The 60948-nt window shown below is 41.4% G+C and overlaps 2 protein-coding genes across 4 annotated transcripts; one reads left to right on the top strand and one right to left on the bottom strand.

Moving 5' to 3' along the window:
- Positions 1 to 3699: 3699 nt before the first annotated feature.
- On the bottom strand, positions 3700 to 18635 carry MESD (mesoderm development LRP chaperone). 3 transcript variants are annotated; one of them, XM_062501788.1, is made up of 4 exons: positions 18558 to 18635; positions 15476 to 17077; positions 4782 to 5014; positions 3700 to 4108 (listed from the first exon to the last, which is right to left on the bottom strand). In XM_062501788.1, the coding sequence occupies exons 2-4, from the start codon at positions 15545 to 15547 to the stop codon at positions 3847 to 3849; spliced, it is 567 nt and encodes a 188-aa protein (XP_062357772.1). In that variant the 5' UTR covers positions 15548 to 17077; positions 18558 to 18635; the 3' UTR covers positions 3700 to 3846. The 3 variants fall into 3 exon arrangements, with proteins under 3 accessions (XP_062357772.1, XP_062357773.1, XP_062357771.1); XM_062501789.1 differs by lacking the exon at positions 18558 to 18635 and adding an exon at positions 17964 to 18008; XM_062501787.1 differs by lacking the exons at positions 15476 to 17077; positions 18558 to 18635 and adding an exon at positions 9291 to 9474.
- Positions 18636 to 20135: 1500 nt separating this feature from the next.
- On the top strand, positions 20136 to 21988 carry TLNRD1 (talin rod domain containing 1). The gene has a single exon (XM_062501786.1). It carries the CDS (start codon positions 20147 to 20149, stop codon positions 21212 to 21214), a length of 1068 nt encoding a protein of 355 aa, XP_062357770.1. The 5' UTR covers positions 20136 to 20146; the 3' UTR covers positions 21215 to 21988.
- The last annotated feature ends 38960 nt before the right edge of the window (positions 21989 to 60948 follow it).

Genomic DNA, 60948 nt, shown 5'->3' with positions numbered 1-60948 from the left:
CCTGACTGTGTGGTACAGAGCTTTTTAAATGCTAATCAAAAACTGCTCTGCACAGAGCTCTCCTGCTTTGGAGCCACGGTGTCCAACCCCCTCCACCACCTGGCTACTGCAGGAGGAAAAAAATACCATCATCCAGAAATCCAAGTAGAGTGATTTTCTTCCATTTCCTTCCTGGCAGTTTGGTACTACCCGAGTTCAGGATTTGTCCTGTTAAAAGGGCACTGTATAAAAGACAAAAAATAGTGATATTCAAAAATAGTTCATTTTATCCCAGAGTAAAAATTAGCAAATAGCAGGGTATCAATGGACCTAAGTAGGATGGCAATCTTAATAAGGAAAAACACAACAGTACCAATGAATTGGGTATTTTTAAAACAGAGGCATCCCCTCTATTTAGGCACAGGTTCTTTGAATTTCTATAAATATCCAACACAATTAAAAAACCCCTGGAAAAGGCAGTGTTACTCCCTGATTAAAAAAGGAAATGAGATAAAAGAATGGAAAGACTTTATAAGCCTTACCAGAAACCCATGAAGAACAGTGGCCAAGTATCAGGTGAAAGTAGGTTGTTCTGTACCTTTACAAAATGGCATTTTGATTTATGAATTCCTTTTTGGGACAAAATTGAAAAGTAGATTCTCTTGGAAGTCAAGGCTGACCTGACTGTCCAGAGAAATGCTTTGACCACTCTAAGCTAAGGGCAGAAATCGTGGTGTAGCTTGTGTCAGTTTTTGATTAAAGAAAAACCCCCAATCAACAAAACCCAGAATATTTTTTCCAGTATTTTATTACATAAAAAGTTGATTGTCCATTGGAAATTTTTCACAAAGTGCAACCACATCCTGTGTAGCATCACTGACAAACTTTCTTCTGAGTAGGACAGCTGGGTTAAAAATTTACCAGTAGCTCAGAAAAGTTAGTTATAGAACTAGAACAGAGAAAGCACTATGCTGGGAGGAGAAAGGCAGATGTTTCACTGTCATGAAAACAGATGATTTTCCATGTACCTTGGTATAAAACTGGGAAAAAAAAAAAAAGGAAATAGTAAGAGCTATAATTACCATCCTACTGGTTGAAATTAGTTTTAAAGGAGGTATCTGAATGCCTTGTGTGTGGAACCAAAAAAATCTGTTACTGAAAGCCTGATAAGCCTCCAAGGAAGACTCCATCTTCTGAGGTACTCATAGAACATTCCTGGTCTTATGTAACTTTTGGAGGATATATATATATATATATTTATATATAGTAATGTGTGTTAGATAGGGTTTGGGATTCTTAAATCATCACCAAACATTTGGTTATGTAACACTGTCCCAGGACAATTGCAACTGTCTCAAAGACTTTACCAGCTTTAAAAGGCAATTCAAGTTATTCTAGATTAATGAACTGTGATAGCAGAGAAAGATTGGCTGAGGTAAAGCAGCTCCTGCCAGACTGCCATATTACACTTACTGGTATATTTCAGCATTTCTTTAGTGTAAAGCATGGAAAACTGAGAAGAAAAATGGAAGAGCAAAAAAAAAAAAACTTATTTTGTGAAGGCAGCACGAAACACATTTTGTGGTTTTTATCAGAAAGTAACTGCCAAGTCATCACGCAGATTAAAAACCTAAAAAAAATACCAAACAAAAAAAACCCTAAACACTTGAAATTCAATTAAGCTATGTGGCACAAGACACACCTGCATTTGGCATGGGCAACTGACTCAGAAACAACCAACCAGTCAACCAAAAAACAAGGTCAATTGGCTGGTTCGATTTCAACAAAGCCCCTTTTAAATGCAAAGGGGAAAGACCCAATCTACTGTAAATGTAGATTTATGAAAGACTGAAGTACCTGTACTCAAAAGCTGGCCTATAGCTACAGTGTAGTAATTGTTTCTCCAAGTCTCACATCCAACCTCATCAAAAAGGAAATAACACTACAAGGAATAAAAAACTGCACGTCCATGTCTTTCTGATCAAAATCAGAATTATCACCTCTATACCATAACTTTGAAAAGCAGAAACTCATATTTCATTTTTATAGTTTCATCTGACCTCTGTTCCTCCCTTGAGATGAGAAGCAATATTGTTTACAAAGGGTGGTGCTAACCCTGAATATGTGACCAAATGATAAATTAGTTATGTACAAGAATTGGACTGCACACCTCAACTATCCAAATATCTACTGAGACTCTTCTCAACTCCACTGCACATCTGCATTAGTAGTAGAATATAAAAAGTAACAGTTAATCCTGAAGGAAAAAATTTTAATTTTCCACTCAAACAGGTACAGGCCTGTTTAATGAAGTGTAGCTGCAAAGGTTTCTTTAATCTAAAGTCATACAAATATAATTAAAATTACATGAAATGAATCAACTGGAACCTTCATCAACATCATTTAGTCCTTACATCCAGAAACCAAAGATGAGTTAGTCTGCCTCCTGAATACATAACCAAATGCAGATCTATTTAAAAGGTTTTACTACTCTTCAAAACAGTAAGTTTAGTGATATCCTTTATTTTAGAACATGGACTCAGTCACAGTTTTATACTTTTGATACTGAAGTATACCACAAGATCAACCACTGTGGTTCAATTAGGACATTTTATCCAAAACACTTGGATTTTAGCACCTTAAAGAAAAAGTAACACCATCCCAGGATTGAATGAAGACAGTTGATACTGTGCTCATCCTCTGCAAAATTATGTGGACCACACTACTTGGTGCCTTTAGTCCCTAACTGGTAGTAAGGCAGAAGGGAAACAATTCTAAGCAAAGTATTTGAAAACAATCTGAGTAACAGTAAAACCTCCCCAATTATACAAAGTATAGGCTCCCATATGTCCAGCTTTATAGTATTCGAATCAAATGGTCATTTACAATCAACCACATCAGTCAGGAATCTGTACCAAGACAAAAACCCCACCAAAATCTGACCAGATCAGCATCAGTAAGTGATATGTCTAACTCAAGGTTTAACTCTGTGCTGTAATTAGCACTTTTTCAAATGTTTAAACAAACCATTAAATCAGTAAACCAAAGTAACTTCAGAGTTAAAGCTTTTTCTTCCAGCTCACTGCATGAGTAAAGGAGCACACAGAACAGATGCTTCCACAGGCACAGTCCTTTAGCAGCACGAGCAACCTGAATGCCCTGGATTCATCTTCACTTTTCACCCTGATACTGTAACTGCAGGTGCTGCAATTCCATTCACTTCTGAAGGGCACAGAGTGTCCCTCCTGAACAGATCAGGAGTGCATGAGCAGAGTTCCTACCTTGAATCCATCACACTCCTAAGCCCCGCCACAGATTTCCTGGGACACAACGAGTTGAGTTTATTTTAAAGAAACAGGCAGTCTAACCAAACATGTCCTAAACCCTGTAATTTCAGGCATCTTTGGCCACTATTCTTTGCAACTTTGGGCAGTTTTGTGCCAACTGTGTCTATCAAACCATCTCCCAAGAGAATCTTTTCACACTGCACCTGGCTCTCTGACAGCAGCTGTGAATCCATCATTTACACACCCAAGACACAGCTACTACAGATGAACATCAGTGTATTCTGAAACCGTAATTCTTCTTTTCCACTTAAATTTGTGATGTTAGACACACAGATTTGTATGCTAGTTTTAAACAACAAAAGCATTAAAAAATTACAAACCAAAGCAGTCAATTGCTGACATGAAGCATTACCTTTCCTGTAACTAAACAAATGGCCAACAGCAATGAGTAAACTGGTGAATTTCAACATAAATTTAAGCTTCAGTAGTCTCTGCTTCCTTCCTCCCCAAAACCCAGGACTCCTCAGCAGATTCCCTTCAAGGAGCAGCAGAGCAGGACTCAGTCTGGGTACTGTGGCTGTCATAGCTCCTCTCTCTTGTTGGTTGCTCGGTTGTCCTCTTTGACGCTGTTCGACTTCTTCTCTGCATCTTTTTTCTTTGCTTTTTCAGGTTTTGTTTTGTTTTTCACTCTCTCATTTCCGTCTGCTCCTTTGCCAGGATAAACCTGACCTTCCAGAGTAACATCTGCACACCTTTCCTGATTTATCAGGAAGTCTTTGATCTCCCAGGCATAGCCACCATCCCGCAGCATGAAGATGGCCCGATTGGAGCCAACAATAAACCTAGAGGAAAAATCCAGATTTTTTTCAGTTAACTGATTGCTTTTCAAACACTTCAGCTTTTGTTCAGAGAGCCTCCATGACTGAGGCGCATGTTTAAGAGCAAGAAACTGGTCTAGCTGTTGCCTCAGAATAAAATGTATGAAGTGTATCAATAAGTAACCAAGGAAGTAAGAATAAGGAAACTAATTTAGAACTAATTTGGCACTATGTAAGATCCACTAATGAGCATTAAATTTGCTTTATACACTTAGTGCAACCCTTCTCAGCCTCCATACAAGAGCACAACATTTTTCCATTTGAAAATGATGCTCTCTCTCAAAGAGAATAAGAGTCACATTTTTTAGCAGGGGAACAAAAAAGCCTTTTATGGTGAAAAGTCTTCAGAGTATGGTATTTTCCATCAAGCACATAGAGGCAAACTACTGCAGCTAGAACTGATAAATAGCTGAACCAGTGAGATAAAAACAATCTGGGCTATACACACACACACATAGTGCATAAGCATTGAAGAGGTTTCTGCACCACACCACAACTGAACAAAGAAACAGAGAAATAGTAATAGATGATGGAGGTGGAGAACAGCAAAGCATGAACAGTTAAAAAGGTTTTCAGGAAGAAAGAAAGAAAGGGTTCTGCAAAGACAAGAACTTTATCCTTGTGCACAACAGCTCACCTCTGCACGTCGTAGTTTGCATTGAAGAGGCTGCCCTGCCACAAGCTGGTGATTTCTTCTGTCTCCTTTTCTGTGGGATTTCCTGACACCGTGACAAACATCATCAAAGTCTTCCCCTTCTTTGTCAGCTTCAGGATGCTTTCAGGCTTGCCTGGATCTATTTTTGAGAAATCTATTGGTGCTGGAGGCCTCTTATGTTCAGGGAGATCTCCCTCTTCAATGTCATCATCTTTCTGTTTTTAAAACAAGGAAGCTTTAAAGTCAACTGTTCCATAAATGTATTTTGGGTCTTTTTTTTTATTAATTTCTGTTTGTTTAGAGAATAACTGTGCTTTGATAAAATATTTTTTAGCTGAATAATGGAGATTGTGAAACCAAAAGAAATAGTGACTATTGTTTCAAGATAATACTTCACCAGGAGTGCTCTTTCCTGCCCCTGTTTCTAACCTGCCCCTGAAAATGATGCATATTTTCATACTGACAGGTAGAATGTCATTTTATCACATACTGAGAAATACTTCAGCCTCAAAGCTAATTCAATATAATTCCACCTATGAAACTCATAAAACAGTTTTTTTGTCACAGTTTCACAAATATTTATTATGCATGCGAGATGAAATGGGAAAGTTGCAATAAAAAGCCTCATACACACATATATGAAAAAACATTCATCTGATATTGCTTTCAGAGGTCAAAATTCACTTCTGGGAATCATATGATTGCTTGAGAATTAAATATAAGAATCTGTGCCTTTAAACAATTAAACCCACAAGAATTCAGATTTTCTGTGCGCTTATGCCACAGAAAGACTTTGATGAAAGGTTTCATGACTTTTCTAATGCACAGATGCACAGCCTGACAACATAATCACCCAGAGTAAACCACTCTCACAGAAAAGAAAAAAATTAACCTCTTTATGTCTCTACTGAGGCTGACAGCCATTTAAATATTTGGAAAGGCACAATCAAACTACTGCCCCTTAAAACAGCTCAAACCTGTGAGCTGAATATGGTGACAACTTACATTAAACCAGAACCTGATTTCTGTAAGTGTTTGCATCATAGAATTAAAAAATAAAAAACCAACAAAAACCCCCAGAAGTGTTATACTGGCATCCACCCAAGCACCACTAAATGAGCAGATATTAAGGTGTTATTAAGGTGACATTAAGGCAGGTATTTTAGGTGCTGTCGTGACTTCAAAACATATCACTCCATTGGGAACATGAACTGTAGCTAAAGACATTCTCCTTCAGAGGCCTCAAAGCTGAGCTTGATTTCCAGATCTCAGAATGCACCACCCTCACATCTCTGCACATGCTTATACACAAACCCAGCAGCACCCTCCTACACTCCTCAAAGACTAAGGTTTCATACAAGTGACCCATGTTCTTCCCCCAGCTTATTTCTGCAGTTTCTTGTCTTTCTGACAAGAGTTTAAAGTTTAGGGACCACAGAACAGAAGCTGTGCGAGCCTTTGATTTTATCCTTTCTTTCCAACTAATTATGTCTTTGTTTTAATTTTGCAAGTCTGAAACACACTTTCCAGTAGTTCACACACCTTGAAATTTCTGAAATTAGTGAGCTGGGAGGCAAGGAGAGCCCTGTTGTCAGTAAGTGGGAACATCACTTATCTTATAGGAAGACAGAGAATGGTCAAATAAGTAAAGTGAAAAAACAAAATCTCATGTGACTGACTGAAAAACATTCTCCAGAATTAAAAACAAATTGAGGCTTAAATCTGCTTTGACTAGAGCAAAGCCAGCTTATTTCACAGTTTTGAAAGAAAAAAGAAACATTTCCAAATATTCTGTATGAAATATAGAAACTGACTATGGATTTAATGACAACATGAGTTACTAACATGTATTACCTGGCTTTTTCCTCAACTGTTCAACTAAATGCTCCTGAAATTGTAATTCTTACAGTTTATATGGGAGTGTTATCAGAAGATGCCAAGAGCTCCCCTAGATGGGATTTATTTTCTTAATTTCTGTACAAAATGTCATGCGGCTGTGCTTAAAGCCACCTAAAAGGTTAAAAAGTGAAGGAAAAGTGTAAGCTTTTGTTTGGAGAAGTATAGCAGACTGTCCTGGTTTAGGTCAAATTTAGGAGGAAACTTCCAAACGGGTCCTTTTAGAAAGCAAATTCACGTTTTCCCCACCTGGTTCGGGAAAAGATTTCCTCGGAGGAAAGTGGAAAAAAAACTGTTTATTTAACAGGCATTCCACCACTTCTCCCCTTTCACTCCCAGATCTAGTTTTAAAGGTGCAAAGCTTATTTCTGGGCTAAACAGGTGAATGGGGACACAATTCAGCATCATAAAGTCACCCCAGGACGCAGACTCACTCAAACAGTAACATGAGGTTCCAGACGGAAAGCATTACACAGGAGAAACTGCATATTCCTTCACTTGGTCCTCCCCTCAGCTCCCAGTCTCAGAAATTTCTCATAAATGCCCTGCATTCTGATCTTTAAAAACATTCATAACATGTGCCACTTAACTGCTTTGTCTATTCAATGACCAGAGTCAAGCCTGAGAAACCCTGAGCTTGTAACAGCAATGAACTATTTAAAGCACCTGACATTTCAGTAACTAAGACTCTCAGTTCTGTGTCCAGCTCCCCAGGACTCCAGGCTTCAGGAGAGTCCCCTTCCATCAAAAAAAAAATCCCTCAGTGGCTTTTCTCCAAGATCTACTTGTGCAACTGAGTTGCTGAAGCATCTCTGCCTCTTTGCCCTATCCTTGTTTTCCACCAGATCACTCTCCTGGATCACCAGGCAGTCATGCACATGGTGCAAGGGGCAGCACGAGATCTGCATAGAGAGGTGGCTGCTCCTGCTGGGAAAGCTGCTGGAGCCACAGACTCAGGCTTGTGGCCATACCTAAGCATGTCATAACCACCATCCTCCAATGGTTTTAGACTAATTGCCAGGGAAATAAAAAATATGTGGAGTTCAGCTGAAAGTAGTGACATTTGATTCTGTACAGATCTATGCCCTGTGCCCCTCATTCCCGAGCGTAGTTCCGAATTCACAGTGGCCCCTTTGTTTCTCATCTCACTCCAACAAGTGCACTCATGCCCCTTCCTCTCCTCCAGCCACCACCCCCTCAAGCCTTTCATGTTCCCTGTATGTCCTGACTCCCACCAGGCAAAATGCCCTGCAGCTGACCATCCCAGGAGACCAAACAACCCCTAATTGTTGAGCCCTGCCTCAGTCCCTGTTCTGCTCTGTGTGCCTCTCCTCAGGGACACCCCCAGCCTGAGCAGTGACTCCCCAGCTGCTCTGCCACATCTGCATTTGTGCAGCACACCGTGACCTGGATCAGGGACGTGCTCTAGCTGAAAAGGAAAAACCCTCAACAGCCTCCTGACCTGCTCACTAGGGCTGGAGCAGAATATACAGCCAAAAGTTACACCAGAATTAACTTGAGCCTCCCTTTCAGCCAGCTCATTTAGAAGAGGTGCTTACCTTTTACGACTTTTTTTTTCCCTACAAGGCCAAATTTGGTTCAAGGTGGGCAATATTAAGCCTTGATATTTTGAGCAACTGGGCCTGCTGGGTCCTTAGCTGATACTACTAACAGAAAAGTGAACTTTGAGCCTTCTACTAATTTTATTTAAGATTTTAACTAAATTTTCTAAAAATCTCCCTTCCTAAAGGGATATACAGATATATGTAAATCCACAACCTGCCAACCAAGACCAAGGCAAGCATCCATACTTCCTGTTACTTCATCTATAATTCACATATAAAACACACTTCTCCACCTTAACTTACAGCTGTAACTAGTGTTGCACAAAACAGAAGTCTTCTGATATTTCCCTCAGAGTTTTTTTCAAAATATTCCAGGGAAAAACGTCACGGGAAATAATAAATGACAGTGAGGAGTGCTCTAGCATTTATCAGAAGATGATGGACCATAACACAGTGAAAAGAACCTAACAGTGGCATGACAAGCACATGGAGAAGAGAGTGATGGGAAACCGCCAAGGAAAGTTAAGGCAGCGGGCTGATAAGGATGAAGGTGACGGGAGAGAGCTGGAATTAGAAGTTGTTACTATGAGGAAAGATAGGAAAGGAACGCCGAACCAAAACAACGACGAATCTACCCCATAAACGTGGAATGAATACTCCTCCTGGTATCCAACCCTCAGCCACGTAACGTGTATGGCTCAGTACTTGAGAACCCCAGACCTTCCCGGCAGACGAGGCTGCTGGCAGGCACCGAGCACCTGGCTGGGCGCTGGGGCTCCGGAAGGCGGGACAGGCCCAGCGGGGCAGGGCAGGCTGCGGGCCGCTCGCCCCGGCTTTGAAACCCCCACACACGGAGCCAGAGCCTCGGAGGAAGGACCACGGCCACCCTCCACCAGGCTCGGGGATCCCCCGCCTTCCCGGGGCCGGGCAGAGCGGCCGCTGCCCCGCGGAGCTGCCCCGGCCCGGCCCGGCCCCGCCGCTCCCTCCGCGTGGTGCGGGCGGACCCCTCCGGCCCCGGCGCCTCCCGCACCTCCCACTGCTCCAGCAGCCGGGCCATGTCCGCGTCGTTGTAGTCCCGAATGTCCTTCTTCTTTGGCGGCCCTTCCCGCCGCTTCCCCTCGGAGCCGCCGGTCGCGGCCGCCGCGCTCAGACACAGCGCCAGGGCCAGCAGCGCCCAGCCCGCGGCCGCCGCCATCTTCTACCGCTGTCGGGAAGGCGGCGCGGCCGCCTCATGGGAGGGGGCAGCGCGGCCGGGCCGGGAGGAGGAGCTGGAGGGACCGGGGATGGATCGGGCAGGGAGGAGGAGACGGAGAGACAGGGGATGGATCGGACAGGGAGGAGGAGACGGAGAGACAGGGGATGGATCGGACAGGGAGGAGCTGGAGGGACAGGGGATGGATCGGGCAGGGAGGAGCTGGAGGGACAGGGGATGGATCGGGCAGGGAGGAGCTGGAGGGACAGGGGATGGATCGGGCAGGGAGGAGGAGATGGAGAGACAGGGGATGGATCGGACAGGGAGGAGGAGATGGAGAGACAGGGGATGGATCGGACAGGGAGGAGCTGGAGGGACAGGGGATGGATCGGACAGGGAGGAGGAGATGGAGAGACAGGGGATGGATCGGGCAGGATGGAGATGGAGGGACAGGGGATGGATCGGACAGGGAGGAGGAGATGGAGAGACAGGGGATGGATCGGACAGGGAGGAGCTGGAGGGACAGGGGATGGATCGGGCAGGATGGAGCTGGAGGGACAGGGGATGGATCGGGCAGGATGGAGATGGAGGGACAGGGGATGGATCGGGCAGGATGGAGATGGAGGGACAGCGGATGGATCGGGCAGGATGGAGATGGAGGGACAGGGGATGGATCGGGCCGGGTCCCGGGCCCTGCCGGTTCCGCCCGCCGCCTCCCCGGTGCCTCTGTCCCCGCACGAAGCCGCGCTCCAGCCCTGCAGGGCCCGGGCAGGGACCGAATGCTGGGCACTGGGAGGTTAAAACGAGTAAATAAATTATGGGCTCAGCGCCTGGGATCTAAACTATGTGGTTACTTCTTGATGCTTTTTTTTTTTTTTTTAAACAGGATGAAAAGTATCCGGATTTGCTGGTCTGTGTGATGGGAAATAGGCCCATTGCATTAGTCTTCTGATGTTGACTACTCTCTCAGCAATATTAGGTTTCTAAAAGAAAAGTATTAAAATTAATGCTGATTGTTACTAAAATACAACTCCAGAAACTGACCACCAAAAAAAAAAAAATACAGGTTTTTTTTTATACAGGCTGTTTTTCCATTATCTAACCCCACTTACATGCATAGATGTCTGCACAGCCTTTTTTCACTCTAGTCTTCAATTTTTCCTCATGACAGTGTTTTTTAATTACAAATAGCACAATCTTCTCTTCTACCTTTCACTTTGGATTCCAGGAAGTTAAAACTTGGGAAATTCAAGGAAGCATCACCATTACAGCCACTGGTAGATGTTAACTGCAGTCAGGCTGAGTAGTGAACAGGCTGCTTTTCTATTCCAGCACTGGAGAGAGACCAGGTTCAGAGCAGAGAACTAATTCTGTTGAGAGAACTCTTCAACCCCCATTCTGTTACTGTATCACAGAATCCTGTAATCGTGAAATGGTTTGGGTTGGAAGGGGCTTTAGGGATCATTTGGTTTCAACCCCAGGTGATCCAGTCCTGGCCACGTAATGAACCAGGAACCCACTGCCTTCATGGGCAAGGCGTGCAAACACAAAACAAAAGCAGTCAGGAGGGAGAGGCGTGGGTTTGGGGAGGCTCCCCAAAGCCTGGACTAACTCTTGAAGTGACCAGACACTGCAGTAGCTGGTGAGCACCAGGCAGACACAGCAGCTTGCCAAGCACACGTACCACGAGAAACAGCAGAGGAGGATGTGGGATCCAAGATTTCAGCACCCCCATAAACAACCAGCCTGGGCTGCAGCCTCCATGCGTTTTATAGCATTTCAGACACACTGCCAGTGCCTGAAGAACAGGAAGCAGCCCAGAGCTATTCGTGGAGCTTGTTAAATGTATGTAACTGAAACAGGGTTTAGACAAGTACTTCTCACAGGGCTGTCCAATACCAGAGCCACTAATGAGCACATTTGCTGGGTGATTTCTCATTAAATATAATGAGCATCAGGTATACTATATCAGATTGCTGTGATTAATGAGGTTTTACTAAAATAGGTTTCTGCTAACTTTTGTTATTACTGGATCATGCACACATTCACAGGAAAAAAAAAATCTATCTTGGAATGCTGGACTTGCAGCATAAAATATTTTCACTGAATTTCTACTAGGAAAATTTTTCTTCAATTCTGTTTTTTCTTGTTAGAACAAACCAAACCAACTTACTTTAATATCTGATACTACGTTCAGATATGGATCTCAAAAGTAACTCAATTCCCTTTGGAAGGTGAACAAAGTATACCCAGGACTGCCCCAAACAACACTATACATTTCTTTGTCATGCCAATAAAAGCCTTAATTTGAAAAGGAGGTAGTTTGGCTCTGACTTTGCAACTACCTCTGTTCAGGCAAAATTCTGTGCCTGGGAAGACTGGTTCAAGTCTGCTGCTTGTGGGGTCAGCTGCAGGACAAACACCTGTTCAACCCATGCTCTCTGCTCTTCCTCTTTCCCATGCAAGAAACAAACACAATGCAGCACGTACCACAGACAGGAGCAAATTGAATTGCATTTTCTTTTTATTGAAGCACACTGTGTTATGATTCAGAGCATCTATTGAATCATGCCAAAATGCTTTTTATAGCTTAAGGTTTTCATATTTCTTAACAGTTTTTATAGTCCTAGCAGCTAACACTATCAGGATTGCAATACAGAATGTATCGGATAGTACATGGCTACTTTTATTGTAGATTGCAAGAGTAGGCTGATAAATGCTTTACCTTGTAACTGAAAGTCCCATCTAGTCATGCCAGGGAAGGTCTCAAGCTGTGACTGTCATTTTTGCTTCTGCAACACTCAAGTTTTATTAGCAGTACCTTTAATTATAAAGGTGTTTATATACATAATTATATACCTTATCAGAAAGGCAAATCTATCTTCCCTTGTAAACTATTTTCATTATTGAGCAGGGCTGGGTCAATCTGTAATATGAGAGGCTTCAGGATGTTCTAAATTTCTGTTAATGAAGTTTGAGATTCTTTTTTTCCCCATTTTTTGGAACTACATTTGCGCAAAATATATTTTCCATACCATTCTTTCTTAGGAGTTGGGAGAAGAATGGGAATTTTTAACTGCCAAAAGCTCTCTGAAGTCTTTGCCGGTGGTGGAGTTTCATATGCAATTCTCTATTTTAAAGTAGATTCCTATTTGTCACATTTTCATTTTCTTTGCAAATACAGTACAGTAGAATCTTAAAGCTTGCTCCTTGACATTCCTTGGAATGAAACCTTAGAAAGAACAAAGAACTTGGCTTCATTAAGGAAAAGGCAGTGCCTGCCTTCTTGGGAGGGCATATAGACAACTAAGACAGAAGATCAGCATGCAGAAGGGAAAATGAGCATGCAAGGGCTGCCTGCTATCAGCACCTGCTGTGTCTGGAAAAATCAATTCATTTCAAGAACTCTACCGACACAAAAGGATGTTTAATAGAGGCCCAGATGAATTAAGTGTTCTGCAAGTCAGCCTTGTAGTGGTAATTTTGGATAACAAAAATGATTGAGATCTGACTCTCATACAACCTAACAGGCTTTTGCACCTACTGGCTTAGAGCAGGACCAGGACAATATTGTTTTAAACAATACAGAAGACTTGCTGACTAAGCGACCCAGAAAACTTCAAGCAAGTTTTGAGATGTCCCAACATTCAGCATAGTCTTCCCTGTTTAAAAGCACTATCATACATTTTACAGAACATCAGGATATCATGAGTTATTTGCAGTAAAACATTCAAAATTATTGTTTTCACAGGTCAAATTATCTCAAGTACCTTAAATGCTCTCCTGCAGAGAGAATCTGATGCCCAAGCTCTCATGCACAGACAGTGCATGTGTTAATCCAACCCTCTGAATTTACTCACAGGCAGAATTAAACTTGAAGAATCAGACCTGAACATGTTATCTTTAAAAACAAGAACACGCCTGAGAAAAAAAGCAGCACAGCAAGCAGAATATGCTGTCATCTAGAGCATGAATGTTTGAATGATTCAGAATAATTTCAGTTCTCATTTTAATTTCATGCTTTCCTAAGACAAGCACACTTACTTGCCATCTATTAAGAGAACACAAATTTTTGTTCCAGAGCTAGTCAGATCTTGAATTCCTAGATCCAATTTGAAAAATTAAGTTTTTAATTCAAAATGTTCCCAGATTAGGGATTAACTATTGTGATTCGGACATGAAATTCTGATTCAGGTACTAGCCTTGAAATTCTGATTCTGACTTGAGTTTTGAACATAAAATAAATCTTTACCCTGAATTTGTGTTATCCTGTGCACATGCATTTTATAAATTAAAATTTATTGATGGGATGGAGATGTTTGACAAATGACATCACAGCTTTGTGTCATTACCTATCTGCTCAGGGTTCGGGAGGGGGTATGATGCCTGACTGTCCAGTCAACTGCATTAAAGCTATACAGTGGGATCCTTAAATTCAGAAACACCACAGAATGTTCCTCTGAGTACTCATCTTACTGCAAAATTTGCTACAAATCTGTGCTGGTTTAAACTGTGTACTGGTTACACAGTTCAAAGTTACCCTATTAAGAAAAGAATTACATTAAATCAATGTCAAAGAAGATTTACACAGTTCCCACAGGAATTCCATTTATAATCTAATTTTCACATCTAAATGAAATTAATGTTGTAGTCCCAATTTCATTTTAGGTTTACAGGTCAGTTTTGGCACCTACATCTAATGTAAGTAACACATTACACGAACTTCAGATGCGTGAGAGGTGCCAGGTTTAAATTGTTAATAATCAGCAGCCCTGCTCACAACACAGAGGCACAGTGAAGCAGTGTAGGATCAGAGGCTCTTGTGAAAACATCTATTCAATTTCTCTCATGATACATATTAAAAGAAGGCAGGGAGGGGAAAAACCCAAACCCTTCTGTAGAGTATTACAGCTGCAGGACAGAACATACCACCAAAAGTGCAATTCAGGAAGGGCGGGCCCTTGCACATTTTGTTCAAAATACCATGTTCTCCTTTGATCTCAAAAAAACCCAGATGTAAGAGTCTAAGGGAGGGTCTTGGATTCCTGTTTATGCTGGACCACTCTAACCAACAGCACTTGCCTTTCTTCCATGAAGTGCCCCTGAGTTTCAAGGCTACAAACCTGCCTCTGGCCCTTCTCACCTGCTGCAGGTAAGGAGAATGGACACAGGGAGCTACATGGCACCTCCTGGACACCAGCCTCATGACACACGAGGTGCTCGAGGGATGTCTGCGTGTAGATGCAGGCAAGAGCAAGAAGCAAAAAGCCATTATTGGCTGTATTCACAAAAAATATGGCACAGCTGTCCATTCAGTGCAAGAGGAGTTTTGTAGCTGCATTTCCTTTTTCATAAAAACATGTCTCTTTTCCATGTCAATGTACTAAATATCCATGGTAACAGCAGGGGACAACCAATCGATTACATACAACAAGTGGTGAGAACAGTGCAATAAATGGTGAATAAAAAGACAACAAATGAAAAACCTCTTTTGCTGTATTACCTTTCAGCTGAGAATCACGAACTGACCAGCATCTCACTACCGGGATATTTATATTAATGGCGTCTATGCAACAAAATTGTTCTTACCTTTGATACTGTGTTTTTGCCTAAGCCATATTAATAAAAGAACAAACACAAACCACCACATCAGAACACCAAGGTTAATTAAACCTGTGGTGAAAACCCACCCACTATTCTAAGACCTATTTATTTATAGACAAAAGAAGAAACAAAACTTGTGACTGCATTTGCACTTTGCTGTCTCAAGTGCCTGGTTAACTGTTTCTCCAGATATGAGTTTCTGGCTACAAGCAGACCAGTTCTCAGGTTGCATTCCCAGTGCATGGCTACCTTTGCAGACCCGAGACAGACCCAGACCTCACAGTTTTAATCTCCCATGAAGTAATGGTTGTAAGTACTGACCACAAAATACTTACTCAGCACCAAAACACTTAAGACAAAATAGATCTTAAGAACAATAAGCTGGTCAACACAATTGCCTTTCCTTTTGTGTGACTTACACTGCTGCAGAGGCCCATCTTCATCCACCATCTTCTGCAAAGTCTCCCTTGGTGTTGAAGCATTTCCTCCATCAGTCCCTGCCAACTTTATCCTCCTATGATATTTAGCTTACCTTCCTGACACATCAGCTGCATCCCTCAGAACTGGAGCTATCATTCCCATAATTAACACCTCATGGGTTTAGTCACATACAGCTGACACAGGGGAACCACTGAACAGCCTTTTATTCCTTCATCAGCTAGCTCCCTATTAGGTTAGATCAATACATCTATACAGGAAAGTCATATAAAGAAGTACAACCCACTGTTTAGTAACTTCCTCTCACTGACTTGGCCACATACAGTGCTCATGAAATTATTACAATTTGGTATTCTTCAGCTATTACTCAACAGTGGCAACACTGGCAAAAATCAATTCCTCCTTCACAAAAAAATATTTTACTAAGCAATAAAAGGGCCAAGTCCTGTCAGATGATTCAGGAAAGAAGACTTCAGCCTCTGGTTTCTGTTGTACTAAGCACAATGCAAAATAAAGATCAATGTGACAAAAGAAGAGCTCATACAAGTAAGCCAATCTTCTGTACACTACTAAGCCACATTAAAAAGCCTTTTAATCCCTTGTATCTGACAATGCCTGCTGGTTTGAACCCCAGAGAGTTAATTCATTCAGACTCTGTCAGTGAAATCTTTTTAAAGCCAAGCATGGCCACCTGATTTTCACACCTTCCACGTTTTTATACCAATTCAGTGAGCTGCCCAAGTCCTGTGGATCACCTTTGGACTAAGCAGCCATGAAATAAAAGGGTATGAGCACATTCTCTTTGAAATAGATGTGCAGAAGACTTATAAAGCAAATACCCACCCCAAACATCACTGGGTACAAGTTTCCTCTTCAATCAACATGTACTGCACTTTAAAGCACGTACCTTGCTGAGTCTCAGCTCTGCTCAGGTTAGCAGCCCAAGAGAATCCACCCCCAAGATGGTGCCTTTTAGAGTGAGACTGTATGTTCATAGGAAACACAGACTAAGAGGGAATCCAGCCAGGCCAGGTGTACCTAGGCAGCAGCCCTGCAGTCTGTTGGACTGATCTAATGGGGAGCTGCTCCAGGAAATGCCACTTCCATGGTAAAAATTACTCATGAAGGTGGTATTTTCTATATATTTTTTTTTCAAAAAGCAAAAGCCAATTCACACTTCCCCAAACACTTAATATGCAGAAAAGCTAAACCCCCAGGGCTGCTATAGGAGGAGAATGGCATTTGGCAAGACTTCCGTGGACACTGTCTGCATGCAACACCTACTACAGGACAAAAGTTACCAGACTTCCCCCTTGCTAATACCGGGGCAGATAAAGACTGGATCAGTCTTGTGGATGAACTAGATGAACTAGAAAAGTATTTGGTTTATATTGTAGCAGTTACTAAGACCTTTGGTGGCCCTGTCAGCTAATAGGAGCTGCCACAGTTAAGGACCAGCTGGGTTTCTGTGGAGGGAGACTGGTGGAGGAGGCATTGCAGGACCTGTCCAAACCAAGGATCTCTCTGCTTTGTCCTTGGGGAATGGCACAAATCACACAGAACATCATGGCAGGCAGCAGCATCTGAAAATGGAAAAGATTATTAGGTCATGTAACACCTCTTCTAGCTAGGGATGAGACCTACGTCTTCTAAAATGAAATCTTTCAAACCCTAATTAAATGTAGTCAAGCCTCATTAAAATTAAACTAGGCTAATATTTATGAGAGACATTCCTTGTGCTGCATACTACCTCACCTCATTTAAGGACATATCTGGAAATACTTTGAAATACAGTTCAGCTGGCTTCTTCTGCCCATTGATTTTTATTTTTCAGAGTACTCTGAAATCATTCCTATTTTTACTTTTGAAAATAAGATGCTGGTAGTAAGCCAAAATTGTTTAGGCCCATATCATGACCTTCCTTGAAACTGCTATAATCTGACTCAAGTAAACAGAATTTCCCTCACACTGTTTTTGAGAGGAGGGATGGGTGGAGAACTGCCCTATTTTTGACACACCCATTGATCAGTGTCTATCCTTTCCCTCAAGCCTGGCTTTATAGCAAGGGCTTCCCCTGCCCCAAAAATACATACACCCTGTTAACCCCCCACTTTCACATCTCTGTTCAGCCTACTCTACAAGTAGAAGGCCAAAGGTTCTTCTAGCTAATGTGCAAATAAACTTGTTCGAAGCTCTTTAAATGTATGGAATCCATTAGGTGGGCTCCATTTGTGCCAGGACATCGTCGGATTCAACTGCAAGTGAGGAATCTGGTCCAATTTCCATTTATTTTAAGGTCACTTATACCCCTGCAGTAGTAGGAATGCAGCAGGATGTTAGCTGTGAATTGGGACAAATGTACTTCTGCTGTTCTGTAACCTGCTAAACGCATTGTAAATGCCTAGAATTAGGCAGCTGACTTAAAAAAATAATTCTGATTGAAAGGAGCAAAATAATATTATTATTTACCTGCAGCTTAAGCTACAGCAAAACACATAACAAATGCAAGATCTGGTTTCAACGTGGGCTTTGATTAATCAGAATTGTATTGATGCAGATTCCGCACAACAGGGCAGACTCTGATGTGTGCCTCAGGTTTACTTGCTTTTGACAAGAATCGCCTGAAAAAAGTTCTCGGCGTGCTGCAGAATAGAAACAGATCAAGGCAAGTCTTCGCAGAGCTTTCAGTACACAGCAGCGTCAGCGGGTTTGCATTTTTCCTGCTAAATTCTAACAAACAATAACCAGCGTTCAAAGACAGCGACAGAAACGGGAGAGCAACAGACCAAATTGGTCTTCACTGGTTTAAAATCCGGGTCAAGGCCAGTGCTGAGAGCACAATTTCTGTGTAAAGAAAGCTGCAGCAATCCCCCATACCGCGCTGACAGCGCTCCCGACGGGCAGCCGGGGCCGGTCCCGGAGCCCCGCGGGATGAGGAGCGGCGGGCCCCGCTCTCACTCGGGCTCTGTCGGCCGGTGCCGGCTGGCAAAGGAGCGGCTTCTGCCCCCGGCCCCGGGACAGCCCGACACGGGCCGGGAGCTCGCAGCGGAACGCCGCACTCACCTGGCGGGCTGCCCGCGCCGGGGCCGGGGCCGGGCCGGCTCCTCGCTCTCCGTTATCCCACTGCTTCCCGGGCCGCGCTCCCCGGCTGCCTCTCGCCTTCCTCCCAGCGGAGGGGCCGCTGCCGCCGCAGCCCCGCTGTTTGTTTGCTGCCGGAGCCCCGCGCGGCGCGGACGGGGCAGGGGCGGCGGGCGCTGCCGGCTCTGCTGCCCCCTCCGCCGGGGAGGAGCGAGCGGCGGCGGGCGCGGAGCGGCGGCGGGGGGGAGGGCAGGATTTAAACGAAGGGCGGTGACACCGCACAAAAGATTTCGATAGGCTCAAGTGAGGTTACAGCAAAGGCAGCGGGGCGGGGGAGCTCCCCCAGAGCCGTGCAGCGTCTGGCTGGCAGCGCCAGAGCCGCTGCTTCCCAGTAGTTTGTCTGAAAGCCTGAGAAAGGGAATTTAAACGAAGATTTCCTCCCCCTCTTTTTTCTTTTTTTTTTTTTTTTTTTTTTTTTTTTTTTTTTTTTTTTTTTCCCTGGGAGTTGGCGACTCAGCCAGGGAAGATGGCAGGAGGAGCGCAAGGCCGGGCGGGTCGCAGCATCCGCGGCTGCAGCCCGCGGCCACCACCCTTGTTTGCGGGAAGAGCCTAAGTTGGTGCGGCGGCGGCCACCGCGGGAGCCGGCGAGGAGGGCCCGGGGCGCAGGGGATGGACCGCGGCGGCGGGGAGCGAGCGCGCAGCGGCCGCGTGAATGATCGCGGCAGGAAGGAGTGAGGCAGCGGCAAAGGAAGGGGAACGGATCCGCCCGCCCCAGCACCCGGATCCGGTGGAGCTTTTTTTTTTTTTCTCCTCCTCTCTTTCTCTTTTTGTTTTTTTTTTTTTTTTTCTTCCCCTTTCCCCCGCCGTCCCCCGCGTCCCGGCTCCCCGCCGTGCCCCCTCTCCCCTCCCGGGCCGGCTCCCCGCGGGTGCGCGGCGGGGCCGTGCGGGGCGGGCGGGCCACACCCTCCGCGGCGCTTCCTGCGAGCCGGGGCCGCGGCGGGCGCCGGGGGCGGCACATGGTGCGCAGCCGCCGCCCCTCCGGCCCCTGCGAGCTGCGCCCGGCGGGCGCTCCCCGAGCGGAGGCGCCGGGGGCGCGGTAGCAACTTGAAGGGCTGCGCCCCTGCTCCAACTCCGCGCGGCGGCGGCGCGTCCCTGAGGTGTTGCGGCTGGTAAAGGGAACTTCGCGCAGGATCCCGCAGCCGGGGAGCCGGACGAGGCGGTGGAAGGAAGGGGAGCCAGCGTGCGAAAAGGAAAGGAGAAAGAAATTACGTATTTTTAGCTAAAGGATGCCAGACGGGGGCCCGGGAGTGCCCGGCGAGCGCCTCCCCGCCGCGGGAGCGCCGTAGGAGCGGAGGCTGGCGCCGGAGCGGGGCGGGCGCCCCGGCCGAGCTCGCTCCCCGCAGCGGCGGCAGCCCCGGCGCCCAGAGCCTTTTCTTGCCTCCCGGCGATTAATGGAATGATGTTGCGGAAAAGGCAGAGCGATCCTGCCGGGCTCAGTCGGGACTGCTCGGGCGGCGGCGGCGGAGGCGGCGGCAGCGGGGTAGCGAGCGGCATGCGAGTGCCCCCCCGGCGCTATGGCTAGCGGTGGCTCCGGCAAGTCCAGCAGCGAGGTCTCCGGCGGCGGCATCCCCAGCAGCAGTTCCCTGCAGAGGAAGAAGCTCATCTCTATCTGCGACCACTGCAAGATCAAGATGCAACTGGTGGCCGATCTGCTTTTGCTGTCGAGCGAGACCAGGCCGGTGAACACCGAGAGTCTGTCCGTCTTCGGTGAGTCCTTTGAGAAGTGCAGGGACACGATCATTGCCAGGACCAAAGGACTCTCCATCTTGACCCATGATGTCCAGAGCCAGCTCAACATGGGACGCTTCGGGGAGGTGGGAGAAAGCCTGATGGAGATGGGGGAGCTGGTGGTGTCCCTGACCGAGTGCTCTGCCCACGCTGCCTACCTGGCTGCAGTGGAGACTCCAGGGGCTCAGCCTGCCATGCCTGGCTTGGTGGATCGCTACAAGGTGACCCGATGTAGGCACGAGGTGGAGCACGGCTGCGGGGTATTGAAGACCACCCCTTTGGCAGATATGAGCCCTCAGCTCCTGCTGGAGGTTTCTCAGAACATGTCCAAGAACTTGAAATTCCTGACAGACGCCTGCGTGCTGGCCAGTGAGAAATCCAAGGATAAATTTGCTAAGGAGCAGTTCAAACTCAGTGTCAAATGTATGAGCACCAGCGCCTCTGCCCTCTTGGCCTGTGTCAAGGAGGTCAAGACCTCACCCAGCGAGCTGACCAGGAACCGGTGCGTCTTGTTCAGTGGACCTTTGGTGCAGTCTGTCTATGCTCTGGTGGGCTTTGCCACTGAGCCCCAGTTTTTGGGTAAAGCTGCCACCATTAATCCAGAGGGCAAAGCTGTGCAAACTGCCATCCTAGGAGGAGCCATGAGCGTGGTATCTGCTTGTGTGCTCCTGACCCAATGCCTCAGGGATATAGCCCAACACCCCGAAAGTAGCACCAAAATGAGCGATTACAGGGAAAGGTTGAGGAACTCTGCTTGCGCCGTCTCGGATGGTTGCAACCTGCTATCTCAGGCACTAAGAGAAAGATCTTCACCCAGGACTTTACCGCCAGTGAACTCCAATTCTGTGAATTAACCCCCACATCTTCTGTTTAGATCCCAGTCATTGCTAAAGGAAAATAATATCCCACCTCCTCACCCCTTTATTTGTATACCAAAGAATTTGCTTGGATGAGCCCAATCCTTTGATTTCATGTGGTGAAGAAGCAGAATATATTCAAACTATATGTACTAATAAAGGTAGCCAGTTTTGGCTTCTTTTTATTTTACTTTCAAGTTAAGCAAGTATCTGCAGATAAATTTTCCTTTATTCAACAAGGTCTTCACACAAGTGGTAAAACTGTTTCGAAGTTTTTTATATCAGGGGAGGTGGGGGTATCTTGGAAAAAGGAGAAAAAAGAAGCTTTAATCGCGCTGGGTGCGGTTTCTAAAGTTTGTCTTGTCTTGTCTTCCGAAATTTCCCTTCTAAATTTTGCTGTTCGGTTGTGCAGGAAAAAGGTTACCTCAGTTCTTACTCATTTAAAAAAACGAAAAAACCCAACAACACATAGATGATGGATGTAGCTACTATTTTGTTTGGTTTGGTTTTGTTTTGTATGACTTTTTTTATTTTGCATCAAGTGTTAGGTTAGAAGTGCATTTGGTGTGTAGGAGTGGAAGGACTGGAGGTTGTGATTATGTTTTCCACGTGTTGATTTCCAAACTGGGGGAAAAGCTACTGTGAGTGTTTAAACAAACAAACAAAATTACACTATAACAAAAGTGATTTTTAATTTTTTTCCAATGTCAGTTTTTATCTTGCATGTACTGGAGTATTTATTTCATCTATTAAAATGTTATGTTTCTCAGATGCTTTTTTGTGAATCTCTTAATACTTGAATAATTGAACAACTAGGCCTGTTTGTATTGTATGTCATTTCCCCCAGGGAATGGGTGGTACAAACGTAACTGTAAGTTCTAGACAGCAGCATACAGGCTTCAATTCAGTTCTTTTATTTTCATAAATACTGTCCGTCTCCCAGTACTACCCCTCCTCCTCAGGAGGCTCTGACAGAGCTATTCCAGTTGTGTCTGTGGACAGCTGGGCAGTGCTGCACACACTGGGATTGCTGTGCACTGGCATTGCTTGGCATTGGGACCGCTCCGCAGAGCGCTTGGTGGTTGCTGCAGCAGGGCACAGCCTGGCTTTGTTTGTCTTTATCAGCATCTAGTGTAACCTTTTGAGAAGGTTTTGTATTTTAATTCTTGCAGGTGTTGTGGGCCATCTGTGTGTTAAACCTGAGTTTCAGCATTATTTCTTGAAAAACTGAACTCTGCTAGTTAACCTGGCGTGTGCTGTATGTCTTGTTGGGATTGTGAAGGTTTGTTGGAGTGTGTGCTTTAATTCCTCGGAGGTTTGTGCTGAAGCTCCTCAGTAGAGATTTCTGTCAAAGCAGTCTGAGTTTGATGTTGTAGATTACAGGAGACCATGGCTAACCTTTGAGGTGAAGCCAATCTCCAGTCGACTTCCTTGGGAGATGTGAGTGGAGCTTGGTGCATACTGCCGTAGTTCCCAGAGTTGCAGTGATGAATGTTGTTAGCCTGGTCTTTGTGGCCCTGTGAGATCTATTGCCTTCTCCGTGTTCTGTTAAAGGTAAATAGAAGAGCAAGTCTTCTGGAAAGGAGGTTTTGTTTCTCTGTGCTGCTCCATTGCATAATTATGGGTTTTTTTAATAGGTCTGTAGATAAAACCGTGTTTAAAGTTATTGGAGGAAGCACTTTAAAAATGTTGTTACTGTGGTTTAAACCTTAACAAATACTATTTATTCATTTGAAGACGGAAACCTTTTGGCTTTAGGTATGGAATGGACCTGGGGCAATGAAAGGTCTTTGTTTTATAGCATTATTGTTTCTGTTGTATATGATGCTTTTACTTAAGTGGAGTGAGATGTTACTGGGTAGTGGACAGATACATCTGTTGGAGGAGATACAAGCTATATCTCTACCTTCAGGGTTAGAGAAAAAGAATTCCTTAAGTACAGTGGACCTCTGTGTTAGGTTTTGGTAGTATTTAAATGGAACTTCTCTGACTTTAGAGAAGTGTACGAAGACTTTTCTTTGCCATCATCGGCCCAGGCTACATTCCTGCAGGGTGTGATGTTTTCTCTGCAATGCTACAGAACCATGGGTGCTCATAGCTGTGTGGTGAAATAATAGAAGTCCTCTCACTGTTTTTAATAAATCAGTATATGCACACAGTGTTCTAACTTTGACTGAGATGCCTCCACAGGTATTTCCTAAGAGGCTCTCAGGTGTGCACACAAACATTTTCCCATCTGTATGGCAGGAGCAGCTGTAGGAGCCCGGAGGGACCCGTAGGAGGCCAAGGCCATCTCCAGGGAGGTGCTGTGGCTCTGTGCTGGTGGCAGTATCTGCTCAGCTGTCCTTTGTGTCTCCCCTCCCTGGTGGGTGTCTCCAAGGGAGCTGAGGCACCTCCAGAGCCAGCATTCCTCGTTCTCTGCCTGGCTCTGGGGAAGGAGGAAAAGGGGCAGTAGCAGGCGCAAGGCGTGCAGGATGTGCTATCTCCTGCTGCAGACAGGAGGTGAGGAACCCGCTCCACCCTTCCTTTGCACAGATCCTGCACGGGGCAGGCTTCGTGTGGGACGTGCAGGGATGGTGCTGGGGAGCTGCAGGGCACAGCTATAGGGAGCATCCTTTAGCTCCAGCTCTTTTCAGTGACCTACATTGGTGAGGCTTCCCTCCTTCCAGACACAAACCAGAGAATTCTGAAGGGCAGCTCTGCAGCACATTGACAAAAAAAAAAAAAAAGTAATGTCCCACTGGCTCTTTTGATGTTTCTGCCTAGTAGTTTTTGGTGCTGCTGAACTAATTAGATTCTTTTTGATTCATTTATACATTATTGAGGCTATACGGATCACAGTACAGCCTATTTATTACCACTGCATATGAAAGGCACTGTATTATTAACAATGATAATGCTGATTTTTTTTGTTGTGGTAAGATCTTGTTTGAAGTGGTCTAGTGCAATTTTTGTTTTAACAAGGTTACTATGGATTCTTCATCCCCTTTCTTATATTTTTATGTGAGGTACATGCATACATGTATAAATAAGTACGTATCTTCTTTTTTAATACTGAAAGAAACCGGGCTGCCTTAGATCTCCCTTAGCTTTTGAGCTGTGTGAGTTCTGGAAGGATTCCGTTTTATAAATAAAGTGGGAAATGTAGCCAGACCATGATTTTTTAACAGGTTGATTTAAAAAAAAATATACATATACACAAACAGTAAATCCACCAAAGTAACTTCCTGTAGCATTTTAAAGTAATAGTAATTTTAACAGTTCAGAATGTTCAATCATTTACTTTGAGAGTACAACTCACACCAAGGGAGGCACACACTGCACCCTGCCTCAGCTCAACTGTGTATCTGTCAAAATCTGTGCCACTCATGTAATCAGCACAGCAAAGTTGAAAAGTTTTGATGCCACCAAGCACAACTTGCACAGTGTAGCATTTTTCTGAGCTGGAAAAGGTGGAGTCCCACTACTAAGTGTGAATATATGTATCTATTTTTTGTAGTGCCACATTTATTGACTTAATGTATATTTTGATAATTTATTTGGAATTTATTCCTATAGAATATTAATTCTGATACAAGACATTAGTTCAGTAGGTAAATTCATGTTGGTTATTTACTTTGTACTCTTTGGGCCAGAAAAAATACAAAATGGACGAGTGTTCAGGTTGCACTTGCAGGGCCCATGGAGATCAGTGATTATCACTTGGCACTGTACTTTTTAGTCCCTGTTCCCAAATACTTCCACACCATTTAAGTCAGCAGGTGCTGTGACTATTTCAACATGAACCTGCACAAGCATGAGACGTTTTCTGATGAAGAGTCTTGAGGGGAAAAAAAGTTTTAGGGTGGTTATATCATGTATGCCATAGTGTAATTTAATAAACTGGTAATAGTGCATTTAATAAAATGGTTAACTTATTTCTAAAGACATTATGCAATGCACATTTGTAGCCAAAAAAAAAAAACCCCACCAAAAAAAAGCTGCTGTCCCCACCATAAGAGAAGTAAGCTTGTTTTTTAAATATAATAAATTTTTTAACAGGGAAGAAGCTGCCACCTCTCTATTGTCTGTAAATTTGATACTGTCTTGTGGTTGCTGTTTCAGCATAGGGAAGGTCATTATTGATGTAATACAGCAGTTGACTTCAAGTTTGAGATCAGAGTAATGCGTTTTTTGATTCTAAAAAAAAAAAAGTAAGTTCTGTAAGGCAACCAGTAAACCAGCAGCAAAATGCTATTGGAAAGCAAGTACACTATTTAAGGGAACTTGCAAATGTAAAGCGATGTTATTTTTCAAAACTAAGAAAGAAAAAAAAGAAAAGACCCTGGGTCAGATAATTCCCTTCACTTTTTACCACAGGAAATGATCAAAGTAGCAGAAAATCTGCTCTTTTTGGCCAAACTTCTGTCAGAGACAGAAGGGGTTCAGCCAACACATGGTGTAGGCAGCCTTGCATTAACAGGGGATGTGGCTGATGGGAAAGGAGGTGGGACCAGAGGAAATCTGTAGGGTAATACCTCTTATTAAACCCACAGGAATTTTCCTATTCTAGATAAAACAGTGGCTGATCCAATAAAGCAAATCTCAGACAGCACAACGTTTCTTTCAGGGCCGTCAGAAGGCTCTGAGTGAGGACGTGGGGCTGGGAGTGTTTGGGATGCTCTGTGTTCAGCAGCTGTGTTGCTGTAGGGAACCAGAGGTCTCTAGGGTGGCCCTAAGATATGTAAGAAGTACAGGCACAACATGTACCTGCCAGAAGAGTTTGGTGGGAAATGAAGGGGTTGAGTTTTATCTTTCTTTGCTTTCTTCCCTATCGGGCTCTTCGCAGACTTCACAAGCAGAAGCAGATGGTAGGGGCCAGTACATTTTACTTCTTTGTTCTTGCTGCCTGTGAAAGGTGCCAGATGGGCAATGATAAAGATAGAAATTCTCTTCCTGTAGCCCAGGGATAGTGGAAAATGCAGAGCTTCAAGGCTGCCCTATCCTCACAGAATCACCATAACGTGTTTTTTTGGGCCCACTGTTTCACTCCTTGATTTTTTGCCAAGAAACTGACAGAAAATCCCAATAGCAACATGACAGGGGCATTGAGGACCAGTTAAATATTTCCCATATGACACCAAACCACCACCAGGTTTGGATCACTCACAAATGATCCAAAAAGTAAATGGACTAGGTATGAAGTATAAGGCCAGATCCTTCATATGAATAACTCATAAAATTAAATACTGTATACTCTGAGGTGTTTACTTACTTGGGAATTAGAATTATCATATTTTTTATATGTAAGACTAGTTCAAAAGTATATTTAATTTACATCATTAGCAGCAGTACTCAGAACCATCTTCTTAACGAAGACAGGCATCTATAAACATGAAGAGCCATGTCCATGACTTCAATTAAATACTAATGTTTTCCAAACTGTGTTCAAATGTTAAGGGTTGTTTTTTGTGTGGCAAAGTAAGGAATTACATATTGATTTTCATTAATCTGAATATTTTCCTAGAACTGGTTTTATTGTACTGGAGTCCTTTGAACCTAAGAAGGTTTTTTATTTTGTTTTTTTAAAACCATGCAGAGTATGATGCTATATTCCAACAAGTCAAAAGCAGCATTTCAAGATTAACACAGAGGTTCCTGGGGTCTTTTGTCAGCTTGCCAGGCTCTTGTTCTTGTTCTAACGTAATTCTTTATAATTTCGTTTTATGTTAATAAAGACTTCTTGTGGCTGTAAAAATTGAAGTTGTCTTACTCCATAGACAGCCTGGTTCTTATGTAGATACTATTTAGATTATTTAGAAATCCTGCTGGTTGCCAGATGGAGCTCTTCTGGGTTTTATGTTAAATACTTGGAAAACTAAATAGCTTGATTTTCCTCTCCTCCCTCCCTCAATAAAATACTTGAAAAGTGATTACTAACAACTTGCTTAAATTAAATTTTAAAATCAAATTATTTTCAGGTGAAGTGACTGGAAGTATGAGATGGCTCAGAGTAGTTGGGTTTTGGTTTGACTTACCTACCAAGATCTTAAACCAGCAGTTTTTCTCCAGTTTTGTTTGGGCAGCAGGAACCTGAACTTTAGTCTGGGGATAGAGATCACAGCCCTGAAGCCTGTTGGGCACTGGCACTAATGAACTTGTTTCATACTGAATGCACACCAGGTGTTCCCCCAGGTCGTGCAGAAGGTGCTTGGGAAACACTGGAACTCAATGTCCCATTAATCATAATTCTGTTGTTGTCAACTTAGAAAATGTTAAGAGATCAATTCTGGCCCTCAGGGTTATGTTTTTAAATATAGAGTAAGAAATTGCCCTTTCCAGTCAATTTTTTTCAGTATGGATTGATTCTGTCTGGTTCACATTACATATAGGAAGTCTCTCAATTGGCTGTTCAGATGCACTTTGGCCCCTGTTTGCATTCTGGACATGCACATGATGGAAAAAAGTGAGAAAAGTCATCTCGATCTATATGTGCAGAGTGACAAATTATAGGCCCTGCAGCACTACTGAATTGGCATGCAGTTAATGCTCTGGTCTTATTTAAATGCTTCAAATTTAGTCAATGTTTAAAAATTTACATTCTGTTTAAAAATTTACTATGAAATCAATCTGTTCTGGCTGTATTAGATTCATAGTTCAAAAACTTTATCCTTTTGTATCATCTTAAAGTAGTCATTGGTCTAAAACTCTTCAATCTCTGAGTCTGGCTTAAAAAACAAAAAGAAATTGAGCCCTGCATTTCAGTTTTAGTATTTTTGAAAGCTTTAAAGCTAATGAGCTGACCTATTTTTAAATTACAGAGCATGGAAGAATAGTGGGTGTATTCTTTTTCATGCTGAAGTGAGCTATTGTTTCTCTGCTCATAATTAAAAACTCACTTTTTAGAAACTCACATAGGTCCTAGGCATTGCAAGAAAGTCTGTAAGTGAAACTGCCTGCATGAAATTTCCTTAATACTGAGTTTAGCCGTGGATTCATTCAGATCTGTAATCTTGTCTTGCCTTGTGCCTGGCATTGCAGGAGCTTGTCCCAGCCTGTAAATGGAGCTGGTAACATGTGAGTGGGCTGAAGAGCAGTTGTTGAAGTGAGCACTACATGCTCCAGAGACACCAGCACTATCTCTGAAACTCCAGATAGGTGCTGCTGGCTGGGCACTGCAGGTTGTGATACTCTCTAGAAATTGCAGTAAAATACAGGACTGAAAAAGCTATGAGCAAGGGAGGCTCATAACATAACTTGGAGTTTTTAAGGGGGAAAAATAGAACGTATTTGGTCAGAACTGTAGGAGTATTTAGGGGCTTAACTCCCACTGATTTTTCAGTGGGAGGTGTATGTCTGGATGTTTTGTGGGCCTGGTCATTTGTGATGAACTTTGAATGCCTGTGGTTTTAAAATTAATCTAGGATGTTGGGAAGGCTCTTACTGAAACTTTAGGAAGTCAGGGAACTTGCAGTTGAAGTACCAGCATGGGCCATAATTTTGTTCCTGCCATCCTGACCCTTCTGCAGGGGTTACAAGCTCTTGTTACCCTTGCAGGCGCCCTGGCTGGCAAAAGGCCAGAGACCCAGCTCTCCCTCATGTGTCTTTTATGGATGCCAGATGCCAGCATTGTGCATCTTAACTTTCACATCAGAATCACAGATTTCATCTCTGTCCCTCCACCCTCTGCTCCCGGTGTGACACCCAGATGTGGAAAAGAGATCCCTTTGTACTCTGTGCACATGATCCCTGTGGAGGCCACGTGTATGAGGATAGATCCTGGTAACCAAGGGCCAGATAGCATTTAGAAACGTACCCGTTCTCTCTGCGTGCAAATTTCAACCACCTCCGTGCCATGTACATCCCCTCAAAATGTGTCTTCGAGAGTTTCCCCAGATATGCATTTCACAGTTTGTCAGAGCTGTAATGCTCCTCAGAAGGAAGGGTAATCTGCCTTAGGTATTTATGAGGTGATTTGAGTTGGGGGGGAGGCAAGGGAGCTGGATAGTAGGTTAGTGGCCAGCTTAAAGTTAAAGACCTTAAGGTGTCCTTTTTGGCCTTTTGTATGGCATTTTCTGCTTCTGTTTTACCTAACTCTGCTCTTTGCTAACCTTGTGTATTGAGTTGATCTGCAGCTTTGAGTTAAGCAAAACAGGGGAGGCATCTGAATTTACACTGCTCTGTAATAGTTACTTACTGAAGAATCTCCTATAACTTTCCTATATTGGACCCTGAGGCTTCTTTTCTTATCTTGCCATGAGTTTTTTGTTTATGAAAATTACCTTAGGTTTCTCTCCAGCTGAAGAAAATAACTCCAAAGGAATCCCTATGTGGTGTATTTATATTCCAATTCCTTACCTGTCTTCCTTTTATGGACAGTTTCAAGATAATTAGATGAAAATAATTTTACTCCTAAATATCCAAGTGACAGTCTGAAACTTGTGAGCATTTTCTTTTGTGTGTGATTAAACCCACATCTGTTCATTGGATAGAACAGAGGAAGAGCCATGCTTTTCTGTCTTGGTATGTAAGACAACAAAAGACCAAATGTTCTTATTTGGTTCACTTTCCTGACTGTAGTACAGGTTCACTTTCCTTTTCTGTAGTACACAGAAATGTCTGGCTGCATCAACAGTGCTGGTTTGGACACTGAGTGTCCTTTGATTACAGGCCCAGCACCTTGCAGGCACTTGTATTGGGGGAAAAAGAAAAATATGGTGAAGGACCATGTTAGTACATTATACTGTTCTGTATTAGGTTTGGTTTTGTTTAAAACAAGAAAGCTCAAATCAGAATTATGTGCCAATTCTTTAGAAGATCCCACTCATTTGGCAAATGAATTGCATTAATTACCTCTTGTTTTCTGTACTGTGTCATTACAGAAGAGAGAGCACATGCTGCACTTGTGAATGAAATAATTCACTCACGTCCTTGAAGTCTTTGCTGTATTTTTCCCTTTTACTTTGAAAATAATGGTGGTCTGTAGACTTTCCCTGGATGATAAATACACTTTGGAAATGTACATTGGTGATCAGAAAGAAGCTTGAGTAAAACAGACTTCTGAAACCTAGAAACATTAGAAACATTATTAAAAACTAATCAAAGTGCTTTTTAAAAGCTTTTCCCAAAGGTAGTGCCTTAGCCATAGTTTTACCTGGGTTGCTATTACAGTTGTTTACTGACTGTGAACATCTCCTCCCCATGAGATGATTTTAGAAGATGGATGGGTTTCACTTATGGAAGATGCAGTTGCTTACTGGGTTTGGATCCTTTTTAAGACTGTGATCTCTGAGATATTGCAGGTTCTTCCTTGTGAGACTGCATTTTACTGAAGTGATCTGGAGTTTCCATGAATCACTGATGTCCAAGGAAAATCACTCCTGTCAAGAGAATAGAGCATAAAGAATGTTCACAGTACAGCTGAAGGAAAATGCTGTAAGATGGACACTTCTCTTTCAATAACTCTGAACTAGCCCCTCTACCTCAGGACTATTAATTCTAAACTTTAAAGAATTTCAGCTGCCAAAAAAATTTATAATCTACATGATTCATGAAAGCCTTCCTTCATATTTTGCTCTTTCAAAGTCTATTTATCAAAAATAATAGATTAAGTGTTGTTTAAAACCTACCAAAAATTAGCAGGTTTTTTCTATAAATGGGGAAAAAGCAAACTGCTTTAGTTTTCAGAAGTGGTCTGCAAAACAGTATTTCTTTTACTCATTAACATGCTCTGTAACCAAGTTATTCTACTTCTTACATAATTCTAAAATATATTTTTACTGTTGATTTGCATTGACATCCTACAGTTTTATTTTAGAAAAGTTCTCAGCTTATGTTCTTCAGTGATATCGACTACATAAATTTGTCCTCAGAATCAAATAATCCTGGTTAGTGACAGAGTGAAATGATATTAATTTATTTCCAAGGGAAAAAGCTAGTACTGTGCAAAGTCAGATTGATGATAATTTCAACCCAAGAATTTTAAATGCTGCTGTATTTGTGGTAGTGTTTGAGGACTCTTGCGAGCCTGTGGCATATTGTTTTCAACCTGTTTAATTTCACCACTCCAGAAAGTACAGAATTCTCGGACCATTTTCTGGGGGGGAAGGTGGGAGGAATTACAGCCCTTTAGAATGTGCTTAGCAAAATGTTCCTAGTTAGGTCTAGTTTGCAGAGTGAGTCCTACCTGCAGATATGAAACTGGGATGTACAGGTTTAGCATGTTCTGAGAGAAGTTGTAATGTTAGTGAAGAACTGCATTACAAAGGTTTGGGTATTTTAACTATTCAAACAAACACAGAATTTTTTTATTATTTATAAGCAACCTTTTAATTTCTTTTGAGATGAAAGCCTCAGAAGTGTTTTATCAAATATCTCACCCTTCTTTAGTTCTTGTCAAATCATTCCATTGCTTATCTATTTATTTAGTTATTTTTTTAAATACACAGCATAGTGCCCTGTGCAAATATGAAGCATTGATGTTGGCAGCAAATCAGTTTCTGTTTTCAATGGGGATAGAGTTTATACCATGATTCTCTTCACTGGATAAATTCTTTATTTCTAACATCTCCAGATAGACAACAGATCTACCAAATCAGTATTAAATATCCATTAAATACTAAGTAATTATTAAATTGCTACAAATCTGCATCACAACTAGCAGCTAATTGAGAACTTCTGCTTATAAACAGGGAGCTATATGGAAATACATTTGGTAATGAGGTAAATGCTTGTCGTCTTTGTGCCCTGCCAGTGATTTTGGGTCCCTGCATGTTCCAACTGGGAAAGAAGGTGGAAACTTGTTTGGTCAAACAGTACCGCTCAGTTCTCAGGGAATAAAAAAGCCCTTGCAGAGTTAGCTTGGATGAGCTGATAAATAGGGAGCTGTAGCTTGCTGATAACTGAGGGATTTGTAGAGCACACTGAGTCACAGGAGCTGTTAAGGGCAGTTGGGCCAAGTCTGCTCACAGTGAACCTTTCTTCTTCATCAGAACAAAAGCTGTATTGTCTGTCCCAGGCTGTCATGTATCTTCACCTTTGAGGACTGTGCCTCTTCTAGAAGCACAGATAAGAAACAATGCACCTGTTTCCCATGATATATGTCCCAACAGTCATCATTTCTTTGTGGCTGTCTTGGTCCTGAGCATGGCACTATGCAATACTGTCCAGTGATGCTTTACTTTTTTCTTGCTTTTTACACTGTCACTCTGGTATTCCTTAGTGCACATCATCAGACGAGAAGCCATAATTCATCTCTGTTTCTATTTCTTCTCTAATGCTTCCAAAGATCTCTTGTACTGACTTATAAAACAGCTGGAGCTGCAACATCACTCCATTTTAAGCTCTGAATTGTGTTAGCCATTACATTGGTTCCACACGCTACTTGGGTGGAGACATCAGTTAAAATTCCCAGCACGGCCAGGAATTCCAGCTTTGTGTAAGTGGTGGTGACTTTCTAATTTTTAACTACATTACACTAAAAAGGAGGATTTTTCACAGAGCAATTTACCAAGAGGGAATAAATGGAAATACTGTTTGAGGATGACCTTCCACACCAGTGATCTGGGGGTGATGTTGGCTGACATCTGTTATTGCTCAGCTTCCCTACCGTGGTTTTGCAGTAGCTGAGTGCTTTGTCATTGCTACTAAACAGAAAACTCCTGAGCTCACTAAACAGTTTGTGAGGGGTTTGGGAAATGGCAGAAGGATTTATAAATGAAACTGCAGAACAAAGTATTCCTCAAGTTTACCTGAAACAAACATGGGTCCTATTTGAGCAGATTAGAATGCATTGATTCAAACCATTTCTTCAATCTCTGAAGTGCTATTCCTGTCCCCAAGATCCTGAGAAAGAGAGGAGAGATAAAAAAAAGAAGGGAATTACTTTGCAGCACTCCAGCATGGGAGCAGGAAAAGTGTGGTTTTGATTGTCTCCAAAAGAGAGGCAGTGCTGTAATTCTGTTTCGTTTTTGTCCACAGAACTTGAAAAGATTTTTCCTAGAAATGTGTAATGGGACTGTCAGAAAACAGACCCCTCCCCTTCCCAGTAGTTTCCTGCTGAAGTCATTTAAGGCCTCTCACAACTTTCATCTGTGTAGGCACTGAGAGCTCATGGGCCAAGATTTTTATTTTTTTTTTCAAAGGGAATACTAGCAAAACTGAAGCACTTTTTTTAAAGTCGTTAGGAACGAAAGTTGGAAGTTTCTCTGCATGTGAAGCTGGCTCTCCACTTAATCAGTTTCTCATTTCCTTTCTGTTTCCGCCAGTCCCAGTGAAGTGGCTGTAGGTGTTTTTCTTGTTTTAGGTATTGCTAAAAGCATGTATGTGAGCTGCCCAAAGGGGCGGAGAGGGAAGTCGTTCTTTACTTCACTTCTGGGACTGTCTGTTCAGGGTTTTACACAGGAGGTGACTTGGAAAGGCTTGTGAATTCCATTTACTGTGCACTCAGACCTGATGATCGCAGTAGGCTGAGCACACAAAACCTGCTCTGCAGGCAACAGCCCTTATGCAGTAGCTATTTAGAAAAAAAAAATGCTTTTGTGGAACTGGAAGATAGCCTGCATTTGCAAAGATGGGAATTTTTGTTGGTTATATATACTATGTTTAACACAATGATCAAGGCAATGTGCTCTTAGAAGAAACTATTAGTGCTCTGAATAAATGGATGTTACTCAGCATGCATTTTCTGGTTGGACTGAATTCAAGCCTCCCATTCTGAAACGATAGCTTTTTTGGATCGCATTCACTTGTCTCTCAGACAAATCTGTAGTGTGGATTTGTTCCTTAGATGAATGATACACATTTCATCCGGTTTCTTTCAAGTTTAACTCTGCCTGGCACAAAAATGATAAATGTTTTTTCCTTTCTCCTTCTCTTTAGAAGACCGTGCCGTAATTGTGAAAGATGAACTTCATTCCCAAGAGAGATGAACTGTGTTCAGAGGTGGATTTACTAGTACAAGTTTGTAATGCTAGAGCAGTGCCATAGGCACCTCATCAGAAAGACAGACAGACATCAGGGTAGTCTTGAGCCTTAGTCACACTGCATGTATCAGTTCTTCTGTAAAGCTTTAATTGGAAGTTATGTGTCCTTAAAGCCCAGAGGAGTATTCTCTCTAGGGAGTGAATTTCCCTATTTTGCTTTGCTATTAGTCTTTGGGGGTAGCACAGTATGTAAGTATAATATACAAGTATTTCAGCCTTGGAGCATGAAGAGCTTCCCGATGTTAGCTGGGTATTATAAATTACATATGCATTGAAGAGAAGAAAATGCTAGTATTTAAGTAGGCCACCAGCATGCTGTGAATGCAATCCACTGCATTCATATGACATTTAAAGCATGTATTTGCATTTGCTATGAATTTGTGCATACCTAATATATATTTTTTTGGGGCTTTCCTTGATCCAGTGGATAAAGAAGCTCTGTGAGCTGAGTATAGCCTAAAGAACAAATTTACTTCTTTGATTTAAATTCTTGATCAGTTCCCAGGATCACATTTGGGACTGCTGAACTAATCAGTACACTTGGAGAAAAACTAAAGTTCACTCCCAGCAGCTGACCCTTATCCTGCAGTGCTGGCAAGCCCTGAGCATTACCTGTCCCTGTCACCTCCCCATATCCCACCTGTCCTTGTGACAAGACCATAAGTTTGAGTCCAGCCAGACAAGATGTTCCATGGCCTTTTAGATAAGGGCTCATGTGGCCTGAAGTGAGAACAAGGCACTTTTAGACAGTCTGGATTCAGGTTGTCTGCAAGGGCCACCTGGAATGGAGAAGTTATGGCTCAAGACCTGTTTCTAGGAGTGGCCATTTCAGGTACAATTTAAGCAAACCTGCTTAATTTGCTGTGGTTCTATTTGTGCTGAAAACTTACCCAGCCTTTCCCAAGACTTTAGAACTTTACCTGCTTGCCAAGGTATTTTTGTTTGTCTGTCTTACTACTGAAATAATTCTTGTTGCTTAACTACAGTGTTGGCAAAAGTTCTTGTCATACTGAAAAAAATATTTGAACTGAATCCCAAGACTGTGGAGTTGGTGCAGCTGTATGATGGGGAGGAGCTGGCACATGCTTTCTAAGATTTGAAACTATTAACCATATATTCAAGGAAATGGCATCTGAAATGTCTTTATTCCAGGTAATAACTGATAATTTTCACCAAGTGCAGCTTTTGATTTTTTTATTATAACTTCTTCTGTCAAGAGGCTAAGACTAGCCAACCCTAATTTTGTGAGTTAGCAATGGTAATTAGAGATGCCTGGTCTACTTTACTGTGATAAGTACACACACTGATAAAGACTGATAATAGGAAAGTTGTCACTCAGAAGCCAATCTGCCAAAATATCTGTCTGCTGTTTGGCCCCTTTTGTAACGAATGGCACCAGTCACCACAAGCCACGGGGTGACCTAATTTCCAGCCACCACTAGTCACCACCTAATCTCAGGGCAGCAGCATTTTTATACAGAATTCTGTTCTATGAAAGCCCTTCTAAGAATCAGCAGAACAGCGGGCTCAGTAACTGAGGCACACAATGCACAGGGGTGACAAAAACTGTACAAGCAGTGTAAGCCTTCCTTGTGAAGAACAGAACAGTCAGAGTTGCTGGCAGAAGGTGATAAGAGTGTCAGTGGCTGCCTAAGTTGGGGGAGGATCGGGTGTGTTCAGTGAGGGGAATAGTGTTTGTTTAGGTTTTTTTCTCCTGGGACTTCTTTACTATATCAAGAACTTTCTTTTCCCCCAGTGATCTAAGATGTGAACTGGACAGTGTGTACGGATCTGAGAGAACAAGACTTAGCAATGCTTCAGAAAAAGCAGTTGCATATCCTATAATGGCAGCTTTGTTTCTGGGTGCCTGTGTAGACTCAGTTTTTGTTTGCTGACTTTCTTTCAGTTTCAAATACACAAGAAGATGCCTGTTGGGGCTGAAAAATCCTGCAGATAGACAAAACTGTAGAGTAAAATGGAGCTGAAACCAGCCCTGTCTGGGAAGTCCCTATGTGTGCCGTATCAGAGGGAATGGCTGGGGTCTGCTACTGACACCATTATGAAACCCACATTACTTTCCACCTGACTGTAAGCTTATTGTACATGCCCTGTCCAGCAAAATGGAGAGCTGATGCTTTTCTCCTTTTTACTCAGTGTCTGTGGGAAGGTCATTTAGAGCAGCATTGCCTGAGTCACTTTGTCACAAACCCATTCAAAAGGCATTTGCTGTATGCAAATTGTTCCAAGATGAGGAGCAGGCACAAAGGGACACACTTGTACAAGTTCCTATTCAGAGATTTTGAAACATAAAAACACATAGCTCTGAAGGAAAAGGCCAAGACCCTGAAAATAACTGGCCAGGGTAATGGAAATTGTTAAAAGAATGGTTGGGAACAGCCACAACCATTGCCAAAATCATTACATTCATCAATCTGAAAAATGAGCCTGGTGTTAGCAGTACATCCAGACTGCCAAGGAATCCAAGGAATATTGGTTAATGCATCCATTTGCCTGGTTGGCATCTTGTCCACACCAGCTCAGGGGGACACTCCAGAGGGGCTCCCAAGGTCCCAGGCACTGAGCTGCTCTCAGTCTCTGAGCAGGACTCGGGCTTCTCGGCAGTCAGACAGTGGCTGAGGAAGCCACAGGTCCAGGGGAGCTCTGTATGCAAAGGGATCCTGATGTTAACTTGGCTTGTGGGGACCCCTGCAGACCCTGTATTCCAGTGCCTGAGTACTGTGTATGCTGCCTGCGTGGTTGGGTACGTGCCAGCAATTAGGGACACCAGGAGGTCTCTGAGAACTGATGAACTGAGGCTTGTGCAGCTCTCCTTGCAGCACAACTTTTCCCAGCAGAGTATGATTGCTGTGACATGGAAGGGAGCTTTGCTCTACACATTCTAAGTACCCTTATCTCTCAAGTGTCCTAACTAACATAATTATATTAAACTAAGAGGAATTTGGTCTAATCTCATCTTTGTCTTAGATTCTGCCACTCCTTTTCAGACCCAGAGAAAGGACTGAGCCCAAAAGCCTGCCTGTTCTTTCCAATTATATTGACTGGCCTAAAAGATTTTTTTTTTATGTTCTTTTTCTACAAACTCTGTTTTGTTCTTGCTAGAATACAATTGTTAGTTCCATCCTTGAATGATTGGCATGTATGTAAATTGCAATAAAAGGATCTGATCTGAACTGTTAACTAAGCTGAAAAAAAAAATAAGCAAAGCTATGCATTAGTGTAAGAAAGTTGTTGTTAAAGGGGCAGTGTTTTTTAATAAAATTAAAAGTCAATTATTATGATTACCATAATAGTAAGTCATTCTCCCCACAATTCACCTGACCTCTTAATTAGGACAAAACTTTCCCCATAAAGCATCTACTTTATTTTTAGACAAAACCGTGGCTATTTATGTCTAGCTCATTTTAAAAACTTCTAGCAAGGTGTCATTACAGCCATTGGCATTACAACAAAACCCACTTTTTGGTCTTTTGTTTGTAACCTTTTCTGTGATACTTGTATTACGTTATGATCTCTTTTTTACACTGACCACCATCCTCATATACAACTGCAAAGACTTGATGTGGTAACAGTGAACACTAGAATAACTGAAACTGTTCTAGATGTCCCCTTGCAATACATCAGCACTATGAAGTGAGGTGTCTGTCACCTCCATTAGCAAACTAAAGGTGCCAGGGACAGGAACATCTTCTCACTTCTCCTATTTAAGTAAACATTTAAAAGACAAAAAAACCTCCTCTCAAGTATGGAACTCAAAAGTGCTACAGAATGATTCACATCAAATAAATAAATGCTTTTCAATTGCAATCATTCCCTATTGAGTTGAAGTGGTATTATGCTGTTTTAATCTCATCAGTTCCAGAAAGCACACACAAATGAAAAGAAGTGATTTTAACACTGTAGGAGGGGGAATAGCAGCTTGTGCAGAGCATCCAGCCAAAGAAAGAGGAATAATTTTACAATGACTGACCTCAATTCTATGCCAGTTTACAAATTCCACTACAATTAATGTCATTATAATTTCTCCACTTCATTCCTGAAAAATTAACCCTGCATGATAACCCATCACTCTTTAACCTACCAGCAGTTTCCACACTTTTTGCCACAGAAGAATTTAAGACACTTATGACCCTTTCCTAGTTTCATCTGATTGCCACTCCTACCCAACTTCACAGGGAAATTCAACTTCTGCTGCCATCTGCAACAACAATCAACCTTAGAGGATATCAACGAACATAGACAACAGCCTTTTGAAATGTTCCTTTTGGGCTCAAATGCACACACAGGAACACTCCCTGCCTAATGCTGAAACACAACCACCTCTTTGGTGAACAGCATAAGTAATATGACAGCTTGTAGCAACACTATATAATCATCTACTTAGCCTAGAGCAAAAAATTGAAACAGTGGGAATGTATAACACTTGAATCAGCATTTGTTGCGGAAACATTTCTCTTGTGACACAGAAACCTTATTGACTGCAAACATCCAGAAATTTTATAGTGCGCTGGTAAATTCACCAAAAATTACTTCACTACTCTTGTATCTTGTTGATAGTACCTGTGCACTTCTGGAAAGGTTTCTTCTTACAAACACCAGACTCCTTTGGGAAAATTTTTCGTTTGTACAACAGGAAGCTCCGGTCCTGCAAAAATATAATGTTCTCATGAGATTATTGTTGGAGAAGGTGCAATCAATAGGCATTACACTAATTTGTCATGTCCAGGTAAATGTTCTGCTTGAATGAATCCCTTCCTCTTTAGACTCAGCTCTGTACTGCAAACATTTGCTTTGAGGACTGAATTTGTTCTTTCCTTCAGTACTTCAACACTCCAGGAGAGCTGAGGTCTGATGCTCCTCTTCATGTGGAATCTAATTTCCCAAGGTGTCTATTGATTTGAGCAGGATCATTTGGTGTTAGACATTCCATGGAGATGTTACAGATAGCATTTCTGAGGTATGTCTATGCTGAAAAATAGTTTGCCAAGGACTTTGCTCATTAAAACAGCAATGAAAAGCAAATCTTTGTGACACCCGAGTGCATTTAGAATCAGGTTTTCCAGTATGCTTAAATAACAGCAAAAAAAAATGTAGGTGATTTTCCTATGCTATTGGTAATAACACAAAGGTGTATTTCTAGCATAATTTAGAGGTCAGTTTTTCATTGGTTTTGGAATGTCCTTAATACAGAAATTCAAACAGAAAAATCTCTGTTTTCCCAGTGGCACTCATTACAGATGCAGACTTGTCAAATTGCCACTACACTGCAGAAAGGTACACAAATCAAAACACTTCATATACTGAAAATTTTAACAATTTGGCAAGCAGAATATACAATTCATATAGTTAAGAAAAGAGACTAGGCACCAAAAGAATGGAAATATCTTGTTGTTTTGAGGGCTTGTTATTACAAGAATACTGTCTTGAAATATTATTTCAGGTTATCTGAATTCAGACCTACCACCATAGCTGCCTTGGAAAAAATACATGCTAAGCCATTGCAAGTAACTAGAATTCTTTTGTTGTTAATTTGAAAACTGCACAGAACTACTTGCAATTGTAAAATTTCGGATCAAACTGTTTAATTCTGTAATGAAAAAAATATATAAAATTAGCAGTGTTGAAAAGTCTAAACAGATCCACTTTGATAGTAGCCAACAGCTCACTAGTAAATATGCTCCACCTCGCTAGTAGGAAACAGCAGATGAATTCTTGTAATTCTCTCTATAACTCTGCTCCAAGTCCTTCTGAAGCCAGTGGAATGATTTATATTAAAACAGCTTATTAGATCTTCATTTTATGTGTTTGTCTCACTGAGATGAGTGCTTATGTCATCTTGGTATTTCAGGGCTTCCAAACTCAACTCTACAGTTTGTCAAGAGCTGGTTTTTCTCTTGAAACTGAGCTAGTATATTAAAAAGAACACTACTGGATAGCAACATACTGGTTGTTACTGGTCCATGGCAAGATACCAAGTTATATAAATTCTAAGAATATAAGTCAAATATATTTTGAGAGAAAAAGTCATACTGACCACACAAAATGTCCTTAGGTGACACCCATAATGAAGAAGTCACTTTTGATAGGCAATTCTTGCTCTTGCAGGTGTACTCTCACAAGGCTGGGAAAGTCTTTATTTTTTGGGTGTTTCCATGGTAATGCTGGCAGTCCTAAATGGAAACAAAAATATTTAAAAGGAGATCTTAAAAAAAAAAAGCATGATTCCAATGTGACTGAAGTTTGTATTTTTCTAAGAGTAGAAAGCAGAAATGTTGTATATGGGTTTAAAAATTCTATATAAATTAAATCCAAAACCAAATTCAGACACATTTTTACACCCTCTTTTGGGCTTGGCATCCTAAAAGACTCTTTAGAGGCAGCCTTTTAGGAATCTGCAAAAAAAAGTGACTCTTTTCATGATTTTTATGAACCTGGCAGCCATCTTCTACAACCTGAATTTCTGTACAATCAAAATAATCTTTGCAAGGGTGAAAATACTTGCTCCAAAAGTACATAACAGAAAAGTCCAAGCAAATTTAATTGATTTTTAGAAACAGCCTTTAGGCACTTTGAGTGACTGAAGTGAAACTTAAACTACCATCTTAAAAAGAAGCCTGCAACACTGGAGAGATTTTTAGATTGACTTTTTGCTGCTGACAGTGAAAGGCTGTGAGTGGCAGGGCAGAGCTCAGTGAGTGCTCCATCCTGGCATGCCCTGATGCCATTCTCCAGCCCGTGGCACGTTCAGGAAGGCTCTGGAGCTGAAACCAGTCCTGCCCTCGAGAGAAGAGCGGGAGTGACAGACAGAAGAACACCTGGGAGCGCAGTCCTGGCTCAACATCAGCAAACACGTGAAGGTGGCACAGATCCCCAAAGACCTCAGGAGGGACAAGGGAAGCCTCCTCCCCTCTGCTCTCACAGCAAGCTGGGAAGGAACATGTCACACTCAGCTGGCCCAGTACTCAGGCAGTGCAGGGACCTGCTGGCACTGCTATTTATACACCCTGCTTGAAAAAGAACACTTGAGAGTGCCTCTGGTATAAGGTCCTAGTTGTAAATAAACCCCAAATAATTACACATCTGTGAAAACTTCCAAAAATTGCTTTCCTCGGTGTAGAAGCCGGATATGTATTTGTTGGATCAGGCTCTTGATTAGGTAGGACACAAAGGGCTTTCTCGCTCTGCGATACTTCGTGCCCAACAGCAGTGTTCCCCCTGCTAAACCTGTGAACATTTCATGGGGGGACATTTTTGTTATTATTTATTTCCACAAAGATATCTTTCTGCTGTAGCAATCAGCATCTGAGCCCTTTTCTTCCCTCATCCCCGTTTTAATTTCAGAGCTTTTTCAGGCCAAATTTCTTCACACTTACTTGGTCTGGTCTTTTCATTAAAATAAGTTCTTCCAATGATCCCCAATCATTTGCCCTTCCTGTCCATTCTTGGTTATGCCAAAACTGTTAGTTCACAACAGGAAACCAATAGCTTGTGCTATCAGGAGACATTTCCTTCACAGCACAAAATGTCTGAATAATAATTTCAAGCAAGGCTTCACCCATTTCCTGTGAATGGAGGAAAGTTTGCCTATCCCAATCCCTCAGAGTTCTTTGTTTCCATCCCCTCATGACGTAATGCTTTCTACATAGCTAGGATGTATCATTTTCCCTTACCAGCACTGAACTCAATGTCCTGTGTAAAGTTTTGATACAGCTCCTCAGGAATAAAATATCTAACATTTACAAATAATAAGAAGTTAAGCTCTAGTTTATACTTGTGGAGTCTCTTTCAAAAAATAAACTCAACTTTTGGTGTCTGGAAAATAGCTATAATGAAAACACAGAGGCTAAATACAGTCTAGTTTATAAAATGTTTTACTTGTAGACTATTGAGAACTACAGCTCTAACTGCTGAGTATTCTCCCAGCAGGTAGGAGAGCACACCTGGGATCAGCTCTTGCTCAGCACCAGAATTTTCCAGGCTGAAATGTCCGTTGTGGCACTGACATTGTGGCATTGACAAAAATAAGGCAGATAGATAAACCAAATCACAGTTAAGCACTTCTTAGTCGTGTCCCTATATAGCAAAACAGGCTTTGACCAAATAGTGAAGGATGACCGACTTCTTAAAGTGATAGAATACATCAAAGCCTTATCATAAGGGCAATGCCCAATTGCAAAAAGGGGAATATCAAGCAATACATGCTAGTTATTCAGTACTGAAATATTTAGGATGCATAATTTTAAGCAACAAGTGTATCAGGCTATTCTTTAAAAATGTAGGCATAGAAAATGCTATATAGGAGCTACATTTTCCCATTGAGCCCTACTGTGGTGCTTTAAAACTTATTTTTGTTAAATTATGCAAAATGGAATTGGAATAAATATTTTATTTTCTACTATTTTTTAACAAGCTTTATAAGGGCTTGAAATTATGATTTCCTTACATCATATGATTTTTTCCACTGTTGGGGGAAGCAAGAAAGCTTAAAAGGAGAATTTGTCAGAGTTTGAGAACCTTCAAAATAGCTGTTGCCACACTTGTTTTTATAGTGCAGTCTTCATTACAGCATTTTCTATCACAAAAAAACACAATAAATCTCCCCATTATTCTGAATACAATAAATTTTTTATTACATTTGTGTCCTCTCTGTAATTTGAAATGTTCAACTCAACATGAAATGCTACATCTCTTATTCTAATTCACTAGTAAGTGAGCTGAGCGCAGTTACTGTTTTCATCCTTCCCTTCACCAGCACTGCCTTCTGCTCAGCTGGGATTCTGCAGGAGCAGACACCTTCCTCCTCAGAGATTCTAGTCATCTTTGTGTTAGGTAAATAAACTGATTTAACACCTCTGCACAAGGAGCTGTGTTTAAGAACAGCAGCTTTGTATTTCGACATCTCTTGCTTGAAAGGCAGGAACGTAATTTTCTTGCTTCAGACTGGCAGAACCTTTGCATTTTGTGTTTTTCAGTCCATTTCCAAAAGTGCATTTGTCAGTTATGGACTGAAAAGGAGATTTCACCCACCCTGATCACCTTCAGTCCTCAGTTTCCCCATCAGTGACTGTAAGATGTGAGACAGTGTCAGTCTCTGTATTTGTTTCAGAGGAACAATAAAGACGAATTTTGTTTCATTTCACTTTGGGGCTGAGGAAAGCGCTTTCCTGTCAATGTCTTCGACAGATCACAAAAGTATTTCTGGAGGAAAAATAATCTCTAAGATATAATTCAGTCCTTTATCCAATTGTTCAACCTTAAACACGGACATCTTGTTGAAAACATCCTTCAAAGGTGATACCTCAAGACTATTGCTGCATTTTGCTCTTCGTTCTTTCCCTTCCCAATTTTGAATCCCCTTTCATCTGGCTATTTAAGTGTGACTAAGTTACATTTAATTGGGTACTAAAACCTCAATGAATCTGGTTGTTCCTTCAGTAATTTGTAAGGCCAAATCTGGAAACCTTTTCTTTGTTCTGGCCATATGCCTCCAAAGCAGAATAGCAGGTGAGTTGGGGACAAAGCCGTGCAAACACCAACGCCCAAAGACACCAGCTCCTATAAGACTCGACATGCTGAATATGTCTAACTGTGCCTAATGGCAAGAAAAGCTAATGGCAGTATTACTCTATTGGCTGTTAGAAAAATACAAATGCCAAGGTATAACCATGCATACTTAAAACAACAACAAAAAAGTCAGGCAAGCATGAGAGAAAGTTTCCTGTCAATCCCATGTTTTAATACTACAAAAAGATCTTTTATAGCAACTGTGGGAACACAGTGTCCTTTTCAGCTTGTAAAACTACATTTGCAAAGTGCTTCTGAAAAGGTCTGTGGGTAATACCACAAACTGTCAAGAAGTGACATCTTTCTTCCTATTGTTAACTTGTATAATACTGTATGTACTCAAGTAAACTTCCCCAAAAATCCTACATGAATGGGAGTTTGTGCAAAGTATTTCTGTTCATCTGTGGAATAGATCACAGAACTCTCTCCATCCATCAAAACACAAGAGAAAATGATGCTTAATCCTAATTCTCTAGTTGGTGAGCTGAGACTTGGAAAAACTAGGAAACTTGATTAAGACTGCACAGAGAAAGAAGCAGCTCACAGTTTGTTAGCCATTACAGGGGCTGCAACTACACATGCCAGCTTCTTGGACACATCACACAGTGCTAATGTGCAGAAAGGTCTAGAATTCTCTACATAATACGTATCAAAATTGTCAGAGCTGTCTAGTGCCCTCACTGCAGCTGTAATGATGCTGTCTGACATGGCTGGAGGGGAAGGGAACAGAGATGCTGCAGACAAGGCAATGCCAGTAGCTGGGAATGATCAAATGTCCCTGCTAAACTCACAGAGCTACAAAAGGAGCTAATAGCTGCCATTTTTAACACTGGAATTTTCAGGCAAGTAAAATCATAATTTTATCATAACAGTGATATCAACATTGTATCATATATAACTCTTGGCTTAAAAGTCTGGTAGACACCAGAGTAGTCCTGGAAACTAGAAACCTTTAAAATCCATGTCCCTTAAATAGGTTAAATCCTTCTAACACCTTTCATGGGAACATTTCTTCTGCTTGGAGCTCAGGCTCTCATTATGTTTGACATTTTGTTTCCACTACTGAGTTGTCTTTTCCTTGTTTTTGCTCACTCACGAGGCATACTGGCCAGCCTACAAAAAAGTAATTTGAATGTTTTAAACTAGACTAATATATTTTGACTGTATCCTCTCTGACACAGAGGACTGTAATGCAGCCAGCTGTTCATTGTTACTATGTTAAATAAAGTAGAACTCCCTTGTGGCATTCCATATGCTTACAAATGATGTAATGAAATTCTGGTCATGTGAAAATTCTATCATTATACCACCCAGAATCCCCTATGAGCACCCAGAGGCAAACAGACTTGCCTGAAAAGTCCCATTAACACATCCTCCTTGCAACACAGAACTGCAATTGGTTTAAGCTGATGTGCTGCTTGTTTTCTGTGTGCTACATGCCCCACTTCTCTGTATTGGTGAAAAGGTGCATAAGAGAAAGACAAAAAACTTTTTTAAAATGATGTTAACTTTGTTAACTTCTATAAACAGGGTGTGAGGAGCTGATTGCAAGAAATATGATCTACAAGTGGCAGGTGGGAGTGCTCAGGTGGGCAAAGACAGAAGGAGGGAGAGGAAGCCATGCAGGGAGAGAAGAAAGGTACATCCTCTAAGAGACCTTGGTGAAGTCAATTTAACTAGCTTGTTCTTCCTCCCTCCCTTCCTCCCTCCCTCCCTCCTTCCCTCCTTCCTTCCCTGCCTCGATAAATGTTATACCATTTCAGTGATCCGGTTTCTAACACAAGCCCACACACAGTTGTAGGATCACAGCTAAAGAAATAAAGAAATGTTGAGTGGGAGTGAGACCAAATGCCAACTGTTAAAGTTTTACCTCAACACTGAAACCAGATTTCATAGAGCAGGAAAGTGAGAAAAAAGAAACGAGGATAAGAATGAAGGAAAAGAAGTAGATGAGCTTTACATTAGAAAATGTGGTTACAAATAGAAATTTTAACCCTGATTTAGGTGATTCTGGGTTACCTCTGTGACTTACTCACATGAATGAGGGTGGCAAGAGGTACAGCTCAAATGGGCTGGAGGCAGCTGAGGAAGTAGGAAAGGAGATAAAGGCAAGTGCAATGTTTTTACCAGGCAAAATTTCAGACAAGAGAAACCAAATGATAGCAAACGAAATTTAAGTTTTTAGAAGTTGCAGATGAGTGCTCAGTTCTTCAAAGTAAAATTGATATGTGGGATATATGGGGGGTACCATCCAGTCAGTCACATGCTGCACAGGGGAATTGGTAGTAGAACATAGTCCCTTAAATTGGCCAATCAGCTATGGAAATTGGGCACTGCAATACAACTCTGAATTCCCTGGAGATGTACAAAGCAATAGCCCTGTGAATTATGCCCTTCCATTAGCTTTAGAACATGTATCTCTTGCCTTCTTCAGAGCCCATACAACACACTTTTGGTGGGCAGCAGATGTTGTCTGGAAAGCAGTGGGGTGGAAAGGGGAAGATTCTGGGCTAGCAGGGGAGCTGGGGAGAAAAGGACAGAGCAGCCATTCCCAGTAAGCAGTGGGTTTCCAGGGCAATTCTGCAAAATGCTGGGCTTTTTGATCATCAGAATAGAATCTCTGGAGCAAAACCAGCATAATTCCTGACTGTTGGATAGCAGTCTCTTTTATTGGAAACAAAGATATTAGGAGATCCCCAGCTCATCTGATTTCATGACCATAATTCAGCACTGCTAGCAACAGTGAGGGCTGATTTCTCTGGTCAGAAGGATATGAGCTTGTTTCTGTGAGTTTGTCAGTTTGTCAAAATGAAAGGCAAAAATAAGCTGAAGCATTTATAGAGACTGAAAAGCTTGAAATGAGAAGAAATCCTAAGAATGTATGAAGACAGCAAAGCTTTGTGCCCCACAAGGCAGAACTGTGTGAGAGCTACCTCTATTCTCCTGCAGCAGGACTGTACAGCCCAGAGTGTGGCCACACAGAAGTAGCAGCACATGACAATTAGCCTTATGCAAAGCCCCACTGGCACAGCAGTACTGGTTCAGGCTCTGGAGGAAACTTGCTTGTAGCCAAAACAGGTTTCTCAACTGTGCAGTGCAGACATACCTCAGGAGCCACTAAAAACAGGTTAAAGCAGCCTGGATGCATCTCTGACAGCACTGGGATATGCTTCTTTCCATGATTCACAAAGGATAGGCAGAAACAATGTGAGCAAACACCAGTCCCATGTAAGCTTGGCCTGATCAAAGTTTTCAGAGAAGGGATAAAGCCTCATCTGATCTTGAGCCTGGCTATGCTGCAGTTTCATCTTGGTGTGTATCTGTCCTTTCCTAGAGAATTCAATGCATAAATGTCAACAGGCTTTCACTAGCAAGGATGGAGAGGAGGAAGAACACCATATGGCATTTCCCAAACGTGTTCACATGCCTTTCACATGTTTACATTTCTTGACCATGGGCTGACTCCAACCTCAAGGTAACCTTGAACCTTGCAAACTAAATACAGGCCTGCTACTGCAGCTGGAACAGGTGAGAGAGCCAGATAACACTGAAAGAGCTTAATCCAGTCTTAAGAAAAGAAAGAAAAAATTAGTTCTCAAAATCTGTGCTGCTAGAGCCACCCTTCTTGCTACACTGACAACTTTTTATCCTGAAAATAGCATTGCAGTATGTTCACCACCGCGTATCATGGATCTGAATGAAAAATCTAACAGTTTCATTTCCTAAATAGTGCACAGAATAAGGACACCTTAAGGACAAAGACAGACTGCTGACTCACCCCCCCTTGCCTCCAGCTGAGCAATAGCCTTGGGGAACTGTGCAGCAGAAAAGCCATTATACAGATCTGCTCCTACTCTGTATTCTGCCTGTATTCTCTATTCTGAAGAAAATAGGTAGATATTCCCTTCCTGTACCCTGGATGATGTCTGTGAACAGTGCTGAAGCTGAGCAACTCCCACAGAGCCCCATCTCTGCCTGAACTCCCAGGAGAGCTGCTGACCCAATTGTAGGACCTGGGGGAATACTGTGTTCAAATTCCCATGAGGAAATAGGACTGTGGAGCTGTGGGCTGTGATCCAGGGTCTGAGCCTTCCTGAAGCAGTGTCATTTCTGTAACATAATTAGTGACGTAAATGAATTGGCACTAAAACACCAATAAAACAATTCTTAGCATGGTCTCAGACTGTTGAATCATAAAATGTATGTTCTATAATATTTATTTAATTTCTAAATTCACTAAAAAACAACCCAATCAAAACTCCTCTCTCCACTCCCCCTGGAAGACAGATAATATATTGGGAAGTATTTTGGCAGAAGACAGATTATTGTATTTACTGGTAACATCATAATGAATTAAAGTAAAAAGAGAAAAAAATAAAGCAATTTAAAAGAGGTCAAATTCCAGCCATTTGTCTGAAGCAAGGCTCAGTTTTGAAGTAATTTTTCAAAAGAGATTTTATGGTAAAATTTATAATGAGGTTAATTTGAAACTGAATATGCTAATCATTGGTTTGATACCCTTGACACCACAAATGTATTGCTTCCCGTGGTGTGATAATGTTACTTGTCATCTTTCTTTTGCTACTCTGTCAAAAAGAATCATTTCAATTTCAGTCAGAGGCTCTGACTTTCATTTCCATGGAAGATTTTGCTGTTCCATTATCTTAACACTGGAAAAAACCATCTCTGAATGAATCACAACAATTGGAGGTGGTAAGGATGGAAAATAGGATGCTGCCTGCTGAACACTACCCATTCAGGATTGCTATGCAGAGGCTGGGAGTCTTTCCAGACAACTGAGCATGAACATCATTTAAGTTGTTGGTCAGTTTGTTTGGGGCTTTTTTTAATTACTTTTTTTTTTTTTTTGCTGGTATCATTTATAGAACAATTCTCAGGAAGTAATGAGTTGAAATGTTTTCAGAATTTGCAGGTTTCATGTCCTGATGAATTCTACAAGGCTGAAAAAGTGAAAATAATGGTTTGCCTTCTACCTGTAGGCCAATGAGCTGAATCATGCTGCCTTTTAAGTGTTGTTCAGCAGCATAATTGAGTGGTGCTTACACCTCCAATACATTTCCTAACTTAGAGTTGTTAACAACATCCAAACTCCTCTTCTGTCTAGCCCTACACAGCCTGAGTCCTCTGGCAGAGCTTAAAAAGAGACTGAGAACTGAGAGAGGCAGCAGTTCTAGCACAGATGTTTACTATTCAATTAATTAACTCTGTCAGTGTTAGTCACTGGCACATTCAACCCAGAGAATGGAAACATGCAGGGCAGGGAAAACACAACATAAACAAAAAACAGAAGAAAATGAACCCATTTCAATATTAATTGGGCAGAAAATAAAATTAAGATTTCAATCCAAAACCTGTGTGCCTTGCCCACAACTCAAAACTGACAAAACCACCCTTCAATACTGTGGTTTCCATGTTTGTTCTGAAACCCAACACACACAGAGGCATTACCATGCAGTAAGTTCTGTGAAGACTGAGGGTGAGCAGTCCTCCTTGCCCTCCTCACAGAGCTCAGTGCATGTTCCTTCTCACAAGGCTTGGGCACTACACAATTTCCCTCTTCCTGCCCAACTCACAGGAACCTGTGACCACCTATGAGTTAGCCAACATCCCCTTCCAGCCACATCTTTTCAGAGGCCTGGTGAAACACATGGGTCTACATGGAGGAACTGCTTTTGTGTTGGGTGTTTTACTGTCTGGACCAAAGTGTTCCGAGCTGCTGCTTCTTAAACTGTGAGAAAATAGCTAATGCAATACAATGGCTATCTCTACCCTAAAGCCTGTGGCTTTCCAAAACCACAAACTGACTACATGGCAGCCAAGTTCCCTATTTTTTAATATCTATTTATGTATATATGTCTATATTTTTAGTCATATATTTATACGTGCATTACAGTATATTTATACTCTCTAATTGGATAATGAATTAATCTACTAACTTATACACAGAAGTTGTTGGTGTAGGCCAGTTTGGATGTAGGATACAGTTTGGGTACAGAACTCCAAGCATTTTGTTGAGAGGAAAAAAATATCAAAAATATCTCTGTTACATAGTTAAATACACTTCTGAACTCTGCCTAGCCACTGACTTTTGTACATTGGCTTGAAACTACAGCTGCAAGCTGTACAAAGGAAATGACGACGGGATATAAAGGACTAGGGAATATTCAATATTTACTAAACAAAGATCTTACTTTGAGCATGTGTTCAGTCATACCATAAGTATTTGAAAGAAACAGCTCTCTGTGCCTGGACAGTTCAGACAGTCATTGCTGTCATTTTGCAGTGCACATACAAAAACTCACCTTGCATTAAAGGTACATGCAGTAGCTGACTTTATCCTCCCCTCTTAAATGATGAATTCAAACCAGAAAAGCTCTGGCAAGCCAAAAGCATTTATAAATATTAGAACAAAAACTGGAACCCTGAAAGACCATGAACATTTTGAGAAATTCATTTCATACCTTAGTTGTTCAAAGGAACTCTCTTCAAAGGAAGAATTTCCTAGCTCAGACTTGAAGACAGGTTAAAATCTCACCAAGTTGTTGAAAGGGATTTTCCAGCTTCATCTGACTTCTTGGGTGACTAGAGAGCACTTCAGAACATTTTTAATATTACCAGATGAGAACTGTTCCTTTAACACAATGTGTTATGTCTTCTCCTTGGGAACTGAAGAAAAGGGCTATTATAAAACATTATTATTTATGAACTGTGTTATGGTGTTTGCCAGATGACTGTGCAAGGGGCCCCATGTCTAATCAGGCTGTACAGAGCTAAGGCACTGTAGTGACAGACTGCCCCATTTTGGGAGCCTTTAGTCTGCAGAGCCAACAGAGGCTAAAGGTTGGAGCTGATCACTCCTGCTGGAGATGGCCAACAGTGATTAAATTACTTGTCCAGCTTCAGAGACTGAGATCTGCCATAAAACAGGAAACAAGCTCAGATCTCCTGAGGCCCATGGTTGCACCCCTGGTATCCTGTAACTCACAGTTACATCATGGTTGATTAATGATAATTAGGATTTCAGTTAGGAGGGATCACCCATCTTCTCTGCCCTTCACATTTCCTAGTACCACTTAAGTGGTCACTTTTTTTTTTCTCTTTTTTTTTGCAGAAATTATTTTTGAGACCCAGATATTGAAGCATCTTCAGACATTTTGGTTCATAAAAGTTGATAAAAGACATTCCCTGCCACTCATCTGAGCAACTGTGATCAAGTAGCAGCCCCAGTTTTCATAAGATTTATATGAAAAGACCTATGATTTGTCAGCTGTAAAGTCAGGAAAACTGTGATCCCTTTGCAGTAGTCCTTGACAAGAATAAAAGCTATAGTCCTAGAATAAATTATTTGCTAACTCCTTCAAAGTAGACTCTGTTGGAGGGGGGAAGATCTGGTGGTCCCACATTTATGATGGACTTGCTTCTGCTTGCAGATCTCCTGTTCTCATTTTATCAGGATCCTCTGCCATCATTGCATTTCCTGAATTTTCCCATAATTGATTTACTTTTTCGTTCAGATATGTCCCTACTCCTTTTCTCGGGTGCTGCTTATGTTAAGCAAACTGGATCGGTGTAAAAATAGGTTTTTCTTTTTTCCTAGTGGATAACATGGGTATGAGATTGAAGAGAATCACAGAGACAAAAGAATAGTGGTAAACCAAGCTTTTTGCACCTTTTGAACATCTTTGTGATGTATCTTGTTCTCCTTTTGCCTTCACAGATCAATAGTGAACTCTGAAAGGAATCTCCCTTGTTCAAGTCAAGCCTGACGCCTGTCTAAGGAAACAATTAAGTTTTACATCCCTGCACTTCCCATTCATTCCACAAATGCTACAGCCTTCTCTGATCTGGCTGCAGATCTTCCTTCCTCCACCATACCACCCTACTGGAAGTTACAGGAGCAAAAACTGTAATATTTAGTTTCCCTGCAAGTTTTTTTAGTGCTGCTTATCTCTGGAAGGGGTTTGATCTTTTCCTGCTTTGATTAGCAGATGACTCAGATGGGAAGGTACAGTAATTTTGTGCCATCATCAGCATTATAATTTGTTCAAGTTGGCAGCCCACTAGATTCTCACTAGGTGAGGATTTATTGTAGGAAGCCTTAAGGTATAGAAAGCAACAAAAATAGCTGTACAATATGTGGTTAGCAAGCTTTACCAGAGTCATTTGCTTCAGGTGTGCTTGACATTTCTGTGCGAGGAGCCCAGTCATTACTCCATAGTTAACTTTCTCTTTTATGATCTCATTTTTCCTTCTAACTGGGAAAAGGAAAGAGTTTTGCTCAATCCTACCAGCTTGTTCCAAAGTCAGGGGAGACTACATCCAGCACTGAACAACACAACAACATGTCAGGAAAAATAAATTAAATGGCTTTGTGGTGTCAGTTTAGGAAGAAATGAGATGAAATATTTTTTTCCATGTGTTGAATAAGCCCAGACAAAATCTGTCTAGATATTAGACTCACTACAACCTGCTTGTAGCATTTTTAGAGGAATGAACAGTCTATTTTATGGCAGACACTCAACCATGCTACACACTCTGAAAAATACTCCCTTTTCTCAGAATAAAATTCCTTCATAGTTAGATAAAACAGAGTGGAAGTTATTTGGTAGACTCTTCTGGAAAAGCAGAATGCATTAGCTGTGATTCTATACAGCACTCATGTTTTTTTCTTTATTTCTATCTGCTCTTGAATCAGAACTAAATGAATAAATCCTAATAAAAAGAGAATTAAAAAAATCAAGTGCTTGTTCCAGGTGACCTCATATGTTGGAGAGCAAGTTCTGGGTGACTGTGGGTTACTGGAAGTCTATTCTGGCTGGAAATACATGTGATTTTTTTTTTTCTCCAGGGCTAGGATGAAGCTAGCTTAGCTTCAACTAAGCTGATTCCAGGCAAATACATATTATTTAAACCTTAAATTTTCAGTTCACAGAAAGTTCAGATTGTTACTCTCTAATTAAAAAAACCAAAACTAAACCACAAATACAAAACAAAAACCCCAACACTCCTCCCCAAACAACAACAATACATACACAAAAGAACACCCCAAAACCAAATGAATAAGAAGTCCAAGTTATTCCAGGGAGGATTATCTGTGTGTAAAATGTGCATTTTTTTTCTTTGACCTTCCCATGTTCCTGTGAATTTTATTTACTATTAAACCACTGTCAAATAAGAGCAACAACATTTTCTGTAACTTGCAGCCAGTAAGTCTCATTTTAAACACTGAAAATATCATAGTGTCCATCTTAAGAACAGCAAATTGAGCATGAAGAAAAAACTTTCTGGATAAGCTTTATGTGCAGAGTCTCACAGTATCCTTGGGGGCAAAACCAGTATTTTAAAGAAATATATATATATTTTTTTAAACAGACAAGAATTGAGTTTTCACTCACAGCTTCTAAAATATAAGTACATTAACACTCAAAGAAGCTTATTCCATGGCTTCATTCCACATGCTAAAAAGACTGTTTATTCACAGCAATTACTGAAAGCACCACCCATTCTCACTGTATCTCTCGGGCCACAATCACTGGTGTCAGATGTGTTTTTACTAACGAGACTGTGGAACTGGTAAGCAGAGAGCTTTCCCACCCTTCCCTTCTCCCAAGCATTCGACAAGCTGCAGTTTCAGGGTGGCCACACCCTGCTTGTTATTGTTAAATTGAAATATTAAAGGTGGGTTCTTTTGTATTTTCCTTAGCCTTTCACCTCTGTTTAAAATAGAGTGCATTCAAGGGACATCTGTGTTACTGGCCACACCATCACATGAAGGAGCTTTCTATAAATAGCATCACTACTAAATAAACGGCTGAAGCACAGCACTCACCAGCACGGTGAAGTCAGTACTGTATTATTTATTCACCGTAGATCTGCTGGCTGATGAATAAAGTATACGTTTGTTTTCATTTTGAAATAATATAGCAAAGGTGCATATAAAATTAAAAAGTAAGAATCACAAGACGCATTGCTGAAATTGCTAAATTTCTTAGGACACACTGGCAAAATGACTTGATATCTGCATTCAAAAGGGGCTCCTGAATTTTTACACTTACGGTTTTCAGAGATCATTTTTGAAAGTATAATTTCGCTTCTCTCTTACCTCTGTGTTTTTCTGCTGTAAAATAGGGTTAATAACACTTAACTAGTTCACAAAAGTATGATGATGGGGAACATATTCAAGTGAGTAAAATGCATTAGGTTTCTCTGAATGAGTCACTACAATACAGAAATTATTTCAATTTGAAATGTTTGGCATGTGAAGGAGCAAGGTAAATACCAAATCATCTTTTCCTGTTCTCACAACTGAAAAAATCACAAACTTCATAAAACAGAGGCCAAACTTTCAAAGAGCTATGGAAAAATCTATTCAAATATATACTCACAACTTTATGTAGAAATACCTCACACCAGCCCTAAATTTTTCTAAGAATCATTCAAGGACTGATCAAATTTGAGAGAAAAAGGGACAAGAAAAAAATATCATAAAATGGTAACAAACATGATTTCACCACGTGGATTCAGTAACAGCAAACCAATTATGGAAGAAAATCTATAGAATTAATTACATTAGTACGTAATTTTTCTATTCATAAAACATCCTGTGTAATGTAATGAATATGCGAAAAGAAAAAAATGCAGCCTTTTTTTTTTCCCATTACATGAAGGAGTTAAAAGTGCTTCATGAGCCACATGTAAGACAATATTAAGTACACAGACTTTCCAAGCATAAAATCTACAGTCTACATTACATTTCTGTTTTAAGTTAGAGGTTTAAAATGTATATGGCATTTCTCTAAGGAAGAAACCCATTCAGTTGTAAGTGATAAGCATCTTGTTAAAACATTTATATGCATCAATGCACAGTCCTTGGAAATACACATGAATTGAAGTAGAGATGCCTGTCTGAAAACTGGACCCATTATTCCAAATTATATAGTCAGTAATGAAATCTTTGTAGTTTCTGAAGAATACATGGATAGTAATGGTGTCTAAGTCTTACTGTGCTCCAAGGCTTTTAAAGTAGACTCAAAATACAGGTTTTTTTAACTTTTTCTTTCCAAACCACTCAACATCTCTGAGAACAAATTCACACAGAAAAGCCTAAGGAAGAATAATCAGGAACGAATAGAGAACAAAACAAGAAACACCCTTTTGTCACCATGTAAATACCTCATTTACCTATACCTATAGTACTATGTGCAGCTCTGGTAGCTCTTCTTCTGAATCAATCATTGGGAATAATGCCATGTGTCATTAAATGGAAGTGATATTTGTATTATTTTTCAGGACTGATTGACTATGATCTTTGGTATTTTTTATTGAGATGAATCATTAAAATATTGAATGCTGAAATCAGTAAGGTTGAAGGAATACAATTGCCAAGTAAAACAAATCAGAATTAAATGTACATTTCCACTGCAGAGCTCCCATGAGTTGGTATATGAGTCTTAGGAGAGGAGTAGGCAGGTTAGGTCTCACAGAGTCTTGTTTTCTTTGGCTGGCAAACAGCTAATCATTTTTTAACTTGGCTCTTGTTTCATATATCACATTCTATATGACTGCCTGTATGTTCCCCTCTTTTAAGTATTCTGAGTTTCTTTCATATACAGCAAAACCTTCTAATTCAATATCAGTTTTTCACTTACAATAAGAAGGCAATTTGCTGTGGAGTATGTTAAAGGGAAACCAAATATTTTTGGTGACAACTCAACACCTAAGGGTTCAAGCTGACCTTACAGTAATGATCGTTATCCTATCCTGTATTCCCCAAGCCATATGGATTTTTGATTACAGTGCAAGCACAGACTCGCATAATAAACCAGTCACTACAGTAAAACACCAGCAATGACACAATCAGACATGTAACTTGGGCTGCTCAGCCATCAGTTAGAATCCACAGGGAGCTGCAGTACCCCAGGGAAGAAGGGTGCAGCAAACACTGTCTCTTCCAGAACAGCCCCACAGGACTGAGGACAGCTTGCACCCTCTCTTTTAAGTTAAGCTGACTGACTGTCAGCTTGTTCTCTGGCATGGCTGCAAAAACTGATTAAGAGGCACTCAGCAAAATGACCATTCAGGAGCAAAATTTCATGGGTTACCTCAGGCTGGGAGTACAAGCTCCAGCTGTGATTGACTTTTGCAAACTTCTCTGGGGTTCTGGACTGTGGTGAGAAGATGGTTCTCCTTACCTTCTCCTAGAACTGTATATTTTCCAGCATGCCAGTCTTCTGAGGAACTTCAGTGGGGTAAATCTGTGATGCCAGCTATGAAAAGAAGGTGCCAATGATTCTACAATTTGTTTTTCCAATTACAACTGATTCTTCTGAGCCCCTGGTCTTCTGGCCCTGGGCACCTGTACCCATTCAGACTGAGGACAGGTCGCTGCCCTAAGAAGAGCACTGCTCATTTGGGAGGTAATTTGTTCAGAACCACAGCATTTTTTCTAAATTTCACTTCTAATAGCTACCCATTCAGCAAGAATCAATACATCTACCCCAAAAATTCCCAGTTCATTTGTGTAATACCTTTAGCACTCCATCCAGGTGTCATACAGTATTTCAGTGGCTGATCTGGATTTGCAGGCCATGTCTTAATAGCTTTCCACCTACCACACCTATGAAAAACAGTAATATGGCTGTAACAAAGCATGTCATGTGGGCAGACTGATCAGATAAGATAAAGCACTGTGGATGTCTAAAATGCAACCCACACACCATATTTCAATTACAGCTACGTGGTGGGAATTACATTTTCAGTGCACTGCTCAGGAGGTTTACTGCACAACCTGCATTCATAAAGAACAGTATCAGTGCTTTTTCATAGCATTTGAGAGTTTATAAGTTAAAGTAATGAAATGCAGCTTTTGTTGTGGAGCAAGAACAAAATATTATACTCTGCATATATTTATATTTCTTGATTAAAGATAACAAATTCAGATCAACATTCAACTATTGTCCTTTTACAACAGTCAGAAATTTATGTCTGACTTTAAGAGAGGTTGCCTGGACTCTTACAGATCTGATTCCATACAGGAAACATAAAAGTTGCAAGAGGAATCAAATGATTGCTGGACAGGGCAGTCAGGTCACGAAACAAAAATGCAACAGGGGAACTTTGCCTTCAACAGCAATACCAGATCAGTCAGGCTGCAATGACACTTGGCATCAGAGGAAGAGTACACTGATGACAACATTATGCTCAGGGCAAACTTATTTAACCTACTTATACAAGTTTGTATTTGACACTCTGTTCTAGCAGACAGCATATTCATCATGCACATCTGACACCATTCATGAAGATTCTAAGTTGACATCTATTACCAGTACATTACACTTACTTTATGGCTTACTACAACTTGGAAAGGAGCAAACTGCCTTTGCTGATGTTGTACAGCTATTTCTGCACTTTAACTTTTGGATTGACCCAAAACTTTCACAGCAGTGAATCCCAAATACTTACAATCAAGTTCTAGCTCATCTGGGAACTACTGAAAAACATTATTTCAAATAAAAGCACACAGAGCTCAGCTAATGTTTATTAGCCTATCAAAATCAAACCAAAAAGAACTCTCTGGAGAATGATATAACATTAACAGTAGTTTCAATATTAAACATCACAGCAACATCTGGTTTTGTTACAACTTTTGTTTCTAATATAAGAAAAGGCAAACCCACTGTACCCTACCTGCAAAGACTGTTTTCTCTCCCATCTAAATCCAACAGAAAGTGAATGGGGTTTTTTGACTGTGTCAAAGAGGTGAGCAGAGAGGAGGTGAAAATAGCCACACAGCCTCATTGACTGAACTCACTATGGGAATGGACAAGAGCCACTTCTTAAACAAGGTAATCTCCTCAAAATATCTGGCATCTCATAGCTAACCTGCAGGCAGCCAAGTTAAACACCTGCATGCCAGACAAAAACAGTTGTTTGTACATCTCTGCCAACCCACCTGCTCAATATGCCTCCTACCAGTGGGCTGAGATCTTTCAGCAAATACCCAGCTCAAACACATGTTTTTTTGTGTTTTCCTTCATTTTCTCTACTCTTCATTAGGACCTTAATTTTCAAAGCATCCATTGATTAACTACAGTGATACAACTATACAACTACCTTTGTGATCACCAGTAGCTGAACATCACCTCCATTTCCAGTTGAATACTGTAGAGATATAAGTAACACACACAATAAATGAGTTACTATTAAATTGCTATTGCCTTCATCACTCATAGACACATAAACACTGTGTTAGTCAAATTTTTGACAGAAGAATTAGAAATTAAGGAGAAGATTAAATTCTCAAAGAGTTAATTTATCACAGGATTCAATAAGGGATTCTATAAGGGAAAACAGAAATTTCTTTTGGCAGTGTCCGGCATTTAAAAATAAGTTAGCTGCTATGGAGCATATACATATTTCACACACAGATATAGAATGGATAGACAAAAGGGACTGTATAAATGTTGGACGCAGGAAGGAAAAAATATTTAAGTTGCCTTTCATTTCATCTTTGGCAGCTCTACTGGTACACACACAGCTGTTATTAACAGTGTCAGAGTCCAAATTTGGGGGAATTTGAAGGAAGAAATGCCACCCCACTATCCCTTCTCAGCACAGAGGTTTTCAAATCCATCCTCACAGAATGAAGTTTTCATGACTATTAATATGATATAGATGGATTTGCTGTTAACATGTGTAACAGGAGCTGCAGAAAACCCTCATCAAAATCCCACAAAACCAAACTTTGCAATCAGTCTCTGCTATCAGGCCTGAACACCATCCCCCATTTGTTCTAAACAACAGGATTTATTTTTCCCTTCCCTGCCTACAGATCCACTTTCTCCTTAGTTTCTAGGTTAGTTGCTCCATCTGTTTCAGGAAGCATTTAGACAACTGACAGGATGAAGGGTGTCACTTAGAAAGACTACTTATAATAATTTTAATCTCTTTTATCTCTCATCCAGCTCATTCCTGTGTTAGTGTTTTGAAGGAGGAGAGCATGTTAAGTTTGTACAGAAAGTGTGCTTTGTCTGAAGAGGAATGACTGTGCATTCACCTTTGAAAAGTTCCCAAAAGCTTTGCTCTCTATTTGCTGGATGCAGGGAAGATTCCCTATCCAGTGAACTCTTGGTTCACTCTTTGTTCACATAGACTATCTGTCTATTTAAAAAGTGGTAAGGCTGAACTGGTGCTACACAGGATGTGCCTGATCAGGGAGGCTAATACAAACCAGCAGGACACTTTCAGAATTGTGTTCATTCCCTTTATATGATGTCACCCTACTGCTGTCTGGGGGAGGGGGGGGGGAGATGAATGGATTGATGACTTACTTTTCTGAAATTCATAGGCTAATAACATAAACTAATTGCAAATTTTAATTTCAGTATATTTTACAGTGCAAAATACATAAGGAGAGGTAAGGAAGAACATCCTCGCTCCTTTCCTAGCTTGAAATTGCTTGCTGTAAGGTTTGTAGGTATCCATGAACTGCAACTTAAAAATGGAAGTTTACTTTTAAATAAGGTGATGTCAACAAGATTTTGGAAGTGAATCATGGTATTGCTTAATTCTACAGTACCTTTGTAAGTATGCAGGTATCCTTCAGTTTCAGTGTAAGCTCTGTTTATGCTATCTGTGAGACTGTGTTTCTCTTTGCATGGGATAGTCTGAAATAATAAGCATATTAGGAGGAATTTACTAGGCTTAACTATTTTACTGATAGGGATTCACAAGTCTGTAAGCTTTGCTGATTCACTTTCTCCAAAAAAAAATGAGGGGGGGTAGCAAAGGAACCTTCACATTTTTTTTAAGAATTTATGCACTGTTTTGAAGTTTTCTATGCATTATTTCATCATTGCAACTGCTTAGCAGAGAAAGGGATGCATGTCCTGTGGACATGCACCATCTTTCAGAAATATTAGGAGAAGTAATATCTTTCCAGAGAAAGAGGAGGAGGAGGAAGAATCACCTTGGCATGTCTTTACCAGCCCCAGCATTCCTGGAGCTGTAGGGTCTTTGACTCTTTTATCCGTAAAACTAAACCTAACACACATGTCTGGCCCTAAGCACTGCCACAAACACTACCCCAAACACTGCCCTAACCAGACCCCTAAACACCATGCTAAACATTACTCCTACCAATTAGCCTGACCACTACCATGAACATTACTGTAAACAATAACCTAACCCTAACCCTGACCCAATACCATGGGTGGTCCTGATCAGAGAGATGTAGGAGAAGCAATGTTGGGACCCTGCTAGAATGCATGCCTTTTCCAGCCCCACTGTTCCTGGACCTGTAGGATATTTGATTCTCTAGACCCTAACACCAATCCTAAGCCCAACCCTAAGGCTAAGCCAAACCCTAACCATTAGAACTGCTAGCATAGCTTGTCTTGATGTAATCACTCACAGCAAAGCAAGCAATGATTCTCCAAGCTCAGTCTTAGCATAAAACTACAGATAGGACATTATGAGACTAAGGTTCTTGCCCCCAGGGATGGGTTTTGTGGTGGATTTATTTGTTTGGCTGTTTGTTAGGGGAAGGGGTATCATCTACATCTTAGGGCTTGGATTGATGAAAACTGATACTTTATTCTGGGATAGCTCCAGCATCTCCTCCTCTCTCCAAGAAATGGAGAGTGGCCTACTAAGAAGTAAGTGGCCTACTAAGTGGCCCTACTAAGAAGTGTCACCTTAGGTCCTGGAAGAGACAATTCTTCATGGCTACATACAATCAACCCTGCTCATAAAAACACAGCATAAATACCATGTTCAGGCTGGTTCTAAACACTGATGGTTTAGCAGCTGCACAACACATCAGTGTGGAAGGGCATCAGCATTCCAATTCCAATTCCAATTCCCATTCACATTTCTTCCTTTTATTGTTGGTGGGTTTTTTTAAAAAATAAAATACCTGGGTTTTAAAACATATTAATATATTTTATAGGAAATTATTTTTGTTAGTGGTACAGAACTGCATTGCTTGCTTAACTCAACTCAGTTGATCACATTGAACTTGAGCTGGCCAAACTCCTAATGGTAAGGCACTTCTGGGAAATGCTGTTGTCTTTAACTACATCCAGACCAGAGGTAAAAACACCCCAGAATTGTTTTCAATTTGGACTCAAAAGCAAAACTATTGAATTCACATCAATTATCAAAAAT

Source organism: Cinclus cinclus, chromosome 13, assembly GCF_963662255.1.
Source record: "Cinclus cinclus chromosome 13, bCinCin1.1, whole genome shotgun sequence".
NCBI classification, from domain to species: Eukaryota; Metazoa; Chordata; class Aves; order Passeriformes; family Cinclidae; genus Cinclus; species Cinclus cinclus.
Note: the sequence above shows the minus strand (reverse complement) of the source record. Positions and strands in the feature narration are given on the sequence as shown.

Bases quoted from the DNA above. Each gene is read 5' to 3' on its own strand.
- MESD (XM_062501787.1), bottom strand. From the start codon at position 9,455: ATGGCGGCGGCCGCGGGCTGGGCGCTGCTGGCCCTGGCGCTGTGTCTG. The intron at 5,015-9,290 runs GTGCGGGAGGCG...TTTTAAAAACAG, and splicing joins GGCTGCTGGAGCAGTGGGAG to AAAGATGATGACATTGAAGA. The intron at 4,109-4,781 runs GTGAGCTGTTGT...TTTTTCCTCTAG, and splicing joins GCAAACTACGACGTGCAGAG to GTTTATTGTTGGCTCCAATC.
- TLNRD1 (XM_062501786.1), top strand. From the start codon at position 20,147: ATGGCTAGCGGTGGCTCCGGCAAGTCCAGCAGCGAGGTCTCCGGCGGC.